At 34.4% G+C, this 72,089-nt stretch overlaps 1 protein-coding gene across 1 annotated transcript; it reads left to right on the forward strand.

Moving 5' to 3' along the window:
* Positions 1 to 1,608: 1,608 nt before the first annotated feature.
* On the forward strand, positions 1,609 to 53,940 carry LOC143249909 (uncharacterized). Its single transcript, XM_076500516.1, has 10 exons — positions 1,609 to 1,732; positions 15,096 to 15,159; positions 31,440 to 31,479; positions 31,938 to 32,028; positions 37,135 to 37,200; positions 38,035 to 38,148; positions 45,809 to 45,891; positions 46,341 to 46,494; positions 48,003 to 48,179; positions 51,827 to 53,940. The coding sequence occupies exons 6-10, from the start codon at positions 38,047 to 38,049 to the stop codon at positions 51,863 to 51,865; spliced, it is 555 nt and encodes a 184-aa protein (XP_076356631.1). The 5' UTR covers positions 1,609 to 1,732; positions 15,096 to 15,159; positions 31,440 to 31,479; positions 31,938 to 32,028; positions 37,135 to 37,200; positions 38,035 to 38,046; the 3' UTR covers positions 51,866 to 53,940.
* The last annotated feature ends 18,149 nt before the right edge of the window (positions 53,941 to 72,089 follow it).

A 72,089-nucleotide genomic window follows, 5' to 3' on the forward strand; every position in this document is an offset into this window, starting at 1 on the left:
TAACTTAGTTTATTCAACAGATTTCCTAACTTAGTTTGTTCAACAGATTTCCTAACTTAGTTTGTTCAATAGGTTTCCTAACTTAGTTTGTTCAACAGATTTCCTAACTTAGTTTGTTCAACAGATTTCCTGACTTAGTTTGTTCAATAGGTTTCCTAACTTAGTTTGTTCAACAGATTTCCTAACTTAGTTTGTTCAATAGATTTCCTAACTTAGTTTGTTCAACAGATTTCCTAACTTAGTTTGTTCAACAGATTTCCGGACATATGTTGTTCAACAAATTTCTTAGCCTTAATTGTAAGCTGTAGGCTCTCTAGCTTAGTTTCCAACATATTTTCCAACTCTGTTTGTTCCACATATTTTTTTAGTTCTGAGTTTATTCTACAGATTTCTTAACTTTATTTGTTGAACGTATTTATTAAATTAGCTTGTTTAATAGATTTTCTAACTTATTTTGTTCAACAGATTTCCTAACTTAGTTTGTTCAACAGATTTCCTAACTTAGATTATTCAATAGGTTTCCGGACATATGTTGTTCAACAGATTTCTTAGCCTTAATTGTAAGCTGTAGGTTCTCTAGCTTAGTTTCCAACATATTTTCGAACTCTGTTTGTTCCACATATTTTTTTTAGTTCTGAGTTTATTCTGCAGATTTCTTATCTTTATTTGTTCAACGTATTTTTTAAATTAGCTTGTTTAATAGATTTTCTAACTTAGTTTGTTCAACAGATTTTCTATTAGTCTGTTCTGTAAATTTCAAAATTCAAAATTGTGTAATTTCTTCCTGCTGAAATTTTGGTTTTAGGGTGTAATCAGTTGAAATTTCTATAAACTGTTCTTTCTCTTTCAAAGACAAGTCGTTGATATTTGCAAAGTGAACAAAGGGATTTTGAATCCGCAGTAATTTTTCTAAATGAGGAGGGAATTACTTCCCAATAGTTGTACACAAATCAGATATGTACTGCAAGACTGAAACTTTTGCATCTTCACTTAAGGAAATTTCATTCATAACTAAAAACAACTGAGATTTCCGAAGCAATCAAGTAAGTATACATTCTTCCCAAAGTTTTAGCTTACGTTGAAGCACTTCTATTTTACTCTGAACTTTCAAGTATGTTTCCCTGGTACCCTACTTTCTAGCATTAACTTCATTTAGACAAGCAAATACATCTGAAAGGTTAGCCACTTCCTGAATCCAGCATTTGTCCATTAACATGTATGCAAGCTCAAAATGGCATTCAGATAAAAAGTAACTTATCTCTTCACGCAGTTTATAAAACCGAACAAGCACTTTTTTCTCCAAGAAAGTCATCGGGCTTCAGTATAAAGAAACAAATTTTTATGCACACTTCCCATATCCTCACAGGGTAAACTGAAGATCCTCGCATTGAGTGGTCTTGATTTTATAAAATTGACTATTTTTATGACATCACCCGATACCTCTTTTAAGTCTTCTGGCATTTACTTTGCATACCTTCAAATTTAATAATTGTAATATGTGTCCGTTCCTAACAAACGTAAGCCTGGTACACTTACGTATTCCAAGACTACATAGTTGTTTGTTCGTGTGAATGTAAATTCTTGTTATAATTTACTTCTTACAGATATCGTCCTTCTGTCCCCCACGTGGACAACTTACGAACCTCAGGCTCGAATCACAAGACACAAAATACACGTTGTTCCTGTTGATTTGAATACTAGCTGGAAACTGACGCCAGAAATTTTGACCAAGGTAAGCTATGTTACAATATGATAGAGCTATTCTGACTTCATAAAAACTTTGTTATACAAATATGTTAACTTAGATAGTAAACGTTGTAATACAACTTATATTTTCAACTAGTAACGTCCTTTATTGTAGAACGCGTCTCTTAATATAGGAAGAATATGTTGGCAAACATTATATATCTAATGATAGATAAATTACATTGATATACAATAGATACCTCAACTACACCATCATGTAACATATATGTCGGCCCGGAATGGCCAGGTGAGTTAAGGCGTTAGAAACCTAATCTGGGGGTCGCGGGTTCAAATTCCCTTCGCACCAAACATGCTCGCCCTTTCAGCCGTAGAGACATTATAATGTTACAGTCAATCCCAGTATTCGTTGGTAAAAGAGTAGCCTAAGAGTTGGCGATGGGTCATGATGACTAGCTGCCTTCCTTCTAGTCTTATACTGCTAAATTAGGGACGGCTAGCGCAGATAGCCGTCGTGTAGCTTTGCGCGAAATTAAAAAAACAAACATATGTGTTAAGTAGAGTATACCATTATGTAACGTGTATGTTAAGTGGAGCACACCATTATGTATCACAGAGTTTGCAATGGATATCGCGACCTATTTAAAGTATATTGTCATACACCAGCTACGCCTATCGCCATAAAACAGATTGTAAATCCATGTCGAGTATATGACCACACGACGGATTTTAACACTACTGAGATACACCATCATTTTCATGATAATTTTACAAGTTAGAGTTTACAGTCAATTACCAAACAATGTAAATTAAAAAAAAGTATTATATATTTGACAATGTGATAAAAATAGAGCATATTATCATGTATCAAATAGCTTGAGAAAGGTAGATTAGTACCAGAATACGCTTATGCTTCTTGGTACTGATTTGTTATGTGAGTCCATGAGATCATGAAACGTTATAGCCCCATTCCACGAAGTGGAATCGGAGGACATGTTAGCAGGGGTAAGGTGTAGATAATCAGTGGTATCATAAATTCAAGTTGCATCATGAGAGGATGAGCCGTAAATGATAAAAACTGGGGTGGGAGAAGAGTGTAGGATATGAGATTATCTATAATGAGTGTTTAAATGTTTTATAAATGAACCACTAGGGTGCATTCCAGCTCGATAGATATTAACATATTTCAACATGTGATTATGTCAATTTAATAATAATAAAACTCTTCAAATTAACATTATATTTATCTTGCATAATAAGCTTTTTGTAATTATTTTAGGTTATCGTATAGTACACATATATGTGATAGATATATATATATATCCATGGAAAAACATCTTGTAAGTTTTTATAAGTAAATTACTCAAACTAACATTTGTGTCGATATTCTAATGTAGTACATTTCGATCTTACAGTTTACACATATTCTCATATTATTAATATGTATTGATATTGTCCTGTTTTCATTCTTGTGTTTACTTTTACCTACGATTTATTAAATTATGCATGACCATTTCACTACAACTGAATCAAATAACTCTTGTACCTTTTGTAAAACGTAAGGCTTGCTGTCACAAAAACAAATAATTTATTTAAGTAAATATTTTGTGGTTTTCTAATATATGAATTGGGTTGCTGATACTTTCTAACCAACTGATACAATTGAAATCACTGGAACGGGTGAGGCATACAATAGGTACAACTTTTTGGCATCCAACGCGATTGAAAATAACAAATGTTTTTACTGTGTATCATTTATATGTACAAGAAGAAAGAACATTTTATATTTAACTAAATGTACGCTACGATAACTGATTGTTTCAACAATATGACAAGTTACAATTAATCGAGATTGGACCTTTATGAAAAGAAGTTTATTGATGAATGAATAACTGTAAAGGTACACATGGATTGAAATCCCAAGTAAGTGAGTTATGCTTGTTGTAACCATAGCTAAATCGTTTGTTTTGTAATTTGTAGGAAAATGAAATAATTTTATGAGGTTCAGACAGTTTATATTTTTCATGTTTAAAATACATACTGTAGTTCACTGGCATGTGCAAAGAAATATTGAGTTTTCATGAATTACTTCACAGAGTACCTATCACTGTTTTTTTATAATATTTTTAGTGTCAACATTCAGCCCATAGATATGAAACAGATTCATACGTATCATCTCCTTAATCCTGAAACTATACGTTTTTCTTATTTTAATATAAAATGTTCAAACCCTATAGAAATGTTATGTCACATAAACTGTAACGTAATGACTGAAGTAACCTTAATTAGTGAGATTATATTATCATGCATCAGATGACTTCTTAAATTTAGTATTCATTATCATACATCAAATTATTTGGTAAAGTTAGAGTGAACTATCCTACTCCAGAACCTTGAAAAAGATAAATTACCATACTTCAGAGAATTTTATAAATACAGAGTACATTATTATATGTCACACAGTTTCATGAAAAAGACAGAGTGAATTACCATATCTCAGATACATTGATAGAGTCGATTATAATGTGTCAGACACTTTGATAAAGAGTAAATTATCATCATCAGTGGAGAACTTGCAAATTTAAAAACATACAAAGTTAAAATGTATATTTCCCATGGTAAACAAAGTGCAGATAGCTTATTATTTAGCTTGGCACTAAAACAGAGAGTATAAACTATATTTCAGGGTTTTGAAAGTGAGTAGGCTCCGAATTCTTCTACGGTAGGTGTCTGTGACTTGTTGGCAATAAATATGAACAATAAACAGACAGCATAAAATCCACTTGTTTTAAAATAGTATATATATTCAAAACAAGTCAACCGTATATACCAAAATTCTTTACACCGAAGGATATCACAGTTTCATCTAATATTCTAAATAATTCTTTTTCTTGTCAAAGGTTTACAAAAGCTGTCTTACCACCTATAATTACCAGAGATGGTAAAGTAGAAATTCATCACATCAAATTTTCTTTATTCTATTTACTACACATATAACAAAAAGTGACTCAGTTTTCTGGAAGGTACGTGGGATCAGCTCTATCAATAATAGAGCTTTCTGGAAATTATTCAAGTAATTTTTATTAGTATTTAGAATACAATAGAACTATTTTACTTGGTTTTATAGTACACCAAGCGCTGTAAATAATTTATGTAAGCTCGAAATAGAAGTTTAATTTATTGATTGAGGCAAGGCTCGCATAGCGTAACGTTACACAATCATAATAGAGATTTTCAGTACAATTTACAAAGGTTAAGATATGCGTATTATAACATTACAAAGTGCAACACTATTTTATCATTTATAAAGGTTAAAGTTTGCATATTGTAGCATTAGTGATGCAAGATATTTGTATTATTTTCAATGTTAAAGGCTTGTATAATTTGATTGTCTGTGTTGCAGTGTTTAGTAGATTTGCAATACTTAAAACTTGACTATGTTTTAAAAGCAAGAAACATTAGTTTGCTGAAACTAAAAATAGCGGAAGCAGAGAACCCACATTCCTGTTTATATCATCAATTTCTAACATCCAGTATAAGACTAGTTATAAAGTGAACCAGGTTTTAAAAAATTCCGTAACATCACCTGGCGGAGAAAAGACAAGGCTGTAAAAATAGACCATTTCCTTCCTGTTTACAATACAAGTCTAATCAGTAAAAAATAACATAACAATGCGAAATATTGTTTTCTTCAAATAGTTTGCGTTTACAAAAGAGGTTTAGTTCGTATAAACAGTAACAGACGACTATACAAGCTGTAAACGTATGTTTGTTTGTAATTAAGCACACAGTCACACAATGAACTATTTGTGCTTTTCTTACCACAGATAAACGTATGCAAAATGTATGCATGTACCCAATTTTTGGGCTACTCTTTTTACCAACGCATAATGGGATTGACCGTCACATACAGCACTCTCATGGTTGAGAGGACGAGCATATTTGGTGAAATGGAGTTTCGTACTAGTGACCTTCAGATTGCTAGTCAAGCGTCCAAACAACCAACCTATATCGGGTTTGTTGTTTTTTGTAATTAAATCTACCCCACTATGCCACTTGGGAGACATTATGTGGAAAGTAATTTAAAACGAAACTTGCTTGAATGGTAAATTAACAACGTGCTATAAGGAATTACTAAAATTTACATATAAAACTAAAGTTTTAAGAGATATTTATTGTTGTACCAAATCATTTATCTTTATAACGTTAACATTAAATTTCATAATATTATATTTGGATCTCTAATTAGACGCGTTTTTACAAAAAAATAACGCATTTTATAGCAATATTTGGCTCTTTGATAGAAGTAACAAAATAAACTAAAAATTATGAAGCGAGAAATTGATTTGTTTCAATGAAGATATTGTCTATCTTTACTTGTTTTAGAATTTTCAGTCTTTTGTAAGAAGAGGCCCGGTATGGCCAGGTGGTTAAGGCACGCGATTCGTCATTCGAGGGTCCCAGGTTCCACTCTCCGTCCCACAAAACATGCTCGCCCTTTCAGCTGTGGGAGCGTTATAATGTGAGAGTAAATCCTACTGTTCGTTGGAAAAGAGTAGCCCAAGAGTTGGCGGTGGGTGGTTATGAGTAGCTGTCTTCCCTCTAGTCTTGCCCTCGTGTAGCTTTGCGCGAAATTAAAACAAACAAACTCACATAAATGTGTTTAATGGGAAGAGCCAGGTAGAAAAGTGAGACGAGTTTCGACAATTAAAGAAACCGTTGCTTGGAGTTTCCACAATTGAAAAATATTGAGCTTTTATTTTAGCATATGTAAAATGGGAAAGTGAATAGAATTTTAACAAGTGTTCAAGAAGAAATTAGTGCTTAAAAGTGAGACGGAAAGTAATTAAATGTAATACCTTCCAATCAGATACAGTTACCTACTAAGAAAAATGAATGACTAATAATTCATGTGGTAGTGAGTACAGCTAATTATCTTTACTGTTCTTACGTTCCTAATTACAGAGATGAGAATGAATTATTTTTACGGTTGATAGCGATGTTTTTAGTCGTAAACCCAGTAATATCTTCCAAGGTTCGACTAGTTTATAGACTTGTCCATGTACTAAGTCAACAATGTAAAATTAAAAATAAATTAATAAAATATTGAAAATAATACAAATAAATATAATAAGAATTCTAGTGCATACGAAAAACACAATTTTTGTTATCTTTTCAAAATGCGTCTGCTGGTCAAATGGTCACGATGTTTGATAATAATTGCAAGTGAAGATACAGAGTGTTAATAAGTCATATACACTTATTAAGAGTTCTATATCACGTGCTAGTTACAAAGGGTTTCTTCCTTCAAAGTATTATCACCTCAAGCAATAAACATTAAATCTGTACAGTGTTAGTGGTGCAGGATGTCGTGAGACGTCACACGAACCACATTTGTACCAAATATCTGATAAGCGTCTTCTGGTTCTTTAGTGTATCAGGCTATCAGACAAAAATGTATTGTGCTACGAAAATTGATAACAAACGATACATTGGAAGTAAGTTTTACAACATGTTCACGTTCTACTGCGATTCGATCAAAACTTGGATGTCACTGATGCTATCTAGAATATATACTGTGATTCGATCAAAACTTGGATGTCACTGATGTTATCTAGAATATATACTCTGATTGGATCAAAACTTGGATGTCACTGATGTTATCTAGAATATATACTGTGATTGGATCAAAACTTGGATGTCACTGATGTTATCTAGAATATATACTGTGATTGGATCAAAACTTGGATGTCATTGATGTTATCTAGAATATATACTTTGATTGGATCAAAACTTGGATGTCATTTATGTTATCTAGAATATATACTGTGATTGGATCAAAACTTGGATGTCACTGATGTTATCTAGAATATATACTGTGATTGGATCAAAACTTGGATGTCATTGATGTTATCTGGAATATATACTGTGATTCGAACAAAACTTGGATGTGATGTCGAAACCCACTTGTTGAGAATTTATATGCAAAAACAGCTCGTTTGGGTTGAAAAATATTTTACATAGAAGGTCGAAATGTTGTTCGCTCTTCTATGTAAAATATTTTCTCAACCCAAACGAGCCGTTTTTGCATATAAAAAACCTGGATGTCATTGATGTTATCTAGAATATATACTGTGATTCGATCAAAACTTGGATGTCACTGATGTTATCTTAGAATATATACTGTGATTTGAACACAACTTGGATGTCACTGATGTTATCTAGAATATATACTGTGATTGGATCCAAACTTGGATGTCACTGATGTTATCCAGAATATATACTGTGATTCGATCAAAACTTGGATATCATTGATGTTATATAAAATATATACTGTGATTCGATCAAAACCAGGACCGTCATGGCCAAGCGTGTTAAGGCGTTCGACTCGTAATCTAAACTTGTCATTAATGTTATCTAGAATATAAGTTAGAGTTTTTCTCTTGCAGTTTATTTTTTAATTTTCTCTACCTTCATTAACCCTCATCAGTACATATGGGGTCCGGCATGGCCAAGCGTGTTAAGGCGTGCGACTCGCAATCTAAGGGTCGCGGGTTCACATCCCCGCCGCGCCAAACATGTTCGCTCTTTCAACCGTGGGGGCGTTATAATGTATAGGTAAATCCCACTATTCGTTGGTAAAAGAGTAGCCCAAGAGTTGGCGGTGGGTGGTGATGACTAGGTGCCTTCCTTCTAGTCTTACACTGCTAAATTAGGGACAGCTGGCACCGATATCCCTCGAGTAGCTTTGTGGGAAATTTAAAAACAAACAAACCATATGGATCCCGACGATAAATATTTTCGTATTTTTTCATTGACCAATTATATATTTATGTAATTGCCACATTATCATCTTCTGACACACATGTAGTAAAACTTTAGATGTTTTGTAGCTGAATAGTTTTGGTGAATAAAAGGTTGCATGGGGTTCGTGCGGGTCCCAAGTAATATACAGATTTGGAACTCTGTATCTTCCTCACGCTTTGTGTGTATGGACTCACAGAGGATCTCTATTGTGATTAATCGTGGTTTAGTGTTTAGATCTCTCCAGGAGTGAAGTAATGCGCACAACTTACTTCAGAGACGTCTTCAGAATCCCATTGCAATGCAGAAAGGCATCGAATCTGCCTTTGTAGATCTGGTACTGCTGGACACAAGACAACATGCTGGTCAAGGTGTTCCAGAAACAAAAAACGATGTTAGCTTTGCCCAAGAATCGGGGACAGGAAAGTCCGTCAAACCTGTACATAATGAGGAAACCATGATTGTGATCACTCCACAGCCAGTGGACGGTGTGACGAGTGTTTGTAAGTGCCAATCACTCCACAGCTAGTGGACGGTGTGACGAGTGTTTGTAAGTGCCAATCACTCCAGAGCCAGTGGACGGCGTGATGAGTGTTTGTAAGTGCCAATCACTCCACAACCAGTGGACGGCGTGATGAGTGTTTGTAAGTGCCAATCACTCCACAACCAGTGGACGGCCTGATGAGTGTTTGTAAGTGCCAATCACTCCACAGCCAGTGGACGGTGTGATGAGTGTTTGTAAGTGCCAATCACTCCACAGCTAGTGGACGGTGTGACGAGTGTTTGTAAGTGCCAATCACTCCGCAGCCAGTGGACGGTGTGATGAGTGTTTGTAAGTGCCAATCACTCCACAGCTAGTGGACGGTGTGACGAGTGTTTGTAAGTGCCAATCACTCCACAACCAGTGGACGGTGTGATGAGTGTTTGTAAAATGACTGGTAAAAAGTGTTGCTTACATATTCTGCAACATTTGGCATTAGTTTAGCTCTGAAACAAAGTTTGATGTAGTTCAACTCCCTTGGGTCCGCTCGGACCCCAAACACATTTTCATATAATTCGGTATTTTTGTTACATATTCAAGAAATCTGTTTCTTCATTCAGTATTTTATTAGTGTTAATTGTGATATGTCAATTAGAGAAGTGATGGTTCTATATTATCGAAGTATAGGTCAATGATGACAAATTTTTGTCTAAATATGAAAAAATGGACATAGGTAAAATTCATATTTTGTAATAATAAATCACATATTATATACTTATGGTACTAAGTCTTTCTTACAGTTTATCTGCAAAATGATATGAGGAGCTAGTATGTTAACTTTTCAACATCTAAATCATAGCTTCAACATTATGATCTTTAAATATGTGCGGGATCCGTACGGACCTCTGGTGTACCAGAAGGTGGATATTTGAATGTGTACTGATGTAGGTTAAGCTGCTAATTAACATCTCCTCTAACATCTTAACTTTTTTTTATATTTGGACATAAATACTCCCGTACGATGTAGTATTTTCAGTGGATTAACTTATATTTATAAAATCACATAACTAGTGAGAATACAGAAGTGCTGGATGTGTACAACAAGAAGTACAGCAGTCAGTGTATTTTAATCTGTGTGAGTACGTGAGTTGTTGAAGTGGTTATTCATTTGCAATTCAATATCAAAATATTTTTCATAATATATTATATTCACAAAAAACAAACAATTCTACAGAATTTACACTTCCTTTAATTTTTTAATTGGCATGCATTCAACCAGGTTATGATGTGTCACTGAGCAGACGCAGTATATCCAAATGGTGCGCATGCTTGAAACCTTTGGGACATTCGTACTAATACCATCCCTGTTCAGAAGAAGGGAGTTAATCAACCACAAATAAAAGTAGTAGATAATAATAGCAAAGAGAGAAACGTAATTTACTGTGTTGTAACAGCACATCTTTCAGTGAAGAAGCAGGAAGATTATAATGCTGCTATTCGAGCATCCCAAGGAGTTAGGCTTAAGTTCATTTGTTCAGTAATTACAAGGTGTCTTACCCAGAGTATTTTTAATACTTTTCAAAGCTTACTCGAAACCAAAGTCAGACAAAAAAAAAGAAAAGAGACAACTTTATGCAAACTGTATGTGAAAGAATTTCTAGAAAGCATGATACAAATCTGCGCGTGCCTGTTTTTATCTATAGACAACTGATTGAATAACATTTAAAAGATCAAGATAAGGAATCCTGATTCTGCCTTTACGTAACTTTTAGCAATGTACTGAAAGTGCACTTACTTTAGGGTAGCTGACCCAGAATAAGTAAGTTAAAATAATCAAAAATAAATAAAGAAACATAATTATATATTCATATGGAAATAAAAGAAGCAATAATAATAATAAAACGTGAGACAGAAGAAGTTCACAAATGTGAAAAAAAGAAAATGAAGGCAGTGTTACAAAAAATGTCTGCAGACTTTTACTTGATACCAACATTGGCCTCCCAATGAATTCATCCGCTGGAAAATCCTAGGGATGAAACTATCACTAATCTACAGGTTAACTAAGTTAACATCAGGATCCTCCAAGAAGACTCAGTTACTCTACCAGAAATCTCCAGTCGAAATCAGCCATTACCATTGTCCTAAAAGTGAAGCATGCTTAGACCAGAAACATGAGGATGACAAAATAACACATCAGAATTGGATTTTTCCAGGTGATCCATCACTCTCACCAAAAACATTCAGATCAACTTATTCACCATCTCTTGGAACCTCCAGGTGAACTCAACACAAAAAGGATCTTGGTATTAATCCATCCATCACCATAATCTCTATATCAGACCTTCAAGGAACGCACCAAACTTCAGGTAAGTTCCGTCTTCAACAGTAACTTTCAGGCAAGCCACCAACATCAATTTTCAAATATCCTAAAATCCTCCAGGATTCCCTCATTCAACCTATCTGTCGTGATAAAATTTTAGTTCAGTTCACATACAACCACCAACATGCAGATAAACTCAACAACTATTAAGTGATCCCATAAGTAATGTCCAAAAACTTAATACAGAAAGTACATCATTACTTCTGTCTTTGTAGAAGGCTTTAGTGACTAAAATATTTAGTAGGACGTGTATAAAAATGTTTAGACAAATAAAAGAAACTAATCTAAGTCCACTTTTTCAGATCATTAATCAAATAAACCTTTATGAAGATGGATGTATCTGAGGAACACATTAGGCATATAATGCTTTATGAGTTTACAAAAGGCAATAGTGCAGCAGAAACTACACGAAACATTCAAGGTGTTTATGGTGCGAAGTCTCTCAATGAAAGAAAATGTCGAAGGTGGTTTCAGAAGTTCAGATCAGGTGACTACAGCTTAAGTGATGTAACACATTCAGGTCGTTCTGTTGAGTTTAATGATGGCTTCCTGCTGGCAGCACTTGATGAAGGTTGTGCTGTAACAGTTGAAGAACAAGCACAGAAGCTTAATTCAACCCATTCAACAGTTCACCGTCATCTGCAACAGCTTGGAAAGATGTCAAAACTTGGAAAATGGGTCCTCCATGATTTGACAGAAGCCAATCTTAGAGCAAGAGTGAACATTTGCACTTCTCTGCACTCTCGTGAACGTATCTCACCTTTTTTAGACAGGTCAGTGACTAGAGATGAAAAATGGATATACTACAAAAATGTTAAACGCCGCAGACAATGGGTCAGTGCAGGTAAACTGCCTAAAGGACAGTTCCAAATCGGCCTCCACCTTAGGAAAGTCTTGTTAAGCGTTTGATGGGATATTGTTGGTGCAACATTCAAGCGCTCTAACTGTTGGCAATAGAAGTCTGATGTAATCGTTACATTGAAGGAAAAGAGGCCTGCTTTGATCAGTCGTAAAGGTGTTGTGTTACACCAGTACAATGAACGGCCACATACAGCAAGGATCACAACTGAAAAGATTGAAAAGCTAGACTGGGAAAACTTCCACATCCTCCTTATTCTCCAGACCTTGTCCAATCTGATTATCATGTATTCCGAAGTTTGCAGGACTGTCAAGATGAAAACGAGCTTGGAACACATGAAGATGTCAAAACTACCCCTTTTAACATTCTTTTCCTCCAAACCCCAAGAATTTTATAAAAGTGGCATTCAGAAGCTTGCGAATCGTTGACAGGAAGTAATTAATAACAATGTAACATACATTATTGATTAAATAATATTAAAAGTGTTTGAGATCCTTTCTTTTTTTCTGAACCTAAAATCGGACATTACTTAATGGATGACTTGATGTATTAATTTTCAAATGAAACCATACACCACCAAAAACCTTCAAGGGAATAATTAAACCTTCAAACATGCCAATCACTACAAGTAACTTCCTAGTGAAACTAGCCATTACAAAGAACCTTCAGATGAATAGTTAAACCTCCAAACCATCCAAATCACTGGCAGTGTCTTTCAGGTGAAACCAGCCATGACACAGAACCTTCAAAAAAATAGTTAAACCTACAAACCAAACCTCCTTGGGTCTGGGTAATGTTTATCATATAGTTGGCATGGTATGGAAATCAGGATCCCCTTAAGTGCATCTTTCGAAACGTATTTAGCTACGAATGGTCAAGTGGTTAGCATACAAGGTTGCAGATCAGAAGGTCCAAAATTAGGGTCACGATGTGGTGTTGAACACATTGCATACTTTCATCTGTTGTGGTCTTATACTCGTGACAGTCAATCCTACTACTAGTTTAAGAGTAGCTACATCGGTGGTGGGCTCTGCTGACTGGTTGTCTTCCATCTGGCCAACATTTCCATATCAAGAATGGTTATGTCTAAACTATAGAAATACTGGGTCCATGTATTATATTGAAGTTGAAACTACCAGATATTATGCGAAACGTGTCAGTGCTTGGAGCTGTAATTATGATCTATAATAGTAAATATCGATCTCTGGAGTTACTGTACAATTCAATTGTAAATGTCAAACAGAGGTCAGAATTCAGTTGTAAATGGCAAACAGAGGTCAAAATTCAGTTATAAATGTCAGAGGTCAGTTTTATTTAATTCTTAGGATATATTGCTTAGTTTATAAACTTGGGAAATACGTCAAGAAGGAAAAAATTAATTTCCCTGTTTCTCTGCTTCTTGTTGCTTTCTGTTTAAAAAATAAAAGGAATGATTCGAATAGAATCTAACAAAAACACTGACTTAATGATGTAAACTAAAGTTCAGTTGATGTTTTTTATTTTATTCAATATTTCTGAACCCTTCTAGACAAAAAGGAAATCTTTTTTAATGTTTCATATAATTATATGTAACGTTTTTAAATCTTTAGCTGGTTCTTTAAGAATTTAACTTTATTAGCTATATTTCCCTTAGTGAGTAAAGAGGTTTTACTTTTGAGACTGCTGAGTATTAGATTATGAATTTACTAATTGTGTTTTAGACATGTCCAGAGTTGATAAGTTCAATGTGATCTAATAGCTCTAGTTCAAAGTATTTTACTTGTGTACCGCTTTAGTACAGCGCCAAGTCTACGGGTTTGTATTACTAAAATCAGTGGTTCGATTCCTCTCGGTAGACTCAGCAGATAGCCCGATGGGGCTTTGCTATAAGAAAACACACACTTCACTTATTGTACTCATTATTTTATATAACTTTTAAACTGAAATTATAAGGTAAAAACTAGTTTGTTATCTCAGGTGCTTTAAAGTAAATCTTCATGTGATTTCATAAATCTCTAATTACTATGATAGACTATACTCTGTTTTGGTTTGCACTGTAGACATTTTATAAAATGATTGAAATTCTCTTCGACACTTGGAAAACTTGTTGAGTAAAGTACGATATGAAATAAACTTTAACACAGATCCAGAAACATTGCTACAGATAAACATGTCTTATACATAATGAACTTCCTAAATGTGTTTGTATAGGCCTGTAATGCTTATACACCGTCCAATATTTATTCCATTTGAAAAAGCTGTACAGAATGGATGTATTTGAAAACTTAGATGAAACTAACTTAATAGTAAATAGTGATTTTTTATTGATATTTCACCCCTTTGTATAAAATCAAAACTATATTGTGCTTCACGTGAAATTACTTTTATTTTAACTCGGGTGACACGAGCACTGTTGTCGTTCAGTCCTACATTAACTGTACTGTGCCTTATAAAAAAAACATTCATCGAAACATAAATCGTAATATGCAAGTTTTGTTGCATAAGTTGTAATGACACTGTTCCCTAACATCGTTAAAAATTTATGATATAAGCAGTGTATTCGTTTGTCTTTGAATTTTGCACAAAGCTACTCGAGGGCTATCTGCGCTAGCCATCCCTAATTTTGCAGTGTAAGACTAGAGGGAAGGCAGCTAGTCATCACCACCCACCGCCAACTCTTGGGTTACTCTTTTACCAACGAATAGGGGGATTGATTGTCACATTATAACGCCCCGACAGCTGAAAAGGGCGAGCATGTTTGGCGCGATGGGGATGCGAACCCGCGACTCTCAAATTACGAGTCGCATGCCTTAACACGCTTGGCCATGCCGGGCCCAGCAGTGTGTAAAAAATAAATAATTTTTTATGGTGTTTTTATTTCCTTTTAGGCTGTTAAAGAAAACTGCATTCAATCTCCTAGTCTGCTGATACTTTGCAATCCGGATAATCCAAGTAAGTAACTTATTGATGATAGTTAAAATAGTGGTGCTTTGTAGCCTATCAAACTTGGATAAGAACACCTAATGTTGATTACATTATACTGTAACCTCATGACTTTGTTGCCACTTCCTGTCATACTCTGTCTGACAACTATGCATCTTGACAGTAGCCCTGTAGCCTTGTTTTCATGGTAAAGCCTTCTTTGTAAGGCTGTAGTGTCCAATAAACATCTCTGATCTCTGCATATTTTCTATAATCTCTCTGGTTTACAATGACAGTAGTTTTCTACCGCCTTGTACAAACGTTTGACCACACAGAATTACCAGAGGCACTGTGTCCACCGACTTGATCGATGTGTCTTCATACACATGAATAATTGTTCCATTTTCCAACTGCTTGAATACGATACCTGACTGAAAACTTTTATCTTGGTGAACATACACGATTACCCAGCTACACACGTGCGTTTCGTCAAGTGTCACTACATAAGGCTATTTTGTCATGGCTATGTACTATTCGTATAGTTTTATTCAGTTTACCTTCCTTAACTGGATATATTGTGCAAATATCCTCCGTACAAGTACCATGCGTTTCTTTTTTAGACAGATTCTTCTTCAATACGTTGCGAACTGTTACCTGTGACATGGAGTGAATTGTTCTGTTACAAGACGCAGCACTTTGCTTACCGTAACCTGCTGGGACTTCAGTACCATAAGAGTCGTAGTCGATTTTCAGTTACAATACACTGCTTACTAAACAAGGAATATAATTCTTATACATACCGTTCCATCATGATTTTGTATCAATTGAGGTCTTCACGAGACTCGATGATTTTTGTATTCAATCTGGCCTTATGATAACACACTCAGTTCCCTATAGTGTTAATGATAATGAAATCAGTTGTTAGTAAAGTATAGCGAAAATGATCCATTGATTATAATGAAACATCACTAGTCCAGTTCAATCGCCTGGTGGTTAAAATTGATATTATGTTCGCAGCTTATTCGATACAAATAATAACAAATTGGTCTGAATTCATCTTGGCACAACTACATTTTGTTTTTCCCTTGTCTTTTGAATATGTTATTTGGATTCATCATCTTTAAACTATCCTGTGACTAAGATATGCATTGGTGAAATTGTTCGGTAGCTATGATAATTTGCTTATTTTAAGATAAGTCTAGCGCGATGTGACTGAATGTACTAATGACAGCTATAAGTGCCATTGATATGTGACTATTTAACGTCTTTGTGTCTTAACCTGTCGATTCTTTTAAATAACCATATAAGATTAAAAAGGGTTAAAAAGCATTTAACTCAGTGTTCCCAGAAGATAGTTCTTTCTTCGTTTGAGATGGTTTAGTAACAAGCGAAAGTTTTTTAAAGTTAGCTGAATGACTTCAGTGACTTCAAAGAATATGTGTTAGGCTTTAAAAACATTGTCTAGGTCGAAACTGTGATTACACATGAAAAGATTAAAGGGCTTAAAATATATTAATAAAAAATCATAGAAAAGATAAGACCTGTAAACTTATCGATTATGAGAATTCTCTGTTTTTACTACTTTTCATTTCGAACTCAGGAACAAGTCACAAATTATAAAAATATAAACAATTTACATAAATAAAATAACCGTTTAAACAAACGTTATCTGAAATCCCGGTTATATCTCAAGTCAGTAGAACAACAATAAATGTTAATGACATTCAAAGACGCCATCTTTATTACTGTAAGACATCCAAAATTCACCACCACTTTCTACTACGTCAAACAATAGCACCATTAGCAGACCGCATAGATATTGTTTGCACAACTTATAGCATTATCAACACCAAAAAGTGTAAAAAATGTAACCATATTATTGAACAGCCTCAGACTATCAATAAAACCATATAAGCAAACAGAAATTTCTTATAATAAAAAAAGACATTTCTCTTGCCCGACAATTTCTCCCTGTGGTGAAAAATGGATGCTTTTGGATCATCATTTGAATACTATTCATCACTCCTGTATTAACCTTGCTCTGTGGCGTTTCTGACCTTCATTGGTCAAATCATTACTTACATTCAAGACAAACTGAAGCTACTTTACGCTACCTGTAATTAAGATAGTTTTATTTTAGCTTCTAATATCTCAGTTTCTTTCACATTTACCTTTTTAATTATTTTATCTTGTATTACGACAGTTCCTAGATACGTTTTAACTACTTAAAAATTTAGTTGTATTTTTCTTTCTTTTATTGCATTCTCACGTCTTTAAAATACTGACCTAACCACTTAAGTGTTGTCAGGTTGTTTAAATTGATATCACTGATAAATAAAACTTGTCATTTGTCCATTAAATATCAAGCCACACCAATGTCAATTTGATATTTTCATTAAAGTTCGCTTTTTGCTCTGGAAAAGGCAAAAGAAAACAACTGAACTTTATAGTTCTAACTATCCACACTATATCAAGTACCTTGGAAGCTATTTGTAATTAATACGATTTGATTTAAGTGACTAGAGAGCGTGAAGAAAAATGCTATCTGTCAGATTTCTCAGTCTGTTTGGATTCACTTTCCCTTGAAATCAACATAAGGAAATGTTATCGACGTCATAACTCAAAGTACCTCAAAGCAGCACGTTAAGAAATCACGTGATACAGATAAGCACCAGTAAGTGAAGAATGTTTCAATATTTCACATAACCGCACTGCTTATTATTTCTACTGTCATACACACATATGTATATATTGTACTTTGTTCAATGTCGTGACGTATAAATTATCTGTGAAACATAATTTCTCTTTGGTTATTAAAATAAATATTATTCTAAGACTTTTTTTCATCTTGCATGATGTTTACTTATTGCTAAGATAATTTATTTTGAAAAACCATGAATAGCAGTACTGACATATAAGACTAATATTGGCATTTAACACATTACTAAGTGACAGCTTGTGTAAGTATATAACATGATTCAAACAACTATCACATTTAACACATTACTAAGTAAAAGCTTGTGTAACTATATCACATGATTCAGACAACTATCACATTTAACACATTACTAAGTGACAGTTTGTGTAACTATATAACATGATTCAGACAACTATCACATTTAACACAATACTAAGTGACAGTTTGTGTAACTATATAACATGATTCAGACAACTATCACATTTAACACAATACTAAGTTAAAGCTTGTGTAACTATATAACATGATTAAGACAACTATCACATTTAACACAATACTAAGAGACAGCTTGTGTAACTATATAACATGATTCAGACAACTATCACATTTAACACATTACTAAGTGACAGCTTGTGTAACTATATAACATGATTCAGACAACTATCACATTTAACACAATACTAAGTGAAAGCTTGTGTAACTATATAACATGATTCAGACAACTATCATATTTAACACAATACTAAGAGACAGCTTGTGTAACTATATAACATGATTCAGACAACTATCACATTTAACACATTACTAAGTGACAGCTTGTGTAACTATATAACATGATTCAGACAACTATCACATTTAACACAATACTAAGTGACAGCTTGTGTAACTATATAACATGATTCAGACAACTATCACATTTAACACAATACTAAGTGACAGCTTGTGTAACTATATAACATGATTCAGACAACTATCACATTTAACACAATACTGAGAGACAGTTTGTGTAACTATATAACATGATTCAAACAACTATCACATTTAACACATTACTAAGTGACAGTTTGTGTAACTATATAACATGATTCAAACAACTATCACATTTAACACATTACTAAGTGACAGTTTGTGTAACTATATAACATGATTCAAACAACTATCACATTTAACACATTACTAAGTGACAGTTTGTGTAACTATATAACATGATTCAAACAACTATCACATTTAACACATTACTAAGTGACAGTTTGTGTAACTATATAACATGATTCAAACAACTATCAAATTTAACACATTACTAAGTGACAGCTTGCGTAACTATATCACATGATTCAGACAACTATCACATTTAACACAATACTAAGTGACAGCTTGTGTAACTATATAACATGATTCAGACAACTATCACATTTAACACAATACTGAGACTAAGTTTATGTAACTATATAGCATGATTTAGACAACTGAGTGCCACATTCAACACATTTCTGATAGACAGTTTGTGTAACAAAATAACACGATTCAGACAACTGAGTGCCACATTTAACACATTTTTGATAGACAGTTTGCGTAACTATATAGCATGATTCAGACAACTGAGTGCCACATTCAAAACATCTCTGATAGACAGTTTGTGTAACTAAATAACATGATTCAGACAACTGAGTGCCACATTTAACACATTTCAGATAGACAGCTTGTGTAACTATATAACATGATTCAGACAACTGAGTGCTACATTTAACACATTTCTGATAGACAGCTTGTGCAACTATATAACATGATTCAGACAATTGAGTGCCGCATTTAACACATTTCTGATAGACAGTTTGTGTAACTATATAGCATGATTCAGACAACTGAGTGCCACATTTAACACATTTCTGACAGACAGCTTGTGTAACTATATAACATGATTCAGACAACTGAGTGCCACATTTAACACATTTCTGATAGACAGCTTGTGTAACTATATAACATGATTCAGACAACTGAGTGCCACATTTAACACATTTCTGATAGACAGCTTGTGTAACTATATAGCATGATTCAGACAACTATCACATTTAACACATTACTAAGTGACAGGTGGTGTAACTATATAACATAATTCAGACAACTATCACATTTAACACATTACTAAGTGACAGTTTGTGTAACTATATAACATGATCAAACAACTATCACATTTAACACATTACTAAGTGACAGTTTGTGTAACTATATAACAGGATTCAGACAACTATCACATTTAACACAATACTAAGTAACAGCTTGTGTAACTTTCTAACATGATTCAGACAACTATCACATTTAACACATTACTAAGTGACAGCTTGTGTAACTATATAACATGATTCAGACAACTATGACATTTAACACAGTACTAAGTGACAGCTTGTGTAACTATATAACATGATTCAGACAACTACCACATTTAACACAATACTAAGTGACAGCTTGTGTAACTATATAACATGATTCAGACAACTATCACATTTAACCCAATACTGAGAGACAGTTTATGTAACTATATAGCATGATTCAAACAACTATCACATTTAACACATTACTGAGAGACAGTTTATGTAACTATATAACGTGATTCAGACAACTATCACATTTAACACAATACTAAGTAACAGCTTGTGTAACTATATAACATGATTCAGGCAACTATCACATTTAACACAATACTTAGTGACAGTTTGTGTAACTATATAACATGATTCAGACAACTATCACATTTAACACAATACTAAGTGACAGCTTGTGTAACTATATAACATGATTCAGACAACTATCACATTTAACACAATACTGAGAGACAGTTTATGTAACTATATAGCATGATTCAAACAACTATCACATTTAACACATTACTGAGAGACAGTTTATGTAACTATATAACGTGATTCAGACAGCTATCACATTTAACACAATATTAAGTAACAGCTTGTGTAACTATATAACATGATTCAGGCAACTATCACATTTAACACAATACTTAGTGACAGCTTGTGTAACTATATAACATGATTCAGACAACTATCACATTTAACACATTACTAAGTGACAGGTTGTGTAACTATATAACATGATTCAGACAACTATCACATTTAACACATTACTAAGTGACAGTTTGTGTAACTATATAACATGATTCAAACAACTATCACATTTAACACATTACTAAGTGACAGTTTGTGTAACTATATAACATGATTCAAACAACTATCACATTTAACACATTACTAAGTGACAGGTTGTGTAACTATATAACATGATTCAAACAACTATCAAATTTAACACATTACTAAGTGACAGCTTGTGTAACTATATAACATGATTCAGACAACTATCACATTTAACACAATACTAAGTGACAGCTTGCGTAACTATATCACATGATTCAGACAACTATCACATTTAACACAATACTAAGTGACAGCTTGTGTAACTATATAACATGATTCAGACAACTATCACATTTAACACAATACTGAGACACAGTTTATGTAACTATATAGCATGATTCAGACAACTGAGTGCCACATTTAACACATTTCTGATAGACAGTTTTTGTAACTATATAGCATGATTCAGACAGCTGAGTGCCACATTCAAAACATCTCTGATAGACAGTTTGTGTAACTAAATAACATGATTCAGACAACTGAGTGCCACATTTAACACATTTCTGATAGACAGCTTGTGTAACTATATAACATGATTCAGACAATTGAGTGCCGCATTTAACACATTTCTGATAGACAGTTTGTGTAACTATATGGCATGATTCTGACAACTGAGTGCCACATTTAACACATTTCTGACAGACAGCTTGTGTAACTATATAACATGATTCAGACAACTGAGTGCCACATTTAACACATTTCTGATAGACAGCTAGTGTAACTATATAACATGATTCAGACAACTGAGTGCCGCATTTAACACATTTCTGATAGACAGTTTGTGTAACTATATAACATGATTCAGACAACTGAGTGCCACATTTAACATATTTCTGATAGACAGCTTGTGTAACTATATAGCATGATTCAGACAACTGAGTGCCACATTTAACACATTTCTGATAGACAGCTTGTGTTACTATATAACATGATTCAGACAACTGAGTGCCACATTTAACACATTTCTGATATACAGCTTGTGTAACTATGTAACATGATTCAGACAACTGAGTGCCACATTTAACACATTTCTGACAGACAGCTTGTGTAACTATATAACATGATTCAGACAATTGAGTGCCGCATTTAACACATTTCTGATAGACAGTTTGTGTAACTATATAGCATGATTCAGACAACTATCACATTTAACACATTACTAAGTGACAGGTGGTGTAACTATATAACATAATTCAGACAACTATCACATTTAACACATTACTAAGTGACAGTTTGTGTAACTATATAACATGATCAAACAACTATCACATTTAACACATTACTAAGTGACAGTTTGTGTAACTATATAACAGGATTCAGACAACTATCACATTTAACACAATACTAAGTAACAGCTTGTGTAACTTTCTAACATGATTCAGACAACTATCACATTTAACACATTACTAAGTGACAGCTTGTGTAACTATATAACATGATTCAGACAACTATGACATTTAACACAATACTAAGTGACAGCTTGTGTAACTATATAACATGATTCAGACAACTACCACATTTAACACAATACTAAGTGACAGCTTGTGTAACTATATAACATGATTCAGACAACTATCACATTTAACCCAATACTGAGAGACAGTTTATGTAACTATATAGCATGATTCAAACAACTATCACATTTAACACATTACTGAGAGACAGTTTATGTAACTATATAACGTGATTCAGACAACTATCACATTTAACACAATACTAAGTAACAGCTTGTGTAACGATATAACATGATTCAGGCAACTATCACATTTAACACAATACTTAGTGACAGCTTGTGTAACAAAATAACATGATTCAGACAACTATCACATTTAACACATTACTAAGTGACAGCTTGTGTAACTATATAACATGATTCATACAACTATCACATTTAACACATTACTAAGTGACAGGTGGTGTAACTATATAACATGATTCAGACAACTATCACATTTAACACATTACTAAGTGACAGTTTGTGTAACTATATAACATGATTCAAACAACTATCACATTTAACACATTACTAAGTGACAGTTTGTGTAACTATATAACATGATTCAAACAACTATCAAATTTAACACATTACTAAGTGACAGCTTGCGTAACTATATCACATGATTCAGACAACTATCACATTTAACACAATACTAAGTGACAGCTTGTGTAACTATATAACATGATTCAGACAACTATCACATTTAACACAATACTGAGACTAAGTTTATGTAACTATATAGCATGATTTAGACAACTGAGTGCCACATTCAACACATTTCTGATAGACAGTTTGTGTAACAAAATAACACGATTCAGACAACTGAGTGCCACATTTAACACATTTTTGATTGACAGTTTGCGTAACTATATAGCATGATTCAGACAACTGAGTGCCACATTCAAAACATCTCTGATAGACAGTTTGTGTAACTAAATAACATGATTCAGACAACTGAGTGCCACATTTAACACATTTCAGATAGACAGCTTGTGTAACTATATAACATGATTCAGACAACTGAGTGCTACATTTAACACATTTCTGACAGACAGCTTGTGTAACTATATAACATGATTCAGACAACTGACTGCCACATTTAACACATTTCTGATAGACAGCTTGTGTAACTATATAACATGATTCAGACAACTGAGTGCCGCATTTAACACATTTCTGATAAACAGTTTGTGTAACTATATAGCATGATTCAGACAACTGAGTGCCACATTTAACACATTTCTGATAGACAGCTTGTGTAACTATATAGCATGATTCAGACAACTATCACATTTAACACATTACTAAGTGACAGGTGGTGTAACTATATAACATAATTCAGACAACTATCACATTTAACACATTACTAAGTGACAGTTTGTGTAACTATATAACATGATCAAACAACTATCACATTTAACACATTACTAAGTGACAGTTTGTGTAACTATATAACAGGATTCAGACAACTATCACATTTAACACAATACTAAGTAACAGCTTGTGTAACTTTCTAACATGATTCAGACAACTATCACATTTAACACATTACTAAGTGACAGCTTGTGTAACTATATAACATGATTCAGACAACTATGACATTTAACACAATACTAAGTGACAGCTTGTGTAACTATATAACATGATTCAGACAACTACCACATTTAACACAATACTAAGTGACAGCTTGTGTAACTATATAACATGATTCAGACAACTATCACATTTAACCCAATACTGAGAGACAGTTTATGTAACTATATAGCATGATTCAAACAACTATCACATTTAACACATTACTGAGAGACAGTTTATGTAACTATATAACGTGATTCAGACAACTATCACATTTAACACAATACTAAGTAACAGCTTGTGTAACTATATAACATGATTCAGGCAACTATCACATTTAACACAATACTTAGTGACAGTTTGTGTAACTATATAACATGATTCAGACAACTATCACATTTAACACAATACTGAGAGACAGTTTATGTAACTATATAGCATGATTCAAACAACTATCACATTTAACACATTACTGAGAGACAGTTTATGTAACTATATAACGTGATTCAGACAGCTATCACATTTAACACAATATTAAGTAACAGCTTGTGTAACTATATAACATGATTCAGGCAACTATCACATTTAACACAATACTTAGTGACAGCTTGTGTAACTATATAACATGATTCAGACAACTATCACATTTAACACATTACTAAGTGACAGGTTGTGTAACTATATAACATGATTCAGACAACTATCACATTTAACACATTACTAAGTGACAGTTTGTGTAACTATATAACATGATTCAAACAACTATCACATTTAACACATTACTAAGTGACAGTTTGTGTAACTATATAACATGATTCAAACAACTATCACATTTAACACATTACTAAGTGACAGTTTGTGTAACTATATAACATGATTCAAACAACTATCAAATTTAACACATTACTAAGTGACAGCTTGTGTAACTATATAACATGATTCAGACAACTATCACATTTAACACAATACTAAGTGACAGCTTGCGTAACTATATCACATGATTCAGACAACTATCACATTTAACACAATACTAAGTGACAGCTTGTGTAACTATATAACATGATTCAGACAACTATCACATTTAACACAATACTGAGACACAGTTTATGTAACTATATAGCATGATTCAGACAACTGAGTGCCACATTTAACACATTTCTGATAGACAGTTTTTGTAACTATATAGCATGATTCAGACAGCTGAGTGCCACATTCAAAACATCTCTGATAGACAGTTTGTGTAACTAAATAACATGATTCAGACAACTGAGTGCCACATTTAACACATTTCTGATAGACAGCTTGTGTAACTATATAACATGATTCAGACAATTGAGTGCCGCATTTAACACATTTCTGATAGACAGTTTGTGTAACTATATGGCATGATTCTGACAACTGAGTGCCACATTTAACACATTTCTGACAGACAGCTTGTGTAACTATATAACATGATTCAGACAACTGAGTGCCACATTTAACACATTTCTGATAGACAGCTAGTGTAACTATATAACATGATTCAGACAACTGAGTGCCACATTTAACATATTTCTGATAGACAGCTTTTGTAACTATATAGCATGATTCAGACAACTGAGTGCCACATTTAACACATTTCTGATAGACAGCTTGTGTAACTATATAACATGATTCAGACAACTGAGTGCCACATTTAACACATTTCTGATATACAGCTTGTGTAACTATGTAACATGATTCAGACAACTGAGTGCCACATTTAACACATTTCTGACAGACAGCTTGTGTAACTATATAACATGATTCAGACAATTGAGTGCCGCATTTAACACATTTCTGATAGACAGTTTGTGTAACTATATAGCATGATTCAGACAACTGAGTGCCACATTTAACACATTTCTGATAGACAGCTTGTGTAACTATGTAACTTGATTCAGACAACTGAGTGCCACATTTAACACATTTCTGATAGACAGCTTGTGTTACTATATAACATGATTCAGACAACTGAGTGCCACATTTAACACATTTCTGATAGACAGCTTGTGTTACTATATAACATGATTCAGACAACTGAGTGCCACATTTAACCATCTCTGATAGACAACTGGTGTTATTACATAACACGATTCAGACAACTGAGTGCCACATCTAACCATGTTTGGTGGACAGCTTGTGTAACTACATAATATGATTCAGACAACTGAGTGCCACTTTTAACAGCGTATTGATCAAGAGAGAAATAAGGTGTGTTAGTACATTTTTAGAATTTGAAGGAAAAATATCCCAGTTTTTTATTAAACTACACATTTTTAATGCTGTCCATATAGGTATTGAATATTATAAACGTTTAAATGAGACTTACTTTCTATCCCACTCGTACCTTTGTATCTAACAGTTATGTTTGTGTTGCTTCTTTGTTTCATCAAAAACAACTCCTTTCCCACAACTGGTTGCAGACAGTAGCTTTAAACACACTCGTCTTATTTTGTGTCACTTTCTGAGGCTTGAGACCGTATGTTAAACATAACAGAACATATACGTCTGCCATTGTGAATGATTGTTTATCGCAACCTCTATTTCTCAACGTCACATTATTTTTGCCAACGTCACATTCACAGCTCCTTTGGCGCCATCTATAGTGAATGATTCACTACAGACGGCGCCAATGGTACAAGGTTAGTGCCAAGGTGCTGCCAGCTTGTCACGGTGCCATCCACTGTTTATTTGTGAAGTTAATTCTTGAAATCCAGGTAATCTGAACATACACTGTCCATGATATTTGAATACAGATTATACACACTATACATATATTTTACACTCTTCTGAGTGACTCTATATTTTATATGTTGATGACAGGTCTGTAGGCCTACTTTGCTGGGCCTGATAACTTTAAGTTATATATTATATATATAGGCCTATATATTTATTCATGATTAAAAAATAAGACAAACACCTCAGTGTGCCATTCTGAAATTTGTCAAAAAAGGTGGTCTCAGAATGCATAATTCAGGCTTTTCTTTTATGTTTTTATTTAAAAAATTTCCGGGGGACATGCCCCTGGACACCCCTAGCATGGCTTCGCGCCTCCGCGCTTGCACCAAGCACTCAAACTAAAATCCCCCAAATGACCATTTCTGACTACTCCTCTGGTGAAGGTTAAATAATAAATAGGTCACTAGGGCTAATTGCTAGGCTTAGGTTAATATGTAAGGATGAGCGAATTGACTATTTAGACTTGTGAGATCAGTTCAATGGAAAAAGAAGATGTTTTGAATGGGTGGTTTGCATTTAGATACGATAAGAGAAGGCTTGTTTGCTAGGACTATTAACACAGCTGTAAGGAAAGTTTGAAACTAGGACTAGACAATGGTGAGTGTTAGGATAATTTAAACGCAAAAATAATAAGAGGCAGAAATAGTTTAACATATAAAATGAGTACAGTTCTAAAGTTAGGCTTAATTGTTATTGTTGTGATGCTGGAAGTATACGAAACAAAACAGATAACTTTAGGGCACTGGAAGGAACAGAAGATTTTGATATAATGGAAATAACTGAAACGTAGTTAAATGTAGATGAATTTTGAGGACAGAAATTTCTGTGAGCTGCAAGGTTGCAGGCTATTTAATAAGGACAGAGTAGTGAAGAGAGGAAGGAGTGACTTTATATGTAAAGTGTGAGTTACGTACTTTAAAAGCTGAAAATATCAACGACAATAAAGACCAGGAGATTGAATCAATTTGGGTTTTCATTAGCAGAGGTAAAGGGAACAATTATAGAGGATATCTGTTACAAACTACCAGGTGATACTAATGAAATTTAGGAGAAACTTTACAATGACATTAACTTTTCAACCAGTAATAAAACTATAGTTATGAGTAATTTTAGTTTCAGGCATTTGTAATCATAAATGCTGGAGACAAACCATGAGAGAGAAAGAATTTTTTTAAACTGTTCAAGATGGTTTTCTTCACCAATTGATAAAGAAATCTACAACAAAGAAGACTATTTCAGGATCATTGTTAGCTTCTAATATAGAAATCACTGAGTGGGTGGGAATTTGGAACAACCTGGTGCAAGTGATCATTGGTGTATAAGATGTTTATTTGTTTTTTGAATTTCGCACAAAGCTACTCGAGGGCTGTCTGCGCTAGCCGTCCCTAATTTAACAGTGTAAGACTAGAGAGAAGGTAGCTAGTCATCACCACCCACCGCCAACTCTTGGGCTACTCTTTTACCAACGAATAGTGGGATTGACCGTCACATTATAATGACCCCACGGCTGAAAGGGCGAACATGTTTGGCGCGACGGGGATGCGAACCCGCGACCCTCAGATTACGAGTCGCACGCCTTAACGCGCTTGGCCATGCCGGGCCAGGTATATATGATACAAAGCTTTGCTGCATATAGAGATCAGAAATAATGATATTATAGTTAGAAGTTTCAAAAAAAGCAAATTTTGAAGGGGTGTGACAAGAATTATCACAACAGATTTTCCACATCTGATCAGTGTCTAAGAATACCTCAGCTTCACAAAATTTGTGGAGATATGCTTTTTAAATGTTCAAGATAAAAATATTCCTCATAGAAAAAAAAGGTAGTTACAAGTAAAAATCAACTTGGCTCATAAAGAGTATAAGCGATACAATTATTGAAAAGCATAATAAATTTGTGGAATTTAAATTGAATGGTAATTTGGGAGAATTAAAAGATTATAGAATATCAAAAATTTGGTGAAATGGGAAATTATGACGTCATAAAGAATGAATGAGGAAAGTTTGGTAAGAAATGTAAAAAATAACAGTTAGGTTTTATTCAAATACAAAGAGTAAACAAAATGATAGAATGATGATAGTGCCCTTCAAGGATGATAAAGGATGGTTCATATCTGATGATTATGAGATAACTGGGTTATTAAATTTTGATTTTTCTTCTGTCTAGACAAGTAAAGATTTAAACTGTGTATTATATCTTGAACATTTTATAATTGAAAATAAGAATGAACAAGATTACGATATTAATTCTGCGTTTGTTAAAATACAACTGGAAAGCTTAAAGAACAATAAGTTTCCTTGGTTAGAGAATATTTTCCTAATAGTTTTGAAGGAGGTTAAGGATTGGATATGTGAGGCACTTGCCAAACTTTTTTCTAAGTCCTTGAATAATGAATAATTACCAACAGATTGCAAATTAGCTAATGTCACTCCTATCTTCAAGGGAGCTGTTATATGTTGTTCAAGTAACTACAGGGCTGATGGTCTTACATCATTTGTGGGAAAAGTTTTGGAAAATCTGATTAAAGGTGCTTTGCAAAGTCATTTAATATGGTTTGACAAATTTTGTCTTACAAATCTTTTGGCATTCTTTAAAAATTTACTGCTTATGTAGGTGAGTGAATTTGGTGTGTATGGATTTTCAGAAAGCATTAATGTTACAAGTGTGGTACCTCAGGGCTCAGTCTAAGTACCTTTGCTCTTTTTGATTTACATCAATGATATAGTAAAGTAATGGTAATTAAATTACTTAAAGTTGCCAGTGATATTAAGGTCTTTGGTGTAAAGAGGATGTTGCCAATTTTCAAGAGGATTTAGAACATTTGTTAAATTTGATAAATAAACGGAAAATGGATTTTAGTTATAAATGCTAGATAATGCATGTGGATTATGATAATATGAATTATAAGCATAATTTGGATAGGAATAACTTTAAGTGTCATGAAAGAAAAGGATTTGGTGTAATAGTTGATCAGTTTCTTAAGCCATACAAGTAAAGTGTTATTGTTTGAGGAAGAACAAATAGGAAATTTACAGAATTATTAAATACAAGTCTGAAGAGGTTATAAAGTCATTGTATAGGTCCTTGGTTAGGCTAAATTTGGAGTATTGTGTTCAGTCTTGGGCTCCTTACATTAGGAAGGACATGGAATTGTTGGGAAGGGTTGAGAGGAGGGTTTTTAGAATGGTGCCTATGATGAACAGGTTGACATATGAGGAGAGATTAAGATCTCTCACACTGTTTTCTCTTGAAAAGAGAAGAGCTGTGGAGATTTGAGTGAGGTGTTTAAGATTGTAAAGGGACTTAATAGTGCTGATGTATAATCCTTTTATCATATGTAACTCTGAGACTAGGGGACATAAGTATACATTTTGTCTGGGTAGGAGTCATCTTCGGCTAAGACAGTTTCATTTTTCTTACAGGGTTGTTGGTCTTCTGAAATAGGTTGCTTTCAGATGTAATGGACATAGTAAATCTAAGTTAGTTTAAGAGAAATCCTGATAAGTATATGAACGACAAAGGCTAGCCTTAAGGTTTTATTTATTTGTTTATTAATAGTTTTAGTCTAGTGTAGAGGATGAGACAGCTGAGGTGGACCAGTAAGTTCCATGTTGTCCCAAAACATCATGTTACAGTGTAGAGGATGAGACAGCTGAGGTGGACCAGTAAGTTCCATGTTGTCCCAAAACATCATGTTATGTTATCTGTCTTGTTCTTAGTCTGATAGACAATAGTGTCTACTACTATCATGCTAAAGCAGTGTAGTTGCACTGATCTATGCCTAATGGACAATAGTGTGAACCATATTATATTACATTTGTCTAGTTACCAAGACTTCAGTTTCATGGAATATAGTATATATGTCTATCATGCTAAACTGTTGTTGTAGTCCTTATTCTATTGTAATTAATTATAGCATCTTTTTCTATTAAGATAATATAATATAGTTGTTTTTATTTTGGTCTAATGGATTATATCGTCTATCTATATGAAGCTGAAATAGTGTATGTACCCTGATCTGAGGCTAATGGACGATGACGTCTACCTTTATTAAACTAAACTGATTGATGCACTCTTTCAGAAAGGTCCGATTGAACAAAAGAAACTTACGTACATGAAATTACCTTAGGAGAGGGGTTTTATCTCGTGAAGTTACTCAAAACAATGAAGGTGCTCTGAAAACAGTGTTCTCGGAGGAGTGAACCAAGATAGCGCAGGACCTTGTCAGCATTCTGTTAATGTCATGATATCTTTGGTATTTATAGTCCATTCTGAAGTGAAATATCATACACTGTAAAGAAGTAATGCTGTCTCTACCAAATCTTCATATAATGTGTTGTATAATGACCAGTCATTTGTATTTCACTTCATACGACAGATTATCAGATTTTTATAGAAGTGTGATCTGAGGTAGAAGAGTGGTACTAGATTATAACAGTGTTCTTGTCTTGTTTTAGCTCAAATAAACTTCAGTTAATCTTTGATTATTTCGTGTACTTGATATGTATATAAACATATACTATATAAACACATGTTTATATTATATATACATATACTATATAAACACATGTTTTTCAGCTGGAATTGCGTACACAGAAGAAGAACTGAAGGCATTAGGGTTAGTTGTTTTATATACTTCACAATAGTCCGATAGATAATTCATAATTTAGTATTTGAGTCAAATACTGAACAAATTTTGTAATTTTTATAAGCCCGGGATTTTGTTCTTAAGATTGTAAACAAAGTAACAATAGTAATATTTTAATAAAGTGTAGATAAACTAGGTTTCAACTAGGCATACAACAGCTGATCTCTAAATTGCGTTAAAGTGAAAACTACTTATAATAATCTTGCATGTTGTTAGATCATTACTACAATTATATTAGGAAGAAGTTATCATTTGTTTGAGATGTTCATTGAATGCTGAGAGAAATTTTAAGATTTGGTTTATTTTGTTTTTAGCTGAATCTTCAACAAAGAGCTAGTCGTTACATTTAAATGTAAGCATACAGTAAGTTTACGAATCAAAATATACGTTTTTATCATAACATATGTGGTCTGTTTTAATTCCCCTAGTGAGTGTTTAAGGCAAGAGAAGTTTATTGTTCTGAGTGACGAAATTTATGCCAGAACCCATTTTAGTGGTCAGCATGTGAGCCTCTACAAGGTCAGCTTTTGCATATTGTGTTTATTATCGTAATGATCCATGGAAAATGGAATTATGTTAGAGTAGTGTACCTACACTAATTTATTATTGACGACTACTTTTATTGCCAGACATTAAAAGCATAAGTTCTTTAAAATTATCCAGTCTTACGATAATATAGTAAGTTCACTCTTAAAACTAGATCAGTGGTTCTAATCTTTTCTGACTTGTGACACACTACGACACTCCGAAAATCATCGTGTCACACCTGGAAAGCCTTAATGATTATTTTAGGTACACGTTACACGGCAAGCGTTAAAAACCTTAGAACGAATATCACGGCCAAAGCAAGAGATAATGATGTCATTGTGCATCACGTTTAGATACACGTAACACAGAAAAGTTAACATAAAAAGCCTAAGAACGAAAATCACGGCCAAAGCAAGAGATAATGATGTCATTGTGCATCACGTTTAGATACACGTAACACAGAAGAGTTAACATAAAAAGCCTAAGAACGAAAATCACGGCCAAAGCAAGAGATAATGATGTCATTGTGCATCACGTTTAGATACACGTAACACAGAAGAGTTAACATAAAAAGCCTAAGAACGAAAATCACGGCCAAAGCAAGAGATAATAATGTCATTGTGCATCACGTTTAGATACACGTAACACAGAAGAGTTAACATAAAAAGCCTTAGAACGAATATCACGGCCAAAGCAAGAGATAATAATGTCATTGTGCATCACGTTTAGATACACGTAACACAGAAGAGTTAACATAAAAAGCCTTAGAACGAAAATCACAAAAGCCTAATATTCTATGACAATACTATCACTTGTTTTGGTCGTGAGTGTCGTTCTAAGGCTTTTTAACTATTTTGTGGTACAGCAGAAATATCAAAACTTTTTATGTTTACATATGTTTTCAATGTGACGCTTGTGTCTGCTTCCGAGAGCAAATCAAATTGAAGCGAGGCTCTAACGTAGACAAACAAGCTCGCAGTTCATCATCGACTATAAGAAGCCTCTCTCTCTTTCTGGCTTTAATTTCAGTCAATGCTGAAAATCCTGTTTCGCAAAACCATGAAGATACAAATGAAAGCAGAACTTCAACTGCTTTTGAACTGATTGCAGGATATGAATTTTTAATGGAGATCCAAAACTCATCCAAGCTCTTTTCAAGAAACAATAACTGATAAAATTTGTCGTTTCGTAAATCAATGAGCTGTTCTTCCTCCTCAGTTGTAAGATTTGTTGTCTCGTTGATTCCGAATGAATAGGTCACCCAGTTATATTCATCAACAGCAAGTGACGAAAAGTAATGTTTCAGTGTGGACTGTAGGTCGCTTAATGTATTCAAAATTTGAGGGACAATTTTTTTCTTTGATGGACATTCGTAAACAGAAGGAAAACAATCTAGGACTCCTTTCGAGATCTTATTCTTCCACAGGGTCACCTTTTCATCGAAGGCCTTCAGTTTGGACGTTGCAGTAATAATGTTTTCAGATGGACCTTGGAGACTTAAGTTCAGAGAATTTAATTTGTCAAACAAGTCGGAGAGAAATTGAACCTTGAGCCACCAGATCTCATCATGAAAAGAAAATTCAAAACTTGCTTTCTCAACCTCCAAGAAACAAATTACTTCGGTTTTTAGTTGGACAAGACGTTTTAAAACCTTTCCTATCGAAAGCCATCAAACTTCAGTGTGATACAATAGCTTTTTGTAGTCTGAATCCATCGACTCACAGAGAAGAGAGAAAAGTCGAGATTGAAATGGCCGAGACTTGATGAAATTCACCACTTGAATAACTTGATTCATAACAGACTGCAAATCTTTTAGCAAAGATTTGGAGGCGAGCGCCTCTCTGTGAATCATGCAGTGAACAATCCTAATGTTTGGATTTTGTTGGCGCACCAGAGTAACGAATCCCAGCTTTTTTCCTTACATTGAAGGACAGCCATCGGTGTAAACACTGACACAGTTATTCCAGTATAGTTTAAAGAGCAAAATGTTTTCATTCACCAACTCGAATATGTCTTGGCCTTTCGCTGTACTTTTTAAATCTTTGCAAAATAAATATTCGTTTACGATTTTTCCATCTTTTATGAATCGAACAAAACCCAGAACTTGAGCTTTTCCACTAACGTCAGTAGATTCATCAACTTGAAGAGACCATAGCAGAGACTATTCATCTTCAGGCACTTCGAAGTGCTTGGAAACTTGATCCTTCAAATCCGACGACAAGTCCACAATTCTGTGCGAAATTGTGTCATTGGACAGTGGAACGTGCTTAATCTTTTTGGCGGCATCCGTTCCAAGCATAGTTTCAACGATATTTGCTAACGCTGGTACAATGACTGATTCGGCCTCCGTATGTGCTTTCTTGCATTTTGCCAACAATTGAGCAACCTTATAACTTGCAATCAATCCTTTTTCGGGCAGCTTCATGTAGTTTCCAAGCTTCCTTGATTGTTCATGTTGTTGAGTCGCGAGATTCTCAAAGTATTCTTTTGGTTTATCCTTCACAACTGAATATTTTGTTTCCAAGTGTCTCTTCAGTTTGCTATGAACAAGCGCCTCGTTCGATAAAGCTGCATTACAGAGTAGGCAGAATGGTAATTGAGAATGTTCCGATTCCAAAGCGAAAAAACCGTATTCGATGTATTCGTTTTTGTACTTTTGTTTGATTCCTTGCTTTTGATTCAACACATTCTCCTTTGCAGCACCAGACTTACTTAAATATTTTTCCATGGATAAATTATAAAGCTAATTCATACCCGATAAGCACGAAGTTCTGCAGTTGATATAAAATTCCTACCTACAGCATAGTAGCTGTAGCTTACCTCAAAATAAGAACGTGTTCCAGAAAGCAGTTTGATTGTTTGATGCATCATTTATGACGTACGAAGCGCTTGTTACACCGCAATTAAACTAACAGCCGAACCGTTGCTGTCGAGAATGAAATTTAAGTATGAACTTCTTAGTGCTCGAGTTCAATGAAACCCATCGAATGTTTTGGAAGGTTTCAGAGTGTCTCTATAGTAACTTTTATTAACTGATGTGTTCGACTTGCTTGTAAAATCCCAAGAAAGTTGAATGTGTTTCAAAAACACCGTGGCACACCTGCCAATCTCTCGCGGCACACAGGTTGAGAATCACTGAATTAGATAGTTAAATTGTTAATTGTGTAGTTGACTAATACTCTTGAAACTAGATAGTTAGATCGTTAATTGTGTAGTTTACTAATACTCTTGAAACTAGATAGATCGTTAATTGTGTAGTTGACTGATACTCTTGAAACTAGATAGACCGTTAATTGTGTAGTTGACTGATACTCTTGAAACTAGATAGATCGTTAATTGTGTAGTTGACTAATACTCTTGAAACTAGATAGATCGTTAATTGTGTAGTTGACTAAAACTCTTGAAACTAGATAGTTAAATCGTTAATTGTGTAGTTGACTAATACTCTTGAAACTAGATAGTTAGATCGTTAATTGTGTAGTTGACTAATACTCTTGAAACTAGATAGATCGTTAATTGTGTAGTTGACTGATACTCTTGAAACTAGATAGATCGTTAATTGTGTAGTTGACTAAAACTCTTGAAACTAGATAGTTAAATCGTTAATTGTGTAGTTGACTAATACTCTTGAAACTAGATAGTTAGATCGTTAATTGTGTAGTTGACTGATACTCTTGAAACTAGATAGATCGTTAATTGTGTAGTTGACTAAAACTCTTGAAACTAGATAGTTAAATCGTTAATTGTGTAGTTCACTAATACTCTTGAAACTAGATAGTTAGATCGTTAATTGTGTAGTTGACTAATACTCTTGAAACTAGATAGATCGTTAATTGTGTAGTTGACTAATACTCTTGAAACTAGATAGTTAGATCGTTAATTGTGTAGTTGACTAATACTCTTGAAACTAGATAGACCGTTAATTGTGTAGTTGACTAATACTCTTGAAACTAGATAGTTAAATCGTTAATTGTGTAGTTGACTAATACTCTTGAAACTAGATAGTTTGATCGTTAATTGTGTAGTTAACTAATACTTTTGAAACTAGATAGATAGTTAATTGTGTAGTTGACTAATACTCTTAAAACTAGATAGTTAGATCGTTAATTGTGTAGTTGACTAATACTCTTGAAACTAGATAGATCGTTAATTGTGTAGTTGACTAATACTCTTGAAACTAGATAGATCGTTAATTGTGTAGTTGACTGATACTCTTGAAACTAGATAGACCGTTAATTGTGTAGTTGACTGATACTCTTGAAACTAGATAGATCGTTAATTGTGTAGTTGACTAATACTCTTGAAACTAGATAGATCGTTAATTGTGTAGTTGACTAAAACTCTTGAAACTAGATAGATCGTTAATTGTGTAGTTGACTAAAACTCTTGAAACTAGATAGTTAAATCGTTAATTGTGTAGTTGACTAATACTCTTGAAACTAGATAGTTAGATCGTTAATTGTGTAGTTGACTAATACTCTTGAAACTAGATAGATCGTTAATTGTGCAGTTGACTGATACTCTTGAAACTGGATAGATCGTTAATTGTGTAGTTGACTAAAACTCTTGAAACTAGATAGTTAAATCGTTAATTGTGTAGTTGACTAATACTCTTGAAACTAGATAGTTAGATCGTTAATTGTGTAGTTGACTAATACTTTTGAAACTAGATAGATCGTTAATTGTGTAGTTGACTAATACTCTTGAAACTAGATAGTTAAATCGTTAATTGTGTAGTTGACTAATACTCTTGAAACTAGATAGTTAGATCGTTAATTGTGTAGTTAACTAATACTTTTGAAACTAGATAGATAGTTAATTGTGTAGTTGACTAATACTCTTGAAACTAGATAGTTAGATCGTTAATTGTGTAGTTGACTAATACTCTTGAAACTAGATAGTTAGATCGTTAATTGTGTAGTTGACTAATACTCTTGAAACTAGATAGTTAGATCGTTAATTGTGTAGTTGACTAATACTTTTGAAACTAGATAGATTGTTAATTGTGTAGTTGACTAATACTCTTAAAAGTATGAGAAATATTGAAATTATTATTTGTTTAAGTAAATGGCATTAATTATGTTATATATTTTCTAGTTCTATCGAGAGGGCACCATTGTTTGTAGTGGGTTTTCCAAATGGGCCAGTGCCGGTGGATGGAGGGTCAGTTAATTTTTATTTGTATCAAATACAGATGAATATGTTAAAGAAACTGTGTTTATAATATCTTATGATGACGATGTTAACTGTTCAATTTTGCAGTAAAAGTTATTATGTTAAATTGGATTAACCTACAGTATATTTGTACACTAATTCTATTTGACAGATATATCAGTAAACAATGGGGCATCGTATTTCTCACAGTATGGAACAAATTATTTGAAGTGAGTGATACATGAGGGAATGGTTATAGCCGGTATCGCTCTCTACCAACTTTTTTAGTCATTTTTACCAACAAATAATGGGATTAATGGTACCATCACAACGCATCATCAGCTAAAAGGAGTACACATGCTTGGTTACAAGGATTTGAACTCACAACCCTCGGATTAGAAGTCGAGTGTCATAACCATTAAGCCATGCAGAGCCGTTTATTTATGGTAGATCAAAGCCTTATTTGTCTAATCCTGAATTTTAATGTTGCAAGTCTGTAGACCAAACACTATCCACCAACGAACAGATATGACAGAAGTTACGGAAGTAACTTTTTATTTTATATATTCCTATAGTTGAAAGAACTGGTCTGACAACCATCTAATAGAAACCTTATACACCGTTATTTCCAAATAATGAAACATTTTAAAACTGTTTTTCAGTATTAGGGTAAATAATTTTCTTTAGGTTTGATTTTCAACCAAAAAATGTTAACATGAATTCTCTATTATACATGTAAAATTAGTATTTATCATGTTCCGAATTGTGAATAAACGTTTGTAAAATATCTGTAATCTTTGAGTTATACCCTTTGACCTTTCCCATGATGTATGTTTTTTTCAGGTGGGCTACGCAATGTTTCCAGACGAGCTATCACAGATAAAGAATGCCGTAACAACTACTGCTAGTCTGACCTACTCATGTGCTCCGGCACCCATGCAATATGCTCTTACAGAAGTAAGTCATATTCTAGTTTCAAATTATCAACATTTTAGTTTCTAACTTCAACCTTGTTGTTTTACAATGGCCAAACGAACAATGTTGAAAAATAGGTTCAAACTTCTATTCGTATTATTTTTTGAAAACTTAATTTGTGATAATTATAATAGTTATATAATGCGTGGTAACAATTAGAGTAATAAGATTTACTTAGAGGGCGGTAGGATGGGGGGCATAGAGGGCGGTAGAATGGGGGGCATCGAAATTATGTGTCAGCAGTAAGGGCGGAACGATCGTTATGCTGCCTCACACTCATTGGCTGTCTCAGAAGAGGGCAATGGCGACGCTATTTTCGTTGGGGGAGGCTGAGGTAAACTGTGGAGGGGCTTCCCAAAATGTCATCAATATGAAGTATAGATGGTAAATTATAATAATGTAAATACCAAGGTGCATTTCAAAAAGGTGTGCTATTTTGAACTGCGTGTTCAATGCAGTTTTCATTGGAAACTCATATTCTGATTCATAATTCATTATTACAAATTAGAAATAATCTGTTTATGAAAATATGTGTACATGTAAAAGAGGAAGCTCACCCAAATTCCACCCAAGGTAATACATAATAATAAAGAAAATCAAGATTAGCTTAGATTGAACATTTAATATACCATTAAGAGTAAAGCTACAAATCAACAGAAATATAACAAAAAAGACATAGTTTACATAGCAGAAACGAATTATTCCCAGGTGAAGTTAATACATTCTGAGGAAAAGTAAGGTCACTATCAGGCTAACTATCTTTCATCATGTTGTGTTTATAGTCAATATTACTTCAAAACAATGTGCCTGTTATGGTGATTGGCAGCAAATGTGTTTATAACAGTATCAATATCGAGTTGTTTTGCCCTCCTGGAGTTTACTGATATGACAGAAGGTTGCTGGTGTGGTTGTTACCACTGCTGTTGCGCAAGTATGTCTTGAGAAGCTTCAGACATTAGAAACTTCTCTCACAAGCAGCTGAAGTGACAGACAGGGTCACAGCGATGCATACAAGTTTGTGGATATCCATGAAAGCATCCTTGTATGGCTCCAGCATGGTTGCAAGCTCCCAATGGTGTGGATACTTCCTGCCCATTGTCTTTCTTCCTGGCAATTAGTCAGTTCAACTGGTGGACTTCCACTGCGAGGTCATCCTCTGCCACACCGTAGTTTGCTGTCATTCTTAAGAGTGCTTGCTTGTCCAGAAATGTGGAGTGTTTGAGGTTCAATGCAGTTGCACCCATCAGAACACTGCAGGCATCAGAGGAGAATCTTCTATTTAGCTCATTGAGCATCCTGTCTATAATAGTATAGAAGGTGTGTCTCCTGGTATCTGGTGTTGATTCATCTCTTTGGCCAGTACTATATGTGATTATGAATTCGTCCAGGTGTCTGGGGACAGATTGCTGTCCACCTTGATGCACCGTCTCAGTGCGTATTCCCACTTTCTTACATATATCCTCAGTAGACTCTTCCAAGTCTTTCCATGCTGCTTCAGTTCATATTTCTGAGAGACCTGAGATGACAGATTGTACTAGGCCCTCTGCAGAGGCCAGCTGCAGGTCAGGTGACTGGAGGTGGTCTAATTGCTGTTTTGTCATCAGCAGTAGGTTTTATATGGCCACTAGACTGGTTACAAACTGCTGATCTAGGGGGATGCACAGGCCCTTTGATGCAGTGGCTCTGTGGACATTGTCCCCCTCCACAAGACGCTTTAGGGTTGTCACAATGGCAGGGAGGGTTCTTTTCACAGCCAGACAAGCAACATGTTGGCAGACCCATCTTGTGTCTGACAGTCGATTCTACTCTATGTGCTGGTTCACAGGTTCAAGCTCCTTCTGTACCTTCGGAAATTCTTCATGCACAACTGATGTAGAGAAGAATTTGTACAGCTTCTGAATTGTCACAAAGAACTGTGCTGCAGCCTAGACGTTGCGCACACGATCAACTGACACAAGCCTGTGTGCATAGCAGTGGACATACACAGCCTGAGACACCTCTCCTGAACCTGCACCAACAGAGCCTTCACGAGGAGTTCCTGGACTTCACAGCTGCTGAGGGTCTGGATGCAGATTCATTGCTCAAGAAAATCATGGAGACTCTGGCTAAATGTGGTATTGACCATAATGCCTGCATTGGCCAGTGCTATGATGGAGCTGCAGTCATGTCAGGGCACATCAGTGACATACAGGAGAGACCTCTTTTCTGATATTTTTCCTGATCATTCCAGCTATGATGTCAAGCAGTTCATTTTGGATATCATGGTGCGTGTACTTGACATTGCCAGGACCACTTAGCATCTTCATGATTTCATCATACCTGGAAATCATGTCAAGAAGTTCCAGAAAATTGACCCTGTTATCTGACTGACTACCTTCCCTGTGACCTTTCTGGGCTTCTTTCTGGCAGGCTGTGTAGAACAGTGCATATATCACAGCTCTCATGTAATGTCGGTTTTTCTCCACAGTTTTAGCATGGCTTGCATCGAGAGCATGTTGGATCCTTGCACCCTTTGTTTTCTGCAATATAAACTCTGCCCAAGCTTGCATGGCAAACTTGTGTCCTGCAGAGTTATCATGGGACTTCAGTGATGTGGTCGCCTTCTTCGAGCTCCAGAAGCCTTCATGGGTGAAGGACTTCACAGTTTTACTGAAGTGTGTGTGACTGAATAGACGACATGCGAAGCAGAATGCAACATTTTTGGTCACAGAGTACTCCAACCACGAGTGCTGATCATGTCAATTCTAGTTGAATGACCTTGACTGGCTGCTGTATTCTGTGGCCAGGTGTCTCTTCATGTCTGGACAGACAGGACCACTATCTGGAAGCTGGCTCAGGTCCTTGGGTCCTGGTGGTAGTTTTTCACCCTGGGTGTGAGTGGTGTCCTCTTGCGGCTGGGGTCCTGTTCTAGTTGTGTCTGCTTTCTCACCATCACGATTACCACTGTTCTCCTCACTTGCACCACATGTGTTTGTAGGACCATCTACTCGCTGCATCTTCTTGGGTAGAAGGTAGTGTTGCATAATTAACCCTATGTGTAGTATGACCGGTTTATGTTTTGGTGGGTGATGTCTGACTCTTGACTTGTGTGTTGGTGTCCTTGTTTGAAAACGAGTCGCTGATTTTGATTTCCTTTTATTAATCCAAACTGAGTGTGTGTTCCAGTGTGAGGCCGAGTACCAGAGAGAGCGAGAGCCACGTAAACAAACATAACTCCCTTTTATACAGAGCTCTCGAATGTCAAAGTGATCCCCGAGCTGGCTGACTGCTAGTACCACTTCTTACTTCCAAGTTGTGTTAGTTTATATGAAACGAATGGGAACTTCTCTCCTTATATTGGCATTAGGGCTTACAAAGGATATTTATTTTAAACATCGAAATCTAAGGAAAAAGATATACATACTATTGTGTAATTTTATGAATAAGAAACAAATAAAAACTAAACATAGTTCAACATTACGAACAACTGCTCTGCGGCTTTGAAATCACCAAATTATATTAATAGCACATGAAAATCCAGAACATATCCGTGAAATACTGTTAGAGAAAGTGTTTATCTTTAACCGTATAGCACAAGTACTTAATTAGAGGGGTAGTAATAATGTAAAATTACAGGGCTAATTAGGGAACACAAACACAGCATTGATAGGGCATGTTGTAAAACTGTGGGAAGCTAATGGGAGTGAGCGGAGAGGGTGTGGCGTGCGGCTGGCATCTGGATCTCGATCGGGCTGAGCCAATCATTAGCCATACACAGAGCGTACACCATGGTCAGCGGCTCGGTGATCATACGCTTTAGGCATTCGACGCGGAAATCGCGCGCTCGAACAAAGCAAACCCGCGACCTGGATATTGAATGATCATAGTGACACCAAAACAAAATGTCTAAATTTCAGTTGACCTTCACAGAAAGGCTGGTTTCTTCATCAGTTCACATTATTCATACAGGCCAAACTGTGATATTGTTCTTATTATCATAAGTGTGACAAGCACCTGTTACAATAATGTAACTACTACATTACATTAAATTATGCACTTCTAAATGGCCCAATGACAATTTCAAAATTCATTCTAGAATTGTTTAGAAATATTATTTGGTCAGTTAACATGTAAGGTTATTATCTAATCATAAGTATAACATTAATTAGATTGAAAGTCACAATTTTAAGTGTATGCCACAATCATCAGTACAGTTTTGGATGGCTTATACACAATGCAAAATGATCTAACAGAGGACACAACACTGGCTAAATGCTTCATAGTTTTGACCTATACACAATACACTTACACATGCATGCTATGTTTTACTTTTCAATAAAAGATAAATGAAATTAATGGGTAAATACCTGTGAAACCTTTGGTTTATCAAGTAAAATCCCTGATGATCTGTTGTAACTTGAAATCAACGTGGTTGTCTAATCTTCGTCAAAGCTCAAGATAGAATGGCATTACACAGGGAGCGACAATACAGCGCATGAGTTTCAGTACATTCAGTACGTTGCTATGGGACGCATGACACATACTTCTGACTTATTGAAGACGTTGAGTTCTACAGATCTATCTCTCTTTGATGTTAATTGTTAAGAAACAACGATGATTGTGTTTTCCATATTTTATTAATGTATGTAGGTAACAATATTGGGGAGCTGAGGGGGGCTTGGCTCATTTTGGGGAAACAAGTCCCCAAGCGCCCCCTGGCGCCACTATTGAAAGAGGGGAAGTAATCTGAATTTGTCGGACACTTAATGTTTCACAAATCATTCCCAACCAATAATCACCTTACACCTAAATGAATGAATTACTGATTAATAATATTTAAAATATCACAACTTTTAGACTGTTTGTTTTGAATTTCGCGCAAAGCTATACAAGGGCTATCTTCGCTAGCCGTCTCTAATTTAGCAGTGTAAGACGAGAGGGAATGCCACTAATCATCACTACTCACTGCCAACTCTTGGGCTACTCTTTTACCCATGAATAATGGGATTAAGCATCACATTATAACGTTCCTACGGCTAAAAGAGAGAGCATATTTGGTGTGAGAAGGATTCGAACCCGCAACACTCAGATTACGAGTTCAGTGACTTAAACACGTGGCCATGCAGGACCATGGTAAATGAAGAAATATATTTTGCAATGCTAAATAGTTAGGCCCAGCATGGCTAAGTGTGTTAAGGCGTTCGACTAGCAATCCGAGGGTCGCGGGTTCGAACCCCGGTCGCACCAAACATGCTCGCCCTTTCAGCCATGGGGTCATTATAACGTGTCAGTCAATCCCACTATTTGTTTGTAAAAGAGTAGTCCAAGAGTTGGCGGTGGGTAGTGATGACTAGCTGCCTTCCCTCTAGTCTTACACTGCTAAATTAGGGACGGCTAGTGCAGATAGCCCTCGTGAAGCTTCGCTCGAAATTCAAAACAAAGTATGAAAGTTGTGATATTTTAGATATTATTAATCAGTAATTCATTCATTTAGGTGTAGGGTGATTATTGGTCAGGAATGATTTGTGAAACGTTAAGTGCCCGACAACACATCCTGTGAAAGAACCCATGAACAGTTTAAAATGTATTCCATACTTTCACAAATTTTATGTGCATTTGGAAGTGATCAATGGCTATATAGAAAATGGACGCATACAGTAAGCTTGTTTGTTTGTTTATCTTTTGGAATTTCGCACAAAGCTACTCGAGGGCTATCTGTGCTAGCCGTCCCTAATTTAGCAGTGTAAGACTAGAGGGAAGGCAGCTAGTCATCACCACCCACCGCCAACTCTTGGGCTACTCTTTTACCAACGAATAGTGGGATTGATCGTAACATTATAACGCCCCAACAGCTTAAAGGGCGAGCATGTTTGGGGCGACGGGAATGCGAACCCGCGACCCTCAGATTACGAGTCGCACGCCTTAACGCGCTTGACCATGCCGGGCCGCATACAGTAAATCAGTCACTTATTATTTTTATTAAAGAATTTTAACATAATGAAATCTAGACGTTGATGAATTGTACAATTAACGTCACAGTCTACTTATTAAATTCCTACAGTAATTTTAGTAATCACGTACAGATAAAAGTATGCCTTTGTAAAACGTGTAAATTATGTCGTCACAAATTAGCAAAATTGTTATTGGATAATAAACGTTTTATTGACGAGATAACTTGTTGTATGAAGTCAATGCTTTAATTATTGTATGATATTATCTTTTCAGAGCAATTTAAACATAGGGTAATGTATTGTATGCGTCAGAGTAAGTAAGGTGTAGTCCTTTTAGGACAGGAAATGTAACAATATAGTACTGAAAGTCTTTGAGCAATATGTTTAAATTATCGTATTGTCCTTGTAGGACTTATTAATGATAAGGAAATGTAATGTCCTTTATAGGACAAACTCATTTTGATTGATTTAATGAATTAATATTAAATGTACTTTATATGATTATTTCATTATTATTGAATCAATGAATTTATTGTAAATGTTTTAATTAATTAAAGTTAAGCATCCTTTTTAAATAACTAATAAATTAGTGATTAATTATATTTTGTTGAGACATATATTGAATGAATCATGACAGATAAGAAACATATTATCTTCTATGATTCAATTATTAATTAATTAAGTGCTGAATAAACATTTACTGTCATTTCTTAGGATTAACTAATAAATTAGTTTTAAAAGTTATTTTTATGGTGAATTAATTATAAATGTTTTAATGAACTTGGAGCTATGACATCACTTCCTCTCACAACACCATGTGGCGCTCTCTTGCAGTGTGTCTGAAGTGTTAATCTTACTTTGCCATATGTGGCGCTCTCTTGCAGTGTGTCTGAAGTGTTAACCTTGCTTTGCCATATGTGGCGCTCTCTTGCAGTGTGTCTGAAGTGTTAACCTTGCTTTGCCATATGTGGCGCTCTCTTGCAGTGTGTCTGAAGTGTTAACCTTACTTTGCCATATGTGGCGCTCTCTTGCTGTGTGTTTGAAGTGTTAACCTTACTTTGCCATGAAGTTTCGGTAGTATCCTGCGTGATAATTATGTCTTGTGAAATTTTAATGTGAAATGTAAAACCACTTTGTCATCTACACTTATCTGTTTAGTGACCATAAATCCACAAATGCAGCTTTATTAATGGAGTTGAGTGATCCAAGTCAGTTTACGTGTATATAATTAGTAGATTTATTGTTAAAGAATGGCAGTCTTCGACAACAAATGTTTAGAGTCGAATATTTTCGCTATTACATTACGCTTATTCAATTTTTATCACGTCGTCAGGTAAATTTCAAAATATTCAATCTGATTTTAACCATGGGGTCAAATAGACTTTGAAGAAATGAAGCAAGTTTGGTATATGGCCCATCCTGTTGTGAAAGGAATAAAAACAAGACAGTAATCTGAAAGTTCAAGGATTTGTTATTTTGAATCAAGCACAAAGCTACACAATGGGCTATCTGTGCTCTGCCTACCACGGGTATCGAAACCCGGGTTTTAGCGTTGTAAGTCCGCAGACAAACCGCTGAACCACTGGGGGGCAAGTTAAAGGACATCAATAAGACAAGGTACTAGGAAAAATAGGGAAGCAAACCAGTTGTTAATTTTAGTAACTGCAGTTAGAGCTGTGTTCTATTTCTCAGTGGTTTAATGTGTCTTTCAGGCTTTGCTCCAAGAAAAGGAATGCGAACAGTACATTCAACTTACTACCAAGATTCTGGCAACGATTGCAGATTTTTGTTACAGGTAAGCCAGTAAATACATATTTGAGAACAATCGTTAGGTGATTATACAAAAGGTACATTTAAATTGTTATATTATCAAGAATTTCTATGAATAACTACTCTCACTGTTGGAAACATTTATATTCAAACTAAGAAAGAATGGGAAAACAAAATAAGAAATATACGTTAAGGGACAGACAGTAGTTACAAAACACCACTTATGCCTCGTCTTTTGGTTGTAACGTTTCGCTATTCCGAAACAGACAAGTTAAAAACTATACAATTTATTTTTTATTTGTTTTCTACATACCAAAAATTAATGAACATTTTATTACACATCAAAAAAACACACATTAGTCAGTTAAAGAGACTTGTAGTCATTATAACAAACTAAATGTATTTGTATTACAGTTATTTCCATTATGGATCCAGACCGTACAGAATAACAAATATTTAACATTTCTCCCACAGAGAATTAGATGAAGTTGGAGTGAAGGTAATTCGACCACAAGCTGGTTATTATATGCTACCTGACTTCGAGATCTTGAGACCTAAACTGGAGAAATATGGAGTAATGAATGGAAAATCAATGTGCATCAACATTCTGGAAGAAGCCAATGTTGCGGTGTGTGACCAGTGTTTTGTTTTACTTTCAATGAAAAGGCCTGATGGTTTGGGCAATCGACTCGTAACCTGCGTATGTGCGAGTTCTAATACCGGTCACTGAACATTCTCGTCTATCTGCCTTCGGGTCGTTATAATGTAACAATGAATTTCACTATTTGTTGGTAAGAGAGTATCTTAAGAGTTGGTGGAGTCTGGTATTGAGTATCTACATTGCTAAATTAGGAAGACTCGACGTTGAAATTCGTAAATTAGTTTTACGTGAAATTCAAAAGAAATAAAACGAAACTTTAGTAAATTTCATGGACATTTCAGTTGAAGAATAACTGACTTAAACAAAGTTTATCTAACAAGACTTCTAACAAATCAGGTTACGATAATAAAAACAAGTGTGACGTTTTTTGTTGCTTACATATTTACATATAAATCCACTGATGGTTTTAATTGTTTTATAGAACAGAAATTAGCAACTATATTTTATAACAAAAATCGTGACACAAGTTGGGTCCCATGCTCAAGCGAAACGGTCAATAGATGATAAGATAATATATTGGACTCCCTACGTCTGCGAAACAGTCGATGAATAAAATCAAACTTAAGATACTATAATGAAATTATTCTTGCTTTTTATAATTACTATGGTCAAATTAATAGATAGATGAGAAAACTTATATTTTAATGCATTTAAGACGTGGAAAACACATGCTAAATGGTTTAAATGGTCGCTTCTACAATTTTGTTGGTAATAGTGTTTATTATGCTCATAACGTGAATGGAGTGCCAAGCAGGCCAGTCGTAATGGAATATTTAATATATGTGTTTATGTTCACTTTACAGGGTCATTATGTTTTATCTAATGATTTGCTTCTCTTGATATTTGTAGAATATACCCATTACTCAGTTTTCAATAACAGTTATGAAAAAAAAATCAAGAACTCTAGATCAAATTCAATGTCATCTGCAACTTACATTTTTAATTACTGGAATATTTAAAATTATTGATTTTGTTCGCGCTTCAAACTAGCACTTATGAAACTTTTACATCATCGGCACAATAATAATTTTGTAGACCACACTTGTGACACGTGTTTCATTTTGAGTTGTATTGTTTAGTTTGTTAATAAGCACTGAGAATTTTAAAGAATAATCTATTTTATAGGGCTCAAAATACATTTATCTACAGAGCCTACGTCTTCCTAATGCACACCAAAGATGTAAAAAAATTACACAAAAATCAATATCTCTGGGAAAGTTCACAATTCGTCACTTATCGTATAAAATATCTTAAAATGTGACACACACACAATACGTAGCCGTTTACAATATGCTTTCTATGATACTGTTAACATTAGAATAACTATTTCGTACGTAGTTTAGTGTACAGATGTTTCTGTATACATTTTATATTGCTGTGTTATTAGAGCTTTGTTTGGTTTGAAACATAATTGTTAACTATATTTACACTCAAGAAGTCTGTGTATTTAATATCAAACTCTGTTCATGTTGCAGCTGATGGCTGCTGGCCCATCATTCCTTCATCCGGAAACGAGGCTTACAGCAAGAATGTGTTTCGTTAATTTTGACGGAGCTGAAGCTTTAGAAGCGGCCTACAGCCTTTCCGATACAGAGCTCATTAAGGAAGAGTTTATAGTGAAATACTGTAGTCCTGTTATAGAAGCCATAATGGTAAGTGAAGAACCTTGGTTATTGTGTCAAGGGGTTTATAGCGATATACTGTAGTCCTGTTATAGAAGCCAGGATGGTGAGTCAAGAACCTTGGTTATTGTGTCAAGGGGTTTATAGCGAAATACTGTAATCCTGTTATAGAAGCCATAATGGTAAGTGAAGAACCTTGGTTATTGTGTCAAGGGGTTTATAGCGATATACTGTAGTCCTGTTATAGAAGCCATAATGGTAAGTGAAGAACCTTGGTTATTGTGTCAAGGGGTTTATAGCAAAATACTGTAGTCCTGTTATAGAAGCCATAATGGTGAGTCAAGAACCTTGGTTATTGTGTCAAGGGGTTTATAGCGAAATACTGTAATCCTGTTATAGAAGCCATAATGGTAAGTGAAGAACCTTGGTTATTGTGTCAAGGGGTTTATAGCGATATACTGTAGTCCTGTTATAGAAGCCATAATGGTAAGTGAAGAACCTTGGTTATTGTGTCAAGGGGTTTATAGCAAAATACTGTAGTCCTGTTATAGAAGCCATAATGGTAAGTGAAGAACCTTGGTTATTGTGTCAAGGGGTTTATAGCGATATACTGTAGTCCTGTTATAGAAGCCATAATGGTAACCTTGGGGGTTATGTTGAATGAAACATAAATATTGTGTCTAGAAATTTGTGTGTGATGTGCCTAACATGGGTATCAAAACCCAGTTTTTACATTATATGTCTTTACACTTGCCACTGACTCACTGGAAAGGTGGCCATGGTCAGTCACTACTGCCAGAACGATCGTAACAAATTTTGAAATGGGTGAAGGTCAATCGTATGTCATACTCTTTGACACACTTTCCACTGTACATGAACGTTGCTTTCCAAGCAAGTAAAAAATAACAATACATTGAAACTACTGAGGAACTTGACAGGATGGGTCTGCTGTAATTCAAGTTTCTCATGAAAAAAAATCATTGAATTCGAGATATGTCTGGAAGTCTGTGAGCCTTCTTTATATCCAACTTCTTGTTTATTAGTAAGTTAGTGGCACTAGAAAATATATTAAACATTTTCATCGCAGTGAATAATTAGATCTGAGGTTCTCTTTTGTAACCACAGCCTTTACTTTGCTCATTGGTGTTAATGTTATTTCAAAGCTACTGTTTTATATGCTCAATTATTTAAAATGTTGTTAAGATATCTCACTGTGCAGAAAGGGTAGTGACATCCCTAGCCATAAGTTATGCTAAGTTGTTGAATGGTCGAGAAATCACTAATAACCAATACTGGAGAATACGATATACGAATATGGGTTCTTCCAAAACCATTCATGTTGACTGAAAAGTCTATAATACTTTCATACCTGTGATATGTGTGCCTCCACTAAATTTGTGTTAATTCGAACGTGAAAAAGGCTTAGCTACCAGGTACTCTTGGTTATGTGTCTGTTCAGTTTTATGTCTGTGTCCAGGGGCGTAGATTTTTTACACCCGATGGGGGGGGATGATTTTTTCAACCACTTATGTGGACTGTTCAATTTGCAAATTGGTAATCTCTAATTACGTGAACCTGAAAGCTGTAAACATGCAGTCACAGAGTAATCTTGTTGCCACGATACTTGCATGTATACTTAGGGCTACTGACTGATACGATCGAAAAGCTTAGAAGCACGCCTGTATTAAAGATTTACATTTCGGCTACTGAAAAAGCCTACATCTAGGCCTGATTATGTAATTCAATTGGTATAAGAACATGAGAATCACAAGAACAAACACACAATTTGTAGGCCCGTGATGCAATAAAACAATTCAACAGACCAAACTGTAGGGGAAGATGATTTTATACACCATACCCCCCACCTAAAATGAAGAGGGGGATGTATACCTTCCACCCTCCCACCCCCCGGAATCTACGCCCCTGTCTGTGTTGTATTCTATATTGATATCATCAATGTGAACTGTATGTCAGCGCACTGTGCAACTCCATCTGCAGATGGAAGATAAATAAAAAAATAGGAATTTAAAAAACCTTCAAATATATATTCAAACTACAAATTCATATTTGATTGCACCAAACGTAATTGTAGGTAACAGCATGGAACCAAAATAAGGGTTTCTAGTGAATAATATTTGCAGTATCTCCAGCCCTATTCGTTTACTTTTTTAACCATTCCTATCTACAGGTTTCAAAATTCCCAATTTTTTTACTTATCTGTTTGTTGGCAAATAACTACTTGATACAAAGTTAGTATCTAGCTGACATGGTTTTCACTTGATACATATTATAAGGGATGGCTCCCTAAAGACATAGATTGTATAGTGTCCAAAGCATTGAGTATCTATATGAATGTCATCTAATGCTTATCTTTTATTCGCTGGGGTAATTGTAGCATCGTTTAAACTACAGTTATGGTATTTTTAGCTTATGTAAAAGACAAAAGAAATGAATCAACTTTGTAATGCCCATACGATATTCGCAATGTATTATTTAGTATTCTACAGAAGACAGTGTTGTAGGCTGACAAGAGAATAACAATAATAATTACAAATAGATCGTTTTGATCTGATTTTCTTTTCCTTGTAAGCCTAACATGGGTGATTTTTTGTGCATTTTTATCTGTGTACAACTTTAGCAATCAATAGTAAACATTTTAAAGTGTTATTTAAACTGAAGTCTTTACTGTTTAAGATGTTATTTTCTCGAAAGTTCTATTGGGTTTTTTGTGTGATTCCTCGTGTTTCCTATTATCAACCACTATTGTGGTTCATGATACATATAAAGCTGGAGTAATCACGTGTAAAGTGTTGCTAATAATCTGTAATATATATAAATATATAACATGTTATTAATTATAATAAGATACATAACATGCGCAGTTATTCTGGTAGGTAAACAGTTCAATAACAACTTGAAAACTTGTGTGTGTATAAATTTTTTCTGGCTTAGTTTAATATTTAATGACCTTACATGGCCAGGTGGTTAAGGCGCTCGACTCGCAATCTGAGAGTCACGGGTGCGAATCCCCGTTGCACAAAACATGCTTGCATTTTCAGCCGTGGATGTGTTATAATGTGACGGTCAATCCCAGTATTCATTGGTAAAAGAGTAGCCCAACAGTTGGCGATGAGTGGTGATGACTGGCTGCCTTCTCTCTGGTCTTACACTGCAACATTAGGGATTGCTAGCACAGATAGCCCTCGTGTAGCTTTGCGCTAAATTCAAAAACAAACAAAGAATATTTAATTAAATACACGAGCCTGGGTTCACATTCATTCAATATGAAATACAAATATATGTATACACTAACAAATCTCGTCCAATTCTTAGTATTTGGTGAAATGTTTTTTTAACAGGAACTTACAACTTGTCATTAACCACAGAAAACCATTCAATTCTCAGAAGTTTCAATTATGGACACTTAACTGAAAGTTTCCATTAAAATCTCTATAATAGAAACTGATTTGGTACATATTTGTGACTACAGAATTGACAGATGAAAGTTCTCAGTTATTTAACAAGCGAAACTCTCGTTGTTATAAGAAAAGAAATATATAGAGATATGTCACAAATTCTGGGTTTATCAATACATTTTTTCTCAAAGAAACATATTGGTTCTTTAATTTATCTGTTATAATATATAAAATGGTAAATATATTTTATGCTTTTATTAGGCATTGAAGACATGGGTTCAGAAGATCCTGGCTTCTTGAGAAGTCTCTCAAAGTTATCATCTGTTGTTAGGGTAAAGCTTCTCCTTACATTTGTTTTTTTTTTAGGTTTCATAAATTCTGAACAGGTTTCAGCCGATGCTAGATTTTTTAGCAATATCTAGCTTTAAAGTTTTATCGATATGTTAGTTAAAAAATGTTCTTTGCTCTCACTACCAAAGCATACCTTGTTATAAACTTCTGGTTGTTGCTGATAGCTCCTTAGTTTATCAGAATTTAAACTCACGAGGAGCTGGTGTTTTTCTGTTATGACTAATCTGCTGGTAATGTTTATTGTTTATGTGTTTCATAAGTAAGAGATTTACTTCAAAACCTTTCTTGTTCTAAAGCTTCTGATACCGAATCGTTCTGTCTATTCAAAAGTTATTGGTGCATGGGAATTATTGTTTTAATATTTCAAAGAAACGACGAATTAGCTCAATTCAGAATCTAACCCTAAAATTAGTTATAGAAATACTTATTTTTTATGAAATTAGGAACATTGATTCAAATATCAGACAGGTGTGTAAACGATATAATTTATTTATTTTTTCCAGAAATATAAAGAATCAGCTAATCCTTGAAACATCTTAAAAAGTTATACATAATTAAACTTGGAAAACTAAAACAGTTTTTTTGTAAGGTAGAAAAATATCTCTGAGTAGGAACCAGTTATTTTAAGTATCATATCTACTATTAACTGCTTAATATATACGTAATTAAATTTTATTAACTTAATGAATTAATCAATTCTAGTAGAGCTGAAAGTGGGCTCGCATGATAAGTTATAGAAAATATAACTGTTTCACCAGTCTTGAAGGAATGTTTAAGGAAACAGTTAAACACAATGTGTTTGTGTCTCTTTTTTCGCTTAAAAGACAATACGTTAAAGAAGCATTATTTTAAACGTCAAGTTTGTTTGCTTATATGTTAAAACAGATAATTGAATAGTTCCATTCAGTATATTGTAAATTTCGATGTTAAGCATTACAATTAATGTAGAGACAACTTGTAACATTTAATAACGTGTGCATTATATACTGTGTAATAAGTTTATTTCAGTAAAATGGAAACTAAACTCTGCAGAACATCTGATGATTTGTTGACTTTCTAACGAATAGAATTATGTAATTCTTCACTCTATATTCTCAGATAAAAATATGAAAGTAATTCAATAACATTCCACTTATTGTTCAGTCAACAACATTCTACTTATGTGTAACGGACAGAAGTATGTGATTGTTCAGTCAACAACATTCTACTTATTGTTTAGTCAATAACATTCTACTTATCTGTAACAGACAGAAGTATGTGATTGTTCAGTCAATAACATTCCGTTTATCTGTAACGGACAGAAGTATGTGATTGTTCAGTCAATAACATTCCGTTTATCTGTAACAGACAGAAGTATGTGATTGTTTAGTCAATAACATTCCGTTTATCTGTAACAGACAGAAGTATGTGATTGTTTAGTCATATTAGTTCTTTATTGATTTAAGACAAATAGTAAAAGATCTAAACAATTTGAAAGACCTTATAGTTGGAGTTTTTTTTTTCCTAAGAGGATGTTTGAACTTTTTCGTTTTCGTCAAGGGCTAATAGCCCACTTGTAGCTTTTAACTTAAATATGTTTTTCTTTCCGTGGATGTGCTGTCAGCCTTAAGACTTACGACACTACAATCCAGGGTTTAATTACTCGCTGGTGAACAGAGTGCATATAGCCCATTCTGTGGCTTTGCGCTGAATCAAAGGAACACACCTATAGTGGCATAATAAAATCAATAGATACATTTCAGAATACAGATGTTGAATAAAATCTTCGTGCCTTGGGTAGAGAAAAGATTTGCCTTGTTGGTAATGCTACTCTTGATGTTAAATATTGAAAGGGCTTTATATCAATTAAAAAATATATTTTCGAAATTTAAAGACGTTATAGGAAGTTGATGTGTGTTTCTTGTAAGATACTTCGCTCATTTAAGAAGCTTGAACTAAAGGTAATTATATACTTGGCTTTTGTGTGTTTATATATAGTGCCCCATGTAATGTTTGTTGCAGTAGTGTTCAATAAAGTGATATTAACTCTCTTGTTACCTGTGGTATTCAATACCTTAATGATTATTGGTTTTATTTACAATAAATTTAATATCTACTGATATGACAAACCCCTCCTTCTCAGGTACCATTTTAATAGCTTCTCTGAACCCTTTCAAATAATTCAATGTCTTTCCTAAGGTAAGAAGTCCAAGATTGAATGAAATATTCCAAATGTGGACTAACCAATGATCTATACTATGTAATTATAACCTCTTTAGAATTGTATTCAATATTTCTGTAGATACAACGTAAATAGAATTTGGATACAAATGACCTCAGCAGTGCCATGAAACAAGGATCTTGATGTAATGGTTGATCAGTCTCTTAAGCCATCTAAATTTTACTTATAATTCAAATTAAGACAACCTACATGCATTCTCTTGCATTTATCATAATTAAAACCTATCTGCCACTTATTTATTCAATTTAACAAATGATCAAAATCCTTTGAATTTTTTTGTAAAGCAGCAGAATCCTCTTCACAGTTAGCAACACTCAATACCTTGATATCATTAGAAAAGTTAAATAATTTATTGACCATTCCTCCTTCTGTGCCATTAATAAAATAAAAAAGAGCAATAATCTTAAGACTGAGTCCTAAGGTACACCACTTGCAACATTAATCAATTTTATTTGAGCTCCATTTATAACAACCCTCTGCTTTCTTCCATTAAGCTACTCTTCTATCCAATTTACTAACTAATCCCCTATAGCTATGCAGATAAGTTTTATTTCAATACTTTTATGTGGCACTTTGTTAAGCGCTTTATAAAAATCAATATACACAAAATCTACACCTTCATCCTTATTTACATAAACAGTAACTATTTTTTTAAAAAATGTAATATTTTTAAGGCAAGATTTTCCTTTAGTGAAACCATGTTGACTACACAGTAAAATTATGAACTTTGTTAAATAAATTTGATTAGATTTTCCAAAACATTTCTCATAACAGATGTAAGACTAATAGGCCTATAGTTGCTGGGACAACTTCTATTACGTACCTTAGAGATGACAGTGGCATTCACTAGTTTCCAATTTGTTGGTACTTGTCCAACATTCAAGGATTTACAAGAAACCTGCAGCAAGTGCCTCACATATCCAATCCTTGACCTTCTTTAAAACTCTCAAGGAAATATTATCTGGCCCAAGAGCCTTATTATTATTTAAACCTTGCAATTTTATTTTAACAAGTTCAGAATATATACAGTTATATCGTTCAACTTTGTTTTCATTTACCAGTTGCTCAAGGTAAAAACTAAAGATATATCGTCAGATAAAACCATTCCTTTATCATTCTCCAAGGATCCTCTACTCATTTTAAGATTTTGTTTACCCCTAATATACTTAAAAAAATCTTTCTCTTCATTTTTATGTTCTCATCAAATATTTTCTCACACATTCTTTTGGATGTCGTAATTTCCTGTTTGGTCAACTTTATTGATTTTCTGTAATCTTCTAAATATTCTATAATTAATTTAAATTCGTGATGCTTTTCTTTAATTTTATATCTTATACCATTTGTGAGCCAACCTGGTTCTTCACTTGAAGCTAACCCTGCCTTTTTTCAAGGAATAAACAAATTTAAAAACATTTTCTCGTTTGCTTCATGTCTACAAATAACCGATCTGCCCAACTCATAAACGGTAGTTTTTGTTACATCCCTTCAAAATGTGCTTTTTTTAGAAACTTTAAATTAAAATATCATTATTTTAGATTTCCATTTGCAGTATGACATCAACTCTCATACAGCAATGATCACTTGTACTTAGGTGTTCCTCAGTTTCCACCATCTCAAACATTTATATATTAGAAGTTAACACTAAATCTAAAACAAAATTATTTATAGTACGTTCCTTGACCAACCGGTGAAGAAATCTATATTAAACATTTTACAGAAACGTTTTTATTCTCATGGTTTGTCTCTAGCATTTCCCAATCAATATGTCTGGAATTAAAATCACCCGTAACATAATCACACTGTAAAGTTTCTCACTAATTTCATCAGTTTTATCTGATGGTCTGTAAAAAATTCCGACTAAGAACTTTTCCCTTGATATCCTTTAACAGAAGTCCAGTTGGATTCAATATCCTTACTATTATTCTTAGTATTATCAACCTCAACAGGATGTAACTCACACTTTACGTATAGAGCTACTCGTCTTCCTCTATTTACTACTTTGTCCCTATTAACTAACTTATAACCATGTTTCACTTATTCCCATTATGTCAGAACTTTGTATCCCTAGCAGTGTTCTAAAGCCACGTATTTTATTTCTTATACTTCAAGCATTACAACAGTAACAATTAAGTCTATCCTTACAACTATTGTTATATTGATTCTCTGTGTTACACTTTTCTCTCCATCTTAACTTTGTTTCGTTCAGTTTATCTTTGATCTCATTACTATCTAGTCCTAGTTTAACACTTCCCTCACAGACATGACGCATCCTTCCCTACTTACGTGTAAACGATTCATTCCAAAAAGTTTCCTCCTCCCACTGACCTGATTTATCCAATCAGCTAACCAGCTGATGACATATTAATTTCAACCAATCATTTAGTCCTAGTGAAATGCTCAAAGTTTTACCACCACAATTCATTATTGCCAGTATCCTTGAGATACTTAATTTGTGGCCTTTATCTTTAAATACTTTTATCAGCCCCTTGTATTTGTTAATTAGCTCCTCTGATATACTCTTCCTTATATCGTTAGCACATATATACACAACGAACATCGTATAGTTCACAGTCCCCTTAATTATATCTCTAAAGTGTTTCTTCTCAGAGTTAGTGACTTATTCTTTGGCTATCTAATTTAAAGATGGTGAATCTCTAGTTGTAGCTCTTTAAAACACGATTGTTTTTAACAACCACACATAAGATACCTTGACTGTTTTATCTCTGATAGGTATAGCTTTTACAACGTGAAGAAAAAGGTTTATCTCGACAACAATCGTTTAAGATGTATTCAGTGAAGAGGTACTCGATGTTTTAATTATCTTATGAATTGGAAATCTTATTCATGCATTACAATAAGTTAGGTCTCGTATTCATACATCACAATAAGTTAGGTCTCGTATGCATGCATCACAATAAGTTAGGTCTCGTATGCATGCATCACAATAAGTTAGGTCTCGTATTCATCCATCACAATAAGTTAAGTCTCGTATTCATACATCACAATAAGTTAGGTCTCGTATTCATGCATCACAATAAGTTAGGTCTCGTATTCATCCATCACAATAAGTTAAGTCTCGTATTCATACATCACAATAAGTTAGGTCTCGTATTCATCCATCACAATAAGTTAAGTCTCGTATTCATACATCACAATAAGTTAGGTCTCGAGCGTGAAGCTTTTCAGATCCACTGCGTCGTTCAAATTAAGATTTAAAATATGAGTGACATTATGTAGACAGACATTTCAGGACGGTTGTGGTATTCTTTCTGAAGTGACTTTATGTTTTGTAAAATAATAGAACATTTATACCTAATATTTTTAATATGTAGTTTTACGGTCTCATTTATAATTCTTAAAACATTTCTATGTTGTTAAATTAATATTCGAACCTTTACAAAGGAAATACTAAAATAGTTATATCTGTTCTGTGACTCACATTTTACCAAGTTACTCGGAAAAATGTATCGATCTTTATAAGACACGCAAACGTACAGCTAACACTTCTTTTGTCTGGCTTTATTTTAAGTGCAGTCAAATCGTTTAGTTTATGTAAAAAAATAACAGAACAAGTACACCGTACGTTATATGCTTAACACTAATTTCTTCTTCTTAATGAGACAGTTGAAATCAGCCATCCAGAAAAAGGAACAATCAAACATCAACAGAACAAACAAACACAAACAGAACAAACAACCCAACTGTCTCTTCGTTGTTTAAACTGTTGTTGCTATAATTTATGTGATAAATTCGCTCATGTTTCAGTAACATGCGTTACAAAATTCAACTCTTAGTGGATAGTTTTGGCTATTGTAGTGAGAACGTTTAATAAGTCTCATTACCGCCATATGGCACATGAGAAGACGTTTATTTCTTAATTATAGAGGACAAACGAGGTTACAGAATTCTGTTTTTGTCACTGTTATGAAATAATCAGTCAGGAGAAATGTGAGGATTGATACTTTCTTCAACCATGCTTAGTCCATGAACTGGATATAAAATATTGTTAGAAGGTCCAGATCTTACTAGTCCATAAACTGGATGTAAAATATTGTTAGAAGGTCCAGATCTTACTAGTCCATAAACTGGATGTAAAATATTGTTAGAAGGTCCAGATCTTACTAGTCCATGAACTGAATATAAAATATTGTTGGTAGGTCCAGGATCTTGTTGTTGAAAGAAACTTGTAATTTAAGAAACAGGTGAATAGATCAGATAATTTTTGTATTTTCAGTAACCTTGGAATGACCTCATTGATTTGGCATTCAGAGAGTTCGTCTTCGTTACTGCTTCCATATTTAAATGTTAAATATGTTAGTTTTCGAAAGAACTGTCTTTTGATTACAGCGCATTTACAATGAGTAATTTAACTTAAACTATATGAAGAAAAGAGAGGATGATAAAAATGTATAATATTAAACATAGAATAAATCAAAACGACTGTAATAAGACTGTAATTAAAGTTATGTGAATACCTAGTTTGTGTAATGCAAAGAAATGGTCATTACCCCATGTTATATAAAATGCTCTTATGTTGTCTTGTCTCACTTGTTACCCTGAAGTGAATACAACAAAGATGAAATTCATTCAACTTCTTTAGGGACTAGACTTGGATCTCACAGATAAGAGATTTATATTTATTTGGAGAGGATATGGAACCAGATCCCACTTTATGGATAAGAATTAGATATTGCAGATAAGAGATTTATATTTATTTGGAGAGGATATGGAAACAGATCCTACTTTATGGACTAGAATTAGATGAATGTTTGTCGTGTAGAAGGCACTTGTTTCTTTGGCTGTCTCTATTTTCGGCTTTATTGTAGTATTTTTGGTCTAGAATATCGGTAAAATCTCTAATGAGAGGTAGATCAGTGCCATAAATTTGTATTGTAAGAGACAGAATGTTATTTTGACAGCAGTGAGCTGTTATAACTTAATATTTTTGTATAAAGTGTCGGACATATTATATGTAATAGACATCTATATTAACACAGAGGTTTAGTTGGCTCTGTAAATTTTAATGATTTAGTGACTGTTATAACTTAATCTTTTTGTATAAAGTGTCGGACATATTATATGTAATAGACATCTATATTAACACAGAGGTTTAGTTGGCTCTGTAAATTTTAATGATTTAGTGACTGTTATAACTTAATCTTTTTGTATAAAGTGTCGGACATATTATATGTAATAGACATCTATATTAACACAGAGGTTTAGTTGGCTCTGTAGATTTTAATGATTTAGTGACTGTTATAACTTAATCTTTTTGTATAAAGTGTCGGACATATTATATGTAATAGACATCTATATTAACACAGAGGTTTAGTTGGCTCTGTAGATTTTAATGATGTAGTGACTGTTATAACTTTCCTTCATACCCACGATTCGGCAGATGACTGCTATTTTTCTTCATAATATTGTTATAATAAGCGGGTCCCTATTAGAGAATATCCTAATAGTGAATGATTCGTGATAGGCATGAGTTTCCCTAAAAACTATTGTTTTAAAGCTTGTTGTATAATGTACATTTGATTTGTCTAACGTTTTGTCTTCATATTTCCATATGAACTGTTATTGTGTGTGTCTTGATTGGATTAAGAAGCCCTCTTCATTTGTAACATCGTTTAATTACTGTATTTAATACACGCTGGACTTGCGGCAGTGAGTGGATCACGTGATGTGCTCGAGACATTAATGCTATCGCCATATTGGGAGAGGAAGTGTATATTAGCTGCGGCAGTGTTATGTCATTTGTGAATAGAATGTGGAATAGTGAGCTGAAGGAAAAACTACTAGAAATTCCTGTTTTAGTGGAAATGTATTGGTCATCCTGTTATTGATATTAACTTCAGCTATTTTTATCAATCTTCTCGTTACTTTCCAAACCACACGTATGTACTTGTTTTTTATCAATCCTCTCGTTACTTCCCAAACCACACGTATGTACTTGTTTTTTTTATCAATCCCCTCGTTACTTTCCAAACCACACGTATGTACTTGTTTTTCATCAATCCTCTCGTTACTTTCCAAACCACACGTATGTACTTGTTTTTTATCAATCCTCTCGTTAATTCCCAAACCACACGTATGTACTTGTTTTTTTATCAATCCCCTCGTTACTTTCCAAACCACACGTATGTACTTGTTTTTCATCAATCCCCTTGTTACTTTCCAAACTACACGTATGTACTTGTTTTTTTATCAATCCTCTCGTTACTTTCCAAACCACACGTATGTACTTGTTTTTTTATCAATCCCCTCGTTACTTTCCAAACCACACGTATATTGTTTTTTATCAATCCTCGTTGCTTTCCAAACCACACGTATGTGCTTTTTTTTATCAATCCTCTCGTTACTTTCCAAACCACACGTATGTACTTGTTTTTTTATCAATCCCTCGTTACTTTCCAAACCACACGTATGTGCTTGTTTTATCAATCCTCTCGTTAATTCCCAAACACGTATGTACTTGTTTTATCAATCCCTCGTTACTTTCCAAACCACACGTATGTACTTTTGTTTTTTATCAATCCCCTCGTTACTTTCCAAACCCACGTATGTACTTGTTTTTTATCAATCCTCTCGTTGCTTTCCAAACCACACGTATGTAGCTTGTTTTTATCAATCCCTCGTTACTTTCCAAACCACACGTATGTATTTGTTTTATCAATCCCTCGTTGCTTTCCAAACCACACGTATGTACTTGTTTTTTTATCAATCCTCTCGTTGCTTTCCAAACCACACGTATGTACTTGTTTTTTTATCAATCCCCTCTGTTACTTTCCAAACCACACGTATGTACTTGTTTTTTATCAATCCTCGTTGCTTTCCAAACCACACGTATGTGCGTTTTTTTATCAATCCTCGTTGCTTTCCAAACCACACGTATGTACTTGTTTTATCAATCCTCTCGTTGCTTTCCAAACCACACGTATGTATACTTTTTTTTTATCAATCCCTCGTTACTTTCCAAACCACACGTATGTGTGCTTGTTTTTTTATCAATCCCCTCGTTGCTTTCCAAACCACACGTATGTGCGTTTTATCAATCCTCTCGTTACTTTCCAAACCACGCGTATGTACTTGTTTTTATCAATCCTCTCGTTACTTTCCAAACCACACGTATGTATTTGTTTTATCAATCCTCTGTTTGCTTAAAACCACACGTATGTACTTGTTTGTTTTATCAATCCCTCGTTGCTTTCCAAAACGTATGTACTTGTTTTTTCACATCGTATGTATTTTGTTTTATCAATCCTCTCGTTACTTTCCAAACCACACGTATGTGCTTGTTTTATCAATCCCTCGTTACTTTCCAAACCACACGTATGTACTTTGTTTTTTATCAATCCTCGTTGCTTTCCAAACCACACGTATGTACTTTGTTTTATCAATCCTCTCGTTACTTTCCAAACCACACGTATGTGCTTGTTTGTTTTATCAATCCCTCGTTGCTTTCCAAACCATACATGTATGTACTTGTTGTTTTATCAATCCCCTCGTTACTTTCCAAACCACACGTATGTGCTTTTTTTTATCAATCCTCTCGTTATTTTCCAAACCACATGTATGTACTTTGTTTTTATCAATCCCTCGTTACTTTCCAAACACACGTATGTACTTTGTTTTATCAATCTCGTTACTTTCCAAACCACACGTATGTACTTGTTTTTTATCAATCCTCTTGTTACTTTCCAAACCACACGTATGTACTTGTTTTATCAATCCTCTTGTTGCTTTCCAAACTACACGTATGTATTTTTGTTTTATCAATCCCTCGTTACTTTCCAAACCACACGTATATACTTTGTTTTTTATCAATCCCCTCGTTACTTTCCAAACCACACGTATGTACTTTTTTTATCAATCCCTCGTTGCTTTCCAAACCACACGTATGTAGCTTTTGTTTTATCAATCCCTCGTTGCTTTCCAAACCATACGTATGTACTTTGTTGTTTTATCAATCCTCTCGTTACTTTCCAAACCACACGTATGTACTTGTTTTTTATCAATCCTCTCGTTACTTTCCAAACCACACGTATGTACTTTTTGTTTTATCAATCCCCTCGTTATTTTCCAAACCACACGTATGTATTTTGTTTTTATCAATCCCCTCGTTGCTTTCCAAACCACACGTATGTATTTGTTTTTTATCAATCCCCTCGTTACTTTCCAAACCACACGTATGCTTTTTATCAATCCCTCGTTACTTTCAATCCCCGTCGTTACTTTATCAATCCTCTGCTCGTTACTTTCCAAACCACGTATGTACTTGTTGTTTTATCAATCCCCTCGTTACTTTCCAAACCACACGTATGTACTTGTTGTTTTATCAATCCTCTCGTTACTTTCCAAACCACACGTATGTATGTTTTTTTTTTTATCAATCCCCTCGTTACTTTCCAAACCACACGTATGTACTTTGTTTTTTTTTTTCTCATGCCTTTCATAGCAATTAATCAATCACACCTTCAAGTTACAGTAAGCCATATATTTATATCCAAAACCAAAACCAATCTGCTAACAAGCATCTTTGTACTCAAGAAAACAACCTGTATCAGTCAGAATATGCATGTATGCGTGCTAGCTCACATGGAAACTCAATATTCCTGTTGGTTAACTGTACAGTAGTACTTTTATGTTTAGAGTAGAAGCTAATGAAATTGACATTTTTGTTCTTATTTACAAAAAATAAAATTAATCATTTATTAGCTAGTACAGCGGTATGTCTCCGGATTTACAACGCTAAAAGTAGGGGTTCGATTCCCATCGGTGGGCTGAGCAGATAGCCTTTGTGGCTTTGCTAAAAGAAAAAGCACACACTCTTATTTACAAAAAATTAATTAATCATTTATGAGGGTAACCTCACTGTTAGTGATATGTTCGGTCGTGAATCAAATAATATCCCTGGAATTTCGGCCAGCTAAAGAGATTTAAGTTAGTTCCATATGCACGTACTAAACTAATAATGCAAAATAATTTCCATAATAAAAGCCTAATAATAAAAAAACAAAACTAATAAAACTAGATATTATAGACAATCTAATCAATAATGACAATAAAAGTAACATTATAGAAAGAATAAACATGAATATTAGCTGTTTGTTTTCAACATTGTCAAAGATTTAAAATTCGTTGAACAACGTAAAGTGTAAATAAACAAAACTTAACACATAGGAGTTTGACATCTGAGATAAGCTACTGTGATAGAAGTTACTGGTTAAATGGTGAGTCAGTATCAATAATATAGCCAAAGATAAAAACGTAACAAACTAAATGATAAATAATATATGAAATGAATGTCAGAATCTTGCAATAAGTAGGAAATACATTGCTCTAATAATTTTAATGTAATGAAGTTGAATTTAATAAATAGAAAAACAATATATATTAAACACACTAGAAGGTGAATCTAAACACAAACAATTCCACTTTCAGTTGTCGCTGGAGTTCTCAAGAAGAAGTAATAAACAAAAACACAAATCGTGAGTCCCAGTAGAAATATAAACAAGGAAAGTCGAACCTGGATGTTTGTGATAAGTCCGTAATCGTGAGTCCCAGTAAAAATATAAACAAGGAAAGTCGAACCTGGGATGTTTGTGATGTAAGTCCGTAATCGTGAGTCCCAGTAGAAATGTAAACAAGGAAAGTCGAACCTGGGATGTTTGTGATGTAAGTCCGTAATCGTGAGTCCCAGTAGAAATGTAAACAAGGAAAGTCGAACCTGGGATGTTTGTGATGTAAGTCCGTAATCGTGAGTCCCAGTAGAAATATAAACAAGGAAAGTCGAACCTGGGATGTTTGTGATGTAAGTCCGTAATCGTGAGTCCCAGTAGAAATGTAAACAAGGAAAGTCGAACTGGGATGTTTGTGATGTAAGTCCGTAATCGTGAGTCCCAGTAGAAATATAAACAAGGAAAGTCGAACCTGGGATGTTTGTGATGTAAGTCCGTAATCGTGAGTCCCAGTAGAAATGTAAACAAGGAAAGTCGAACCTGGGATGTTTGTGATGTAAGTCCGTAATCGAGTCCCAGTAGAAATGTAAACAAGGAAAGTCGAACCTGGGATGTTTGTGATGTAAGTCCGTAATCGTGAGTCCCAGTAGAAATATAAACAAGGAAAGTCGAACCTGGGATGTTTGTGATGTAAGTCCGTAATCGTGAGTCCCAGTAGAAATGTAAACAAGGAAAGTCGAACCTGGGATGTTTGCGATGTAAGTCCGTAATCGTGAGTCCCAGTAGAAATATAAACAAGGAAAGTCGAACCTGGGATGTTTGCGATGTAAGTCCGTAATCGTGAGTCCCAGTAGAAATGTAAACAAGGAAAGTCGATACCCCCACCTAAAATAGAAGGAGGGATGTATACCTCCCATCTCCACAGGATCTACGCCCCTGATTGTAGGTAATATAGTTAATTGTTGTTATTGTAAGGAGTGTTTTTCCACAGTGAATTCTGGTTTGTATGTTTTTTGTTCTGTGGAGATGCATACAATTTCCAGTTTTCATTTGGCCTTTGCTGTTTTTATTTAAGTGATTTTTGGCAATACTTTACCTTCTGAGAATGAATTGTCAACGAATTAGATCCATGGGTAGATAAACGAAAATATGTGGTTTCATATTTTGTGTTTTTAATTTTCACATATAATGGAAGCAACTTTTTCTGTTCTAAGATAACCTTTCAATGAATTTACATAACTTTCGACTGATGTACAAAGTTTTGTTAAAGTCTTTGGTTAGTAATGTTTATTGTGCATGAAAATTCACGATCAAATAAATATAAACCTCTGATTTATGGGCTGAAATGTTCTCCCATTGAACCTCCTTGAACTAGATGGAATACATATTGACAAGAAAAAATATGTAGCCTCCAGGAATTCGTTTAATGTGAAACAATATTACAGATTTTAAACTTGTTTATAAATAATCCTTCTTTATCTTCATAAACAGGATAAACAGGAATCTTAATGTTTGCTGTGTTTTGAGTTTTGTGCAAAGCTACACGAGAGTTATGTGTGCTAGCCGTCCATGATTTTGCAGTGTAAGACAAGAGGAGTGCGTGTGTTTTGAATTTCACACAAAGCCACACGAGGGCTATCTGTGCTAGCCATCCCTAATTTAGCAGTGTAAGACTAGAGGGAAGGCAACTAGTCATCACCACCTACCACCATTTACATTGTATTTAATCTTTGAGTATTAATTTCAATAAAAAATGGTGTCTTGAATTAAAGTTGTTTAATTCGGTCAAAAGTTCAAATGTGATGTGCTAATAATAATCCAGTTTGGGCAACTGCACAAAAAAATGTGATGTGCTAACATTTTTCCAGTTTTGATAACTGTATTCGAAATTTGATGTCTATCATTGATTCAGTTTTGGTTGCTGTGTATAAAATGTGATGTGCTAACAACAATCCATTTTGGTTACTGAACTTAAAATGAAAATAAAGTTATTTGGATCATCCATTCTACAGATAAAAACGATGGGCCGTTTGAAACTCAATAAATAAAACCAGTTATGAAAATAAAATTCTTAAATATTAATTTAGTAAAATTACTTTGTTACATTCACTTAAAATTACATTAAAATTAACCGAGGCTTAAGAAGGAAACAATATATCAAAATAAATTATGACTAAAAGTAACTGAAACCCTTTGAAGAAATATTTCGCAGATATTAATTGTGTGTAATTTTTTCTATTGACTATTTTAATATCACTACACATTTCTCAATGTTTAGAAGTAGTTTTCTCCGTATGAATACCAAATATTGATTTTTTTTAATATAACTATCTAACAAAGCGATATGGGACAGTTCAGCAGGCTTGGTTAATTCCAGGTATTGAAAACCGTTTTCAGTTAGTCAGGCTTAACTTGTCATAAAACGTTTATCACTGTTGTAAGTAAAAGTATAACCGTAAGTATTTGTGACTGTAAAACTTTAAAAAAGATTGTTATTTAGTTTTTATTTCTATATATGAAATGAAAAACAACCTATTTCGAACGTAGTTAATTAGCCGATAGGCACCGGAACAGATATACTGATTTCCCACGTGTTATAATAGAAGGTAAAATATTAACGTCATTTCTGGTTAACATGTATATGTTGTTTGATTCTACGTTCATATGTATTCACCACATAACAGATCCAAATGTAGGGAAACTGGGGAAAGTTCAGCCATGGTCAAATACAGCAGTCCTTTTTTAGCTACCTAATACATTGCTTCAAATACAGCAGTCCTTCTTTAGTTACCTAATACATTGCCTCAAATACGGCAGTCCTTCTTTAGTTACCTAACACAAAGCCTCAAATACGGCAGTCCTTCTTTAGTTACCTAATACATTGCCTCAAATAAAGCAGTCCTTCTTTAGTTACCTAATACATTGTTTCAAATACAGCAGTCCTTCTTTAGTTACCTAATACATTGCCTCAAATACGGCAGTCCTTCTTTAGTTACCTAACACAAAGCCTCAAATACGGCAGTCCTTCTTTAGTTACCTAACACAAAGCCTCAAATACAGCAGTCTTTCTTTAGTTACCTAATACATTGTTTCAAATACAGCAGTCCTTCTTTAGTTACCTAATACATTGTTTCAAATACAGCAGTCCTTCTTTAGTTACCTAATACATTGCCTCAAATACGGCAGTCCTTCTTTAGTTACCTAACACAAAGCCTCAAATACGGCAGTCCTTCTTTAGTTACCTAACACAAAGCCTCAAATACAGCAGTCTTTCTTTAGTTACCTAATACATTGTTTCAAATACAGCAGTCCTTCTTTAGTTACCTAATACATTGTTTTCAAATACAGCAGTCCTTCTTTAGTTACCTAACACATAGCCTCAAATACGGCAGTCCTTCTTTAGTTACCTAACACAAAGCCTCAAATACAGCAGTCTTTCTTTAGTTACCTAATACATTGTTTCAAATACAGCAGTCCTTCTTTAGTTACCTAATACATTGTTTCAAATACAGCAGTCCTTCTTTAGTTACCTAATACATTGCCTCAAATACGGCAGTCCTTCTTTAGTAACCTAACACAAAGCCTCAAATAGAGCAGTCCTTCTTTAGTTACCTAATACAGTGCCTCAAATACAGCAGTCTTTCTTTAGTTACCTAATACATTGCCTCAAATATACAGCAGTTTCTTTAGTTACCTATTACATTGCCTCAAATAGACCAGTGTTTCTTTTAGTTACCTAATACATTGCCTCAAATAGACCAATGTTTCTTTACTTACCTAATACATTGCCTCAAATAGACCAATGTTTCTTTAGTAACCTAATACATTGCCTCAAATATACCAATTTTCTTTAGTTACCTAATACATTGCCTCAAATGACCAGTGTTTCTTTAATTATCTTATATATTGCCTCAAATAGACCAGTGTTTCTTTATTTACCCAATACATTGCCTCAAATAGACCAGTGTTTCTTTAATTACCTAATACATTGCCTCAAATAGACCAATGTTTCTTTTGTTACCTAATACATTGCCTCAAATAGACCAATTTTCTTTTGTTACCTAATACATTGCCTCAAATAGACCAATGTTTCTTTTGTTACCTAATACATTGCCTCAAATAGACCAGTCTTTCTTTAGTTACCTAATGCATTGCCTCAAATAGACCAGTGTTTCTTTAATTATCTTATACATTGCCTCAAATAGACTAGTCTTTCTTTAGTTACCCATTACATTGCCTCAAATAGACCAATGTTTCTTTAATTATCTTATACAATGCCTCAAATAGACCAATGCTTCTTTTATTACCTAATACATTGCCTCAAATAGACCAATGTTTCTTTAGTTACCTAACACATTGCCTCAAATAGACCAATGTTTCTTTTGTTACCTAATACATTGCCTCAAATAGACTAGTGTTTCTTTAGTTACCTAACACATTGCCTCAAATAGACCAATGTTTCTTTTGTTACCTAATACATTGCCTCAAATAGACAAGTGTTTCTTTAGTTACCTAACACATAACTTCAAATAGACCAATGTTTCTTTTGTTACCTAATACATTGCCTCAAATAGACCAATGTTTCTTTAGTTACCTAACACATTGCCTCAAATAGACCAATGTTTCTTTTGTTACCTAATACATTGCCTCAAATAGACCAATGTTTCTTTAGTTACCTAACACATTGCCTCAAATAGACTAGTGTTTCTTTTGTTACCTAATACATTGCCTCAAATAGACTAGTGTTTCTTTAGTTACCTAACACATTGCCTCAAATAGACCAATGCTTCTTTTATTACCTAATACATTGCCTCAAATAGACTAGTGTTTCTTTAGTTACCTAACACATTGCCTCAACTAGACCAATGCTTCTTTTGTTACCTAATACATTGCCTCAAATAGACTAGTGTTTCTTTAGTTACCTAACACATTGCTTCAAATAGACCAATGTTTCTTTTGTTACCTAATACATTGCCTCAAATAGACTAGTGTTTCTTTAGTTACCTAACACATTGCTTCAAATAGACCAATGTTTCTTTTGTTACCTAATACATTGCCTCAAATAGACTAGTGTTTCTTTAGTTACCTAACACAATGTCTCATAATCTCGAAATACTTCGACTTTGTACGTCGTCATCATCAAAAGTGCATATTTTGTAAGAATGTTGAGTCTTATACACTTTTTACCCCGTCAGAAACCAAATAATCAACTTTACATATCAGTTCAACTTAAAGAAGTTTACTTCATCTATTAAAACATCTTTTCCTAATCCTTATTTAATATTTTAAAATTATTCTTACTATATTTGATTACTTTATTGTATAGTATTAACAATGACGTAGAATAAACACATTGTAAACTCCATACAGTTTAATCTCACTGACAAGGTGAGAATCAGAATCCTGTCACGTGACCTGTTACGTGACAGCTGAAAGGGAACTAATAATCGATCTTTCGTTACACGATAGAGTTCCATTTAGGGTTAAAATACTACGGTATAACGTGCTTCTGTTAGGTCATCTCTGCTCATAAAGCGTTTCAGTTGTTCGAATTGAAAAGATTAAACTAGCATCAGAGAATTTGCATCAAGCGGAAGTTGCACTACGTGTTTCCTGTATAGAGTCATTACTCGCACGAGGAGAATACGTATTTGTTTTTTAATACATCTTCAGCATTTTGAAATTTACTTAATTTCAGTCTAGGCCTCATTCTCTTTAATGTTTACAAATCATTATGTTCAGCTCAATGTGAATAAGTCTATTTGTTTTGTATCAATAGATCAAGTCTCATGGTGCATTTGAATTAGGTCCGACATGGCCAGGTGGCGTTCGACTCGTAATCGTAGGGTCGCGGGTTTGAATACCAGTCACACCAAACATGCTCGCCCTTTCAGCCGTGGAGGCGTTATAATGAGACGGTCAATCCCACTATTCGTTGGTAAAAGTAGTCCAAGAGTTGGCGGTGGGTGGTGATCACTAGCTGTCTTCACTCTAGTCTTACACTGCCGAATTAGGGACGACTAGTGAAGATTACACTTTATAATGCCAACTGTTTCGTTTCTTCACTCTAGTCTTACACTGCTGAATTAGGGACGACTAGCGCAGATTACATTTTATGATGCCAGCTGTTTCTTTTCTTCACTCTAGTCTTACACTGCTGAATTAGGGACGACTAGCGCAGATTACATTTTATGATGCCAGCTGTTTCTTTTCTTCACTCTAGTCTTACACTGCTGAATTAGGGACGACTAGCGCAGATTACATTTTATAATGCCAACTGTTTCTTTTCTTCACTCTAGTCTTACACTGCTGAATTAGGGACGACTAGTGAAGATTACATTTTATAATGCCAACTGTTTCTTTTCTTCACTCTAGTCTTACACTGCTGAATTAGGGACGACTAGCGCAGATTACATTTTATAATGCCAACTGTTTCGTTATGAGCTCTTTGTCACCAAATTTGGTGACTTTGTTCCAAGTTTAATTCTAAATATTTTGATGCTATATTTTGGTAATACAATTGCTCAGGCTGTCAAGACAACTCAACATGTTAATCACGTTTTCTTTTTCAATTTTTGTACAGATTTTGTTAATTGTCGTATTTTGTTAAGAACGAATCACTCAAAACTACAAAGATAACCCACGGCTTACTGTAGGGGAGTATCAACTGCATTGGAAAATCACAATGAAACTTAAATGTTATTTGAAATATTCCTCAAGATTGTCTTATAAGGTGCGTTTTTTGCGTATACCAAAAGACATCAATCAAAGTGCTGAGAGATGCAATAGAGGATCAGGAACATCCGTTCACGTCAAGAACAATGCATGAGGATACCATGTTCAGCAATGGAGGAAGTTTCTGTACAACTTTTCCAACAAGTTAAGCCTCATCAAGTCAGGAACATCCGTTCACGTCAAGAACAATGCATGAAGATACCATCTTCAGCAATGGAGGAAGTTTCTGTACAACTTTTCCAACAAGTTGAGCCTCATCAAGTCAGGAACATCCGTTCACGTCAAGAACAATGCAGGAGGATACCATGTCCAGCAATGGAGGAAGTTTCTGTACAACTTTTCCAACAAGGTAAGCCTCATCAAGTCAGGAACATCCGTTCACGTCAAGAACAATGCATGAGGATACCATGTTCAGCAATGGAGGAAGTTTCTGTACAACTTTTCCAACAAGTTAAGCCTCATCAAGTCAGGAACATCCGTTCACGTCAAGAACAATGCATGAGGATACCATGTCCAGCAATGGAGGAAGTTTCTGTACAACTTTTCCAACAAGGTAAGCCTCATCAAGTTTCCGTTCACGTCAAGAACAATGCAACGAAATGTCTAGCAAAGTTCAGACAACTTTTCCAACAAGGTAACAAGACAAGACTGCGTCGAAATCGAATGTAACTAGTGAAGAAAATGACCAATGATGACCAGATGAAAGTTGCTTAATTGAGATCTGCTCAAGAAAAAACCAATACTCTCTGTTCCTACGCGTACTTTACTCAGAAAGACAGGATCATAGACGGTCATGGTGACAACAGAAGACACAGACGTCGAGGTGCTTAGCGGTGACTTTAATGGCGACGTTTCCTGCTCTGTCTATCAAAAATGTAGAACACAGATTCGCACATGGTTAATCGACATTGGAAAATCAACAACTTTACTATGAAAAACATCAGTATAGCACTATCCTGACTTTATAATTGAGGTGCAGAAACATGTGAAAACGGAGAGCACCTACCGGAACACTTTCAACTAATTTGGTTAGTCCCGGAAAGTACCTGCAGAGCAAGGGAAACAGTGCTTCCCTAGTTTATCTTAAAAATTATTTTTTAAGTATCAGCTAAATACGAAGTCATGAACTTGCAACTGATTCATACAGAAGCACTGTACTATACTGTACATAATCAGTAATCACCTTATACGGGAGAAAGCACTGTTGGGAAGAATTGTTACTTAATATATTCTGTAAACTATAAAATTCTCACATTAATAATTTTCTGAATAAAAAACTTCAAATTCATACTAGTATTTAAAACTAAACAAAACATACATCGAATGTCATACTGTTCTATTCTATGACATAAAGAAAACAATTACCAGTTTATCTTACTTCAAAATACACGGGCCCGGCATGGCCAAGCGTTTTAAGGCGTGCGATTCGTAATCTGAGGGTCGCGGTGTGGTATCCCGGTCGCGTCAAACATGCTCGCCCTTTCAGCCGTGGGGGAGTTATAATGTGATGGTCAATCCCACTATTCGTTGGTAAAAGAGTAGCCCAAGAGTTGGCGGTGGGTGGTGATGACTAGCTGCCTTCCCTCTAGTTTTACACTGCTAAATTAGGGACGGCTAGCACAGATAGCCCTTGAATAGCTTTGTGCGAAATTCCAAAACAAACAAACAAATCAAAATACACTTACTGTTGGAACTTACTGACAGTTTATAGTCTATACATTAAATTATTTAAATCACTGAAAAAATAAGAGAAATG

The sequence above is a fragment of the Tachypleus tridentatus genome, chromosome 4 (assembly GCF_004210375.1).
Source record: "Tachypleus tridentatus isolate NWPU-2018 chromosome 4, ASM421037v1, whole genome shotgun sequence".
In the NCBI taxonomy this organism is placed as follows: Eukaryota; Metazoa; Arthropoda; class Merostomata; order Xiphosura; family Limulidae; genus Tachypleus; species Tachypleus tridentatus.

What these genes read in the sequence shown, in the direction of transcription:
- LOC143249909 (XM_076500516.1), top strand. Translation starts at nt 38,047, where the DNA reads ATGTTTCCAGACGAGCTATCACAGATAAAGAATGCCGTAACAACTACT. An exon ending in ATTGCAGATTTTTGTTACAG is followed by an intron (nt 45,892 to 46,340) that starts GTAAGCCAGTAA and finishes TTTCTCCCACAG; the next exon opens with AGAATTAGATGAAGTTGGAG. An exon ending in TGGAAGAAGCCAATGTTGCG is followed by an intron (nt 46,495 to 48,002) that starts GTGTGTGACCAG and finishes TTCATGTTGCAG; the next exon opens with CTGATGGCTGCTGGCCCATC.